We start from the raw sequence: 53,746 nt of genomic DNA on the forward strand, positions 1-53,746 counted from the left end.
TCAGGTACCTGAAGATGATCCGTGACTGCATGAAGATTGGGCATTCGTCTTTGTGACTTTGAAATGCAGTTTCTGTTCCAAAGACAAAGATGCACCGAACAGCTAACCGTTTCATCCATCGCGTCTTGCAGCTCTCTGCAGCGCTCTTCAGCCTTTTGAAGTTCTTCCTCTTTCCGCACCCTCTGCACGAGCAACAAGCGCCGGCGTCTTGCCACCAATAGGTCTCGCGCGTTGTGTGATAAAAGAGAGCTGCGAACTCTATCGCTTGTTCGACATCAGCACGGACGTGGAAAACGGCCAGCTGCATGATTGCCTCAAGTACGTCGAAGGCGCTCGCACGCAAACGCTAGTATCTTCCTTGCAGCGAAGCGAAAGCAGACGCCCCCAGAAGACCTGGAGCTCGATAGCCTGGTCGGCTTTTGACATGCGCCTTGCTGTCGACAATAGATATGCTGTGCATCCTGTGCTCTATCGAACACAAAGGAACCTGAGGTTCCTTTGGATCAGACAACCCGGAAGCAAAAAAGGCCGATCCTCACGCTATTCGGTCACGCTGTAGTAGTGACTGGGCTTACACTACAAGAGAGCTTTAGTGCCTACCTTAAGTTCAACATCCGCGTACAACTCCTTCAGTTTATCCATTTGCTCGAGATCCATCTTTAGTCGGCACACGTCCTCTTCCAGCCGCGGTACTGTCTCTTTCTCCAGATGGTCACGCTGACGCTTGAGCGAAAGCAGTTCCTCTATGGGGCACGAAACACAGGTCTTTGCTTCGATTTTGGGAACTGCCATCCCCTTAGCACAAGATGCAGGAGAGTTCCCCTAGACGGCAAAAGCCTTCAAACAAAGTGAACAAAATACCCTTTTACGCAGAGTCCCAAAACCATCCGGGGATATATATCTGTTCCCTTCCAGAACATGAAGAGCCCATCGCTCACAGTCTTTCCACCTTTAAGGAGATCTAGACACAGATGTACACACGCTGAAGGACACGCCTGCCTGCTTCTGTAGCAACCGTACGAAATATGAAAATATCTGTATAGTTGCACCTACGTGTGTATCTGTTTGGAGGACTACGTGCACATGGAGACATACATGCATGTGCCTCCAAAATGAACGCAAACGCATTCGGAAAATGCTTGAACAAATCAACCTTAGGTTTCTCTTTCTTTTTCACCCGCAATCTTTCCAGCCAAGGTAGAGGGCAAAAACCTGACCGTTGCCACTTTTGCTTTCCTCCACTGCTTTCTTTTCAGCTGCTTCCGATTGAACTAGCTTCGCCTTCAATTGTTCAATTTCCTGTTCGTAAATCACTATCAGTTTCTGCATTTCCGAAATCAGTTCCGTTCCATGGAGGTGAATCTCTTTGTCGCGTTCCGCAATTCTCTCTCCGAGCATTGCGACTTTCTCCTCGCTCTCCTTCAGCGCCACTTCTACTTTGCTCTTTTCGTCGGCCACAACCTGGTTGGAACGCTAGTGATGGAGGAAATCAGGAATTTACACACACTCGCACGCTTGTCCCGGCTGTTGCATGAGGCAACGCGGACTCCCTGTGTGCTTCCTGGGCTGTCTAGCTACAATTTAAAGCTGGAATTATCCTGACCGCCGTTCATGAGCACCCAGATACGAAGGGAATACACAGCGAGGTGCTAGTACCGGTTACGGATGGGGGTGTCTGCGCCGACTAGCGCGCGAATAAATCGTGACACAAACGGATATACAAAGGAACAGAGGCCAATTGCCTCTCTTAATGGGACGATCCGATATATGCTGGTTGTGTGTGAACCCTGCAAGTGATTTTTCTGCACTCTTTTTGCGAGAGGAGCCTCACTTCGGTGGCCAGCAACGCTTGCTTCAATTCCTCAATTTCCTGGTTTTTTTTCTCAATTGCTTCGTTCAGGGAGGCGCCGCTGCGTTGCAGCTCTTTAATCCTTCAGGTGAGTCAGATCCAAAGCGAAGAACAGATAGGAAGACGTGCGTCTCTTGTCCGTTGAAAAGTGGAGTCTCAAATGCTCGCCCAGACACCGAACAATCTACATTCTACACACACATACGTCTGCGAGATAAACACTCATGCAGCATGGCAATTAGCAGCACATACCGACACTTGCCAGCTACGGGTGGATAGGTTAGGAAAACGTTTGAAGCAATTAGAGGAGACCCGGAGAGGAAGCAACTCATTTCCGGGAGGCTCACGATTGTCATGTCGTTTTTGTTTGACACGAGAGAGTGTACCATGAGATGTGTCGTCTCCCATCGCCTTTTCCAACTCTGTTCCCTCTCTGGATCACCATGTTGGAACTCGTATGGCTGCAGTTCTGAACACGATCACGCGTTTTTTCCGAAGCAGTATTTCTGAATACGGGGACGTACACTCGTTGACCCATGTACATTAGAACTGCGTGCAAATGTAATCTGAGGAGGCGCGCTTGAACTTACGGTTCCTCAGTAAAGCGCATGACGCCACAGGGCTTACGTCTGTTCATATTTCTCGGCGGTTTCTTTCGATGCCTGCTTCAGATCGTCGGTCTGTTTTTTCGACAGTTGGAGCGCATTTTCCAATGCGGTGAGCTTAGTCTGGGCGACCTCCAAAGCCCTACCTCGTCTCTCCGACTCGATCTGCGTGTTGTCCAGTAGACTCTTTGATGAGTTGAAATCTATCTCGACTTGGCTTTTCTCTTCTCGTAGCCGGTCAATCACCTGCTCAAGTTGAAATAAAGATGCGTCTGAGCGTCCGGTTTCGCAAATCGGTGAATCTCGACAGCCAGTACAGGCCTGCGTAAACCAGCGGTGGGGTTGTCTCCACGCCAGACAGAAAGAACCCTCAACTCGTTCATGTTTTACCACCACTGCGACTCTTGAGACAAATGGGTAGTGCAACTCCCGGAAATGCGACTGACCTCTTGTTGTCGTCTAACTTCCTCTTGTAAATTCGCCTCATTTTCTCGGTTTTGGTAGAGAGTCAAAATCTTCTCTTTGTTTTCATGTAGGCTTCCCAGGGCTTGCTTCAATTGAGAAGCCCACAATCTCGCTTCTTTTGTCGCCTCGCATACTTCGTCTGGAAGGCATCAGCGACCGCAAACGACCTTTCCAGCTTCCAGTTAACTCATCGTTTCTCTGTGACGTGATATGGGGACAAAATAAGGGCGGCAGCGCTTGACCGCACCTCAACACTGAAGGCCTTGCTGGGGGATCACCAAATCTTGATTCAAGGGCGAAAGGCGTAACAGAATGTTTGAGGTTTGTTTACCGGCAAAACCTCTCGTCAGAGTGAAAGAGGCAACTATCTCATAAAACCAACAACTCGCACGCCACTGTGTAATACAGCGCAGTGACTGCGGCATACTCAGGTGGCCTGGTATGTGGATTTCGGTTGTAGGCTTTAATTTGCCCCAGAAAATGAAGCTCTACACTTTTCGCTGCCCGACGAAACTTGATAAGACTGGGGAGCCTGGTCCTGTCTCGTTGTTTTACCTGAGTACTGACGTGCACGAGTGGCGTACTCTTCCCTGCACTTTGTCACACCTTCTAAGCACTGCCGATGATAATTCTGAGCATCTGCGACCATGTTTTCCTTCGCGCTGTGGAGCTGCTCGAGAACCTCTTCCAATTCCTAACGGATCCAGTCCACAGCAAAACAAGCTTCCAAAATGAACACCGGGGAAGTGCCATGAGAAGAGAACTTAGGCTACTTTCCAGTGATAAAGAAAGCACGATGCAGGGTGGTTGTATCACCCTCGGGACAATTTGTACAAACTTGGCGGGTTCGCACGCACTGTGTCAAAGTAAGATGCCTGGCACTTCTGGAATGGTGTAACGCCTCCTTGGTAGCTCGTTATAAGTGTCCAGTGGTTATTATCTTGCAGCGCAGCGTCTTATTTGTGCCCTCATATTTTTGGTTGACGATCCGTATCTCTGTTGCTATTGTATGCCTTTCGTGTCACTGGTGTGGTAGACATCGTTGGCCTTGTGATATTGTTTGAACTTCTAACATATACATCGGCTCGAGGGGGCACCACAAGTCGAGGCGTGTACCCGGAGCCTTTCTGCGTTCTTGATATGTCGGGAACTCCAGAAGCTACACTGCAAGGGCATGGAACCACGACTTTCAAGTCGGCATTACAGTAATAGAACCCCGGACACACTTCCTTAACGACAGGGTGTGTACTAGTAAACCCAACCGGCAAAGAAGGAGGCTCGGCTTGCGAGGCTGCCCTTCAGAAAACATCTGTTTGCTTTGTCGGTGCGCCGAATACTGACACCTTTTCAGAGATCTGTTGTTTGCGGTGCTCTTCGAAGGCTTCAACGCACGAATGAAGCTTGTGATTCACGTCGGATACGATTGACTCCACTTCCCTCTCGTAGGCCTCGGAGACGGCTTTCATGTAAGCGTCATGTTCTTCATGTTTCACATTGAGGTGGAAAATAACTTTGGTTAATTGGGCCACTTTGCGGCTCAGTTTGTGCTGAAGGTCTGCTGTCTCCATCTTGAGAACGGCCCATCTGCTGTGTTGCAGGGACGCAATCTTCTTTCGTTCAGCTTCCTGGGATTCGCAGGAGAGCTGAGATACGGAGAACATGAAACGGGTTCTAGTTGTGCTATTTACTACTATGGAACCCAGAAAGAAGCAACTGCGCATATATATGGGTACATGCTTTTCATGCATACCCGGCCGAGTGGCAGGGGTTTTACGTTTTAGACTCAGGCAAAAGCGAGACCAGTGTGTATATGTGCACATGAATATGTAAAAAACTGTGAATCGACGTGTGCACTTCGCATCCAAAAGTATGTTTCCCTTCCCCAGTTTGAACGAGCGCATTCGTTTATTTCGTCTCTCCAGCTTGTGCTTGTTCGCACAAACGGCAACTAAAACCGGCTGGTATACCCATACCTGCTCTTGCTAGAAAAAACGAGATCTCCTGCAACATGCGTGTGTGTGTCTCGACACAGACACTCTGTCGCTCAGTCTTCGCTTCAATACTTTTAATCCATTTCTCTTGTGGAGCATTTCAACAATTTTTTTGGGTCTCCTCTACTTGCGTAATACAGCTCTCATTTGTAGGGATGCGCACGCAAACTCGTACGCCTCTGCATAAAAGAAGAACCGGGAGAACTATTTCCTTTAAAAACCCGATGGACGGCTTATACACCGCAAAAAGACAGTCTAGTCCGTTCCAGAGGACCACTTCAATTTTTCGGAAGATGGGAGTCGTGCACGTGTCACTGGCAAAATGCAGCGAAATCAGACCCGTGCGTCTTTACATAAGAAGCCCCAAAGTGAGTGTCCTGTCAATGTAAATGAAGCGCACGCCGACTCGCGTAAACACACACGATGTGGGGCTTCATCGTAACCTAAAAGAGCTACGCTATTTTTGGTCGGAAGTTAGCCGAAAAATGTATTTCAATGATGTCGTATTGATTGTATCCGGTAGCGGGAACTGTATAAATACATATACATTCAGGTGTGGTGGCAGATCAGCGGGGGATCTGATCTACACAAAATGAGCCTAATCGTCCGAAGAAGTGACGGACTTTCGGAAGGGATTTTGCTTGCCCCCGAGAAATGCAAAAGCTGACCTAAAGCATACTACTGCCTATGGGACGTTTTACTGCTATTATCTCTTTTCTAATCTGAATGTCAAACAACCAGCAATCACGACGCACCTACATGCTGTCTACATCTAAGTCAGAGAAATTCCTTCAAGGAAACACCTCAGTTCGCGGCACAGCCATGAAACAATAGAAACGTGTCTGACAGGCAAGACCCCTTATCTGAGATTGTGAGCACACTGGCAATCACTAGGCATTACCGCCACTCGCCGTTAAGGTAGATGGTTGAGCCATTTGGAAACAAAGATACAGAGCTAGTTTGAACTTGCGACATCAGAGTTGCTGATGTCGAAATCGATGATAAGCTGGGCTACTGTTTTTAGAAGACAGCAACTAGTAATGTTGTTGTTTCCACAAAAACATGTTCGGTTGTGGTGCCCCCTCAACTTAACCGATAGACATTCTACGCGTGACGTCATCGCGTCTCATAGGCCGGTAGCCCCATGTCCACTGGCGTCCCGAGTATTTCACTCAGCAGCGAGAAGAAACGACTGAGATATGCCGAGCTCAAAACCTAATTATAACCGCTTCGTCCATAGCAATTTCAAGCACCAAATCATCCCAGATTGGAACTGCTTGAATGGAAGGCTTTTTTTGAAAACTCTAACGAAACTGTTCCATTTTTGGGGATTGGCTGCTTCTCACGGAACAACGATACAACACGCTGATTTAGTGATGAGGCTTTGCTTGCGCAGTTCTGCACTCGCACGCAAGCTTCATCGTTCCATCGGCCGTTGGCTTTTTCTCATCCGGCCCTAGTTCTGTCACTGGCCGATGCGCTGTCTCAGACACAGCGTCCACATCTCCCCTTTCTTCTGCTGTCCGAGCTGCTGCCTCGGAAGCCACCTGGTTACTTTGTGGACTCGTAAATCTTGCAGCCAGCGCATTCCAGCCTTCAGCAACCTTGTCTCCCGCGTAGTCTACAGCTTCGCCTATTGCTGCATGTGACATACATATCAGTCGCATCAGTGTCAGATCCCATTGCTTCCAGTGCATAGGCTTGTAACCAGATATGCGTATAGCTCCACGCTTAAATGAGCTGCACTTGGGAGTATATACTACCAGTTTGACTACTCCTTTACATTTTGAATGCCTGTGTTCACCGGATCCAAGTTCTATTGTGTACCAGAGCGTAGTGAAGATGATAACTATTGTGGAAATAGAACCGCTTCTGCGAATGCGTGCGTTCAGACGCATTCATGTGCATGTATACCAATATACTGGTCTTTCTGACAGCAGCAAGCCCCCTTTCTCTTTGATGCAGAGTAGCCGTGGGCCACTCTAGGAGCAGTCATTGGGTTCCCAAGAGGTGGGCACGCTCCAAACCTATAAGCATTTACTTCAACGTCTTGTCCGTACCTGATCCCCAGCTTTTTTTGTCGGCGTCTGACTCTTTCTCGTCTGAAGATTTCTTGTGTGCGCCTCCTAATGAGAGGAAAAAACTCATAACACTTCGATTTCCCCCACATCTCGATCTTTCGAAAATATTTAGCGACGGAACAGTGTGCTTGAGCGACTGACTCGTGCTCACCAACGCAGTCGCTGCCCTCAAGCACCAACCTTTTTTCGAGGGTCAGCCAGTATCTTCATCAACAACGATCTTACCCGCTTGTTTCCCGTCTGGGCGCAAGAGCTCTATACAGCATAACAGAAAGCACAGGGGTCGAGATCGAATGACAAATAGGGAGACAAATACCGCCTGCCGCGAGGTTCGCCTGTTTGTACAAATGGAAGGACGATAGGGGCCGCGAAAGTTGTCCTCGATTGCTGCGACTAAGCGCTTACGGCTCTTGACGTGTCCGATAAAGCTCTCCAGGGAATGGTGATCTTCTGAAGAAAAGCAACATGCCCGTGGCAAGGGTGCAAGGCATCATGACAGCAGTACAGCAGCAGCTAGCTTGCGAGGCGTATAACCATTTGTGAGAGTCTGTATCTCGTGAAACACGTACTTTTGAACTTTTTCCACAGAGAAGGTGTATGATCGAGGTCCAGATGCTGCTACTCTGAAGGGAGAAACCACAACGCAAGCGCGGGTAAGGAAAGGTCGAGGGAGTTTTGGCAAGCATGGAGTAGGAATCGTCGAGAACATGTTTCTAATAGGTGTTCCACTTACGAGCAAACGGTTTGATCCTTTCCCGCTCTTCGTCAGTAACTTTTATATCTGTAATGGCATATACCACAAAGACGGTCGACGGGAGGTTCTCCTAGTGAGGGCTTGTGATCGCAGGCTGCGCTCCCCACCATATCTACCGGTGGGAGGAGAGCTGGCATACTCTTTGTCCCAAGAAGTTTGTCCAGAAAATCACCAACTTGTGTTCCTCGGGCTGAGAAAATGGGTGGACAGAAACAGAAATATGAAGTGGAACATGTCAGGCAAGCCACTCGGAAAGAGATCGCAACTGAGTTTCCTGTCTGCAGCCAACAGGTATACGAACTTGGGACCGACCTTGTTCTGCGTGCCATCTTTCTACGGTCTCTTCAGGGTTTAGCTGCGCTATTCCTGCGAATAAACCAACATTACTCGTGCACAGGGATGAAAAGTGCAGGCGTTCATACGCGGGAAGATCAAGGTACAGGCGCCGCACAACGTGGATATTTGTCGTTCCGCAATGTGGCTTACGTACTTGCAGCCGCACTGACTAGCCCTTCTTCGTCCGTCGTCGCATGTACTGAAGACAGCAGAGCGATACACCGCAGCCCCTTTTTAGACCAAGAACGAATTTTACTTACGATTCTTTCATTTTAATGTCAAAACGTAACAGCATCACGGTACGACAATTCCCTATCTGTGCGGCCACTACTCACTCCCATGCCCCGCTTGCTCAGCGAATGAACGCATATTTTCGTGCCCTTCTTCCGCAGTTTCACAATCGTCGGATTTCGAGCCAGCGCTGAGATGTGAACCTTCAGCGTTGGCAAAGGTGCCAGTCTTGTCTTCGTAGCCTCGGAAATCCTGACCTGTTGCTCGAGAGGGTCGTAGTGCCTGTGCCTCGTACAACCCTCTTCTCCCTTCGGAGAGGAAGAGAGAAAACAGCATTGTGGCACTTGCCACACAAAAAAGCTGATTCGGAAGCAGCATTTTCGTGAATTATTTCTTCTCAAAGAAACAAGAAAGACTGGAGGCCGGATTTTCGGCACTGTAGTTTTGATACTCGTTACTGGCGATCTGTGCAAACGGAACGAAACAGAACACTTGCCGCTATTTGTTACAGAGCAGGATTCACACTTGAAAAGTAGAGGCTGTTTTACCTTGGAAAAACACGCAATTCCAGAGGGCTCGCGCATGTACAAAATCCTTTTGAAAGGGGAAACTGAAAATTACTTGCGTTTCCCGAAGACAAGCAAGACAGTTCACTGTCTCCCACACGCGAGCTGGCTCGATCTCAGCGCAGTCCTTTGGTAACCGTTCTTCTTGTCTGGTGGCTAGTCAGTCTCGGATTTGTCTTCAATACCAATATACTACAGCTCCGCATAAAACGAGGCTATCGCGATGTTCATTCTTCCGCACTGTCGTTAATCAGTGCCTGTGCTTGATCCTGTTCTCCTATTCTGAGGTCTCATCCTTCCTAGACTGTCAAAGTCTATCAGACGTCTCTCCTACTGCAATCCTATTTTATCTTCCTTCTAACTTTGGCCATTGAAGGCTATCTCTACACGTATACCATGTGTGGAATGTCACGTATGCTGGGGATACTGCAGAAAATGAACAATGTCGTGTGTTGCACCGGGTGTGTGAAACCTTCTGCACATGTTCCATCGCATATAACTTCTCCTCGATATGCCATCGAGCACATGCGTTACACTTACATAAGGGAGCCGTTCCCGAACAAACGGAACGTGTTGAGGTGACCGAATCACGTTTCAGAAAATACAATCTGTTCAAGTTCCTTTTGTTTCCATGAACGGAGTTACATATTTGATTAGGTTCGCAAATTGCTCTCAGCACGATGAAACTTTAGAACAGGGAAAGCGCTCAAGTTTCTCAGATGAAATGCATTAAAACGCTGCATACGCGACAGTAGAAACCGGTGTTACAGACAAACAAATATCCGAAAGAAAGCCTACACACAATTCTGTAGACAGACTCAAACGACCGAGGTGCGCCAGCAGGAAGTTTCGTCCAGTTACGATAAACAAGAACGTTCTGTATTGTTATCACAATACTTCAAGCGAGCGTCTAGCGATACGGTTGCCACGTTGGTCTACACAGCTAAAGGAGTTAATGATGCCTTATCGTATGTCAACCTCACTTCCTGCTTCCGACAGTCCATAATGTAATTATCTGGGCGATACAGACATGTCATCCCGACCTAATTATGCACGCGAGGGGAAAAGCACGGCTCCGTACGGCAATAACTGAACAAGAACAAATCCTAGCGCCTGACGCGGTTAACCCCCGGGTCAAGACCAGCCCACCATATCCATGGAGTGAAGAGAGCACCCCAGTGGTGATACTGTTGGGACGTGTGCATACCCGTGCAAGCTTGGTGCCAAATAAATGTATCAGAAACCAGATATCACAGTACTCGCTCAAGAGTGATTCAGAATGAGTTTACCATGGCGCTCCTTAAAACTGAAAAACGAAACATCCTCGGTGTAAAGAAGGGTCGGCTACCAACAAACGGGTGCCGTTGGTAGTCCTGCTCGTTCACCCATGAAGTGCATGAGAACGGAAACATCCAGTGAGATTCCCAAGGATTTCCAAACAAAATACGGAGACCAAGAACTGGCCCGCAACTGCACTACGCTCCCTGTCACGTTCCCTGGACTTTTGAGGGAAGCAATATGTGCAAGCTCCTTTTTTACGAGATGTATTAGTGCCCCATTCTTCCGACTACAACAGCTTGAACAACCTTGTTGCATATCAGAAGTTTACGTTTTCTCTGTATAAAAAACTGTTACCTAGCCCGAGTTCTTTCTCGCGTTACAGGAAGTCCCTATGAGAGGAGTGAGGGTACAAGCAAAAGCTGCCGCTTTGCCTCAAGTGTTCCACACACTCTGCCACCTTTCTGACTAACTCCGTGTTGTGTTCCCGACTGAGAGCAATTGACTCGGCGCGCCGATCATTAAATCCTTGAGTCTCGCCACCCTCACGCTCACGCTCGTCAGCCAACCCAGCATCCGCCAAAACTTTCAATCTTTTCTGATCTAGCAACGAAAGCAATTCAGCTACACCTAAGCTCGTCAGAAGCTCAACTGCACAACAGCTACATCCGTCTACACCACCAATCTCCAGTTTCCCAACAGCGCCTTTTCGTCTTCTCGAACCCAACTCCATGTCACCAGCATTATCGCCCTTCGCAGTTTCTTTTACTTCTTCCTCTTCATATCGGCCGGCTCGTCCGCTCGCGTCTCTTTTCCACTCTCCTGATGGTCTTTCTTGTTCGTCGCCACTTCGTACGCGAACCGACGGAAACATTTCGGCACAATGACTGCTGTCACTTTCACACAGGGAGAGTGTGTCCAGTTCTTCTGTAGGTTTCGCCGAGCATGCCTCTGGAGACACTACGAAGTCTGCTGTCGTGCTGCTTCCAGCCTCTTCTCGTTTTCTGACTGCCTCGTCCTTCGCTCCCTGCGGAGCGTACCGCATATTGCCTCGTCCGGTAACGCCGTCAGCGGCTGTACCTCTTGCTTCGAATCCTCTTGCGCCGTTTGACTGAAGAACGGTGTGAGAATTCGCCACACGCGTTCCTCTGTCCCTTCCTCTATCTTGATGCCCGAATAGCCTGGTTCCCATGCGGTCGGAGCGCCACCGTTTTAATGCGGTATCTGCTGCGTCTGCTTTGCTGCAATTTAACATGCTGTACGATAGAGGTAGGTCTATGCGGGCGTGTTGGCCTGCAGCTACCTCGCGTGTTTTAGCTCGCGAGTTCCAGCAACAAACTGTGAGGGAGCGAAAACCCAAATGGCGGAGGTGGTGGACAATACTGCCTTTTGCCGCAGACGGCCTCCGGTGGTGTGAGTGACAGAACAGCCTTTGGGGACATACCCCGTCTGCGTGCAGCACGCGCTGCGCTACATACCAGCCCGCGTACAGAACCTGAAGGGGACACAAAATGCGAGCCGACATATACGCCTCGCGAAACAATAAACGCACAATTCGTCTTGGGAACGTAACCAGATTATATATATATATATATATATATGCCCGCTCTTTCGAGGCACGTGCCTTTTCACCAAATACTCGAAATATATGCGCCCAATTTCTTCATGTTATGTACTGTGCTATAAGATTGAACGTGAGGCACTGCAAGAAGGAATAGGCTTCCTAAAATGTCCAACATGTGCATGGCCGCGGACGTATTCGCTGAAAAATGGTTTGACCACTTGGCGAGATTTTTCTGCTTATCGTTTTCGCTCAATTGCCTCTCGTGGAAAGAGTTCATACTTCAAACGTAGAGAGAGCCTCGACAACTGGCCAAGCGAGTTTCGAACTCTCCTGGCGCATGAGATGGAAGCAAGCAGCTGTGAATACGGGGCTCCTGCGAAAGGACCATGACAGGGAACATGGGGACAAAGATGAGGTCAAAAGGTGAACAGAGCAGTGCTGGAAGAATACGAGAAGACAAAGACGGAGAGCGAAAGGGGGACGTGGTGTACGCTGAAGGAAGAAATGCGCAGCAAAAGGAGGACGGAAAGCGAGACTACGCAAGTGAACCAGACAGGAGAGTACCAAGCCACAGAGACCTAGCACGGTCCCAACATGGGGAATAACGTAGATGAAGAGAGCGACGAATGTCACCGTAGCGATACCTAGCTGCCGTATTTGTTTCTCCAACAGAGAAATGCTACAGCAGACAGTACGCTGAAAACTGAAAAAAAGAAATGCAACGTTTCTGCCTTACTTGGATTTGCAGAGGTCGCAAAAATCGGTGAAGTTCACATGAAGGCTGAGTAGGTTTTCGTAGTTTAGACGCCAAGAGAGCATCTTGATGAACCGTTGCCGGAAGATGGCACAGGTCGACCGAATCTGGTGTGAATACAGCAGAGGAAACCTCGGGAAATGATGTGATTAACGGAGCCTCTAGCAAGCAATGACTGGAAGTACCATGCTGGTCAGCGAAGAGCGTTGCCGGATAGACGATTGAGCAGAGGAAAGTCTTGCAAGCTTCGAAACATGACCACGGGAGAGGCAAGCCGATGACGTCAGCTCGAGAAGGGGGAGGCACACGCAGAGGAAAGAGAAGCAGTCAAAGAGGGCGCAGCCCAAGAGCAGAACTAGATACAAACGTTCACAGAAATCTCAAGTGAAGAAGCGATGGAAACTCCACATGAAGACTTGCTACGTGAGAGCCACGCAAGCAGCCGCCGCCCCCTGGACGTCACAGGATGGACGAGACGACAGAGAAACTGAGGGTAGCCGGGATCGAGAAAATGACCAAGAAGATGACGAGGACAGTCGATAGAGTGGAAGAAGACATGAAGCTAACGATGAGGAAGGGCAATAAACGTACGAAACGTAAGGCAGCAGGACGCCGTTGAGGTCAGGACAGAGGACGGGATATGCTGAAGAAGTGGATATGCGAGCAAGGCAAAGCGAAAGAGTAGTGAGACAACATGAAAGGAAGTATACATGACGATAAGAGTACAAGCATGTGGCGTACTCGTTCCTCCACAAGTACGGTTTCTGCCTCGTTTTCCTCCTTTGCTGCTCTGAGTTCACCATCTTTCATCTGCGGAGAAAATCGACACGGATTAAATAGCGCCTTTTGGAAAAGACAAAAACCTCATGTGCCAAAGAGAGACAGAGACAACAAGCATCGATAGTCTCCTCTCTTCCCGTTAAGTAAACGAACCGCCAACGAATACAAAGGACAAAAAACTGCAAGCGCACCACGTGGACGCAAAAACGTCTAGATGCATGTTGCCTGCAACATAGAGGCTTAGCTGGCGAGCTTTTGTCTACAGTCGCAACTCGCCTGCCTTCCCTGGCCTCTAAAGGAAAAATCGACTCTCACCCACCAGTACGACCTGTGGCTGGACGGAATTCCGTTTGTTTTCAATGGCCTTACGGCGCCAAATGTAGGCAATGACCTCCCTTCCCACCTATGTACATGTATGTGTTGTACTGTTCTGTAGCAATACAAACGTATACTTGTATGTGTTGTAGTGTTCTGTGGCAATACAAGCGTCTACATGTGTGTATGGATATTCTTTTTTTGCCGTGTACCAACGACGCTAGCAAACGAATGATATGCACCGTTTGTTTGTTAAATATCTCGCAACTACTCACCGAGACGAGAGACGGCAGGAGGGCAGGCAGCTGAAGATCCGCAGGCGTCACGGTACGCGGTAGCGGCTTTGGAAGGTTTGCACTGAGGAAGCTGAATATGGACCGAAAAGACACAAATGATGGGTCACATGGCAGATACGAACGCCTATTCCACGTCAGGGTCTTTCGAGGGGAAACAACGAACACGCTTTGTGGCTGTCCACGCTTGAGGAAGGAAGGAAATAAACACAAAGCTCGGAGCAAGTTGAATCGTAAATTCCTGCCATAGCCATGAAGACAAAAGGGGTACGTGAGCATCGTGCTTCTGCAACTCTGCAAAACAAAGGGGTGAAACTACGAATGCCACCTCAGCCATGTACGATAATCAAGTGGAGAGGTAGACGAAAGACGGAAGCCAGTAATGTCTTGCCCACCAATGCTGGCATTCCTAGGCAGTGGAAAGGAGTACAACGCCATGTGCACCTTATGGACCATATGAAACGAGAAGCGAAAACGCAGTCTAGGATCTAAGACGAACACAGGAGGATGAAAACACAACTGGCAGAGAAGCATTCGCATCAACCATTATTCATGTCACTTCCAAACTTGAGAACGCGTGGAAGGGAAAATGCACACTTGAATTTTCACGCTTGACAACCGTGTAAAGCCAGAGAAGGAGAGCTGCTTTCTCTATCATTCCTAAGCTCTTTAGCTGTTCGAAAGCATGGCAAAAAAATATCATCGTGAGATTCTGCGCTTCGAGAGCAAAAGCCTGAAAGACAGAGATGCTCTGCATTTTAATAATGCATTAGGAACTGAAAACGACGAATGTGTTTTTCCACAACTCGCGTGTGTACACAAAGGCACAGCAAAGAATATCCATGGTAATCAGCCATGCGTGGCACTTCCAACTTCAGGCAAGAGAGAGGAAAAACGCACTCGGAAATTTCACGTCTGGAAAGGTACGGGAGGGCAAAGCATAGGACTTCTTCAACTTCATCCACGCTCAAGCTGTGCGCCGCCTCCCATTTGCCGTATCCAACAAGAAGGGTGCAGAATGCTCGGTGTAGTTCAGCCTCTCTCTTTGACTTCTTATTTAATGCAGTGTCATCTTGATCAGGCCGCCAACTGCCCTTTCTTGGAATTCTTGCCTTCTCTCCAAGGGAAAGCAAGGAACAATAAGTAGAGGAGCGCGGAGATGGCAAACGAGAAGAACACCAAGGAGAAGAACAAAGACGTGGAGCAGAGGAGGAATCAGACGGAACGGAGACTGCTGTCTGACAGTCGCCTTGGTCAAACACTGTATTTTCTTCCTCCTCTCCTTGCCCTGTCACATTCGACTCCAGAGGCGTGTCGACCTCTCTCTCAGGCCAGCATCGACAGCGAGGGGGAGAAAAAAGCGTTTCTTCTTTTATCTCCGTCCTCTCATTTATTCCCTCACTTTCACCAGCCTCTCCATAGGCAGGTGACACGCACTGGCAGCAGGATCCATCACCGTGTTCAGGCTTCCTCGCCGTCTCACAAAGAGAATCTCGCGTGCCTGCCTTGTAGACCGCCCTCACCTCCGTGATTTGCGCTTCCTTCACCTCTGTCCCCTGGAACCGCATGGCTGGCCCCCCTAGAAAACGCCCCCTTGCTTCGACTCTTTCGTTTTGAGTTCTTCGTTCTTCTAGGATTTTTCGCATCAGAAACGGAAGCTCCCGCTTCATCTTTCTGAGCGACATTCGCGCTGCGATAATCGCTTCTGCTTCGTTCATAAGAAACCGCCGTTTCGAGGTGAAGTGTAGCAAATCTAACAGAACGTCTCTGTCGTCATCAGGCTGCTCATTTTCGTCCGGTGAAAATGCGGGAGAACCTATCGTTAGCGTTCTTCTCTCTCGTCGACTCGCCACGGTTGTCCACGTCTCACCGGCCGACCGTGCCCTTTCTTCTGTCGACACTATAGCACAGTCAATAAGGACGTCGCGACTCTGTGGCACGCAGTCCGAGTGAATGGATCCAACTGTCACCTTCGCGTTCATCGCCGGGGTGCCCTCCTTTTCGGTGGGGCCCCGTTCGCCGTTCCTGTATTCTCCGCCTACTGCTGCGGCTCGCGTACGGACGCCAACAGGACAAGGCACACGCGCAGGGGCCTTGGAATTCCCGCTTTCGTTCGGGAGACTGTTACGGCGACAAAGCAAAGCTTCAGAGTTTTCTTCGACATCCCGATTTGTGCGCGGAAGGACAGGGGCGTCAGCAGGTGTAAGATTAGCTGAAAAAGGGAACCCAAAGGACGAAGAATCAAGAGACGAAGACACAGCCTCTCCGGCCGCAGTTTGCAGCATCATGCGAGTCGACGGGGTGAGGTTTTGCCGCTGCTCAACGGCTTGCTGCTTAGCAGCCACCAAACAGGCAATTTCAGCTTCTCTTTGTTGTCGGTCAGACGCTAACGCAGGAGCTCCCATATTGAGGCCGCCACGCGAGGCTGGCAATGTCCTCTGCTGGCTACCGGCATGTTCACTCAATCCCCTTAATTTAACTCCTTTTTCTGTTTTGCGGTCATCACCTCCCTCTTCTTCTTTTTCGCTAAGCTTCGTCACTCCTTCTTTTGACGTGCCATAACTAGCTGCATTCGGCACAGAGGATAGAGGTGAAACACCCACTGGGTTCGTGAGCTTCCCGCTGTCACATCGCCACGACTCGCGGGCCTTTTCCTGCGAACCGGAAGACAGAAAAAGGAAACATGAGCCCAGTTTGGCTTCGCCGCTGCTCCCTGCAAGCACGCAAGACGGCGCCCCGAGACGCCTTTCTTCTCTCCCGATGGTCGTCGATCTATGTTCAGGCAGTTGCGACGGACTGGCAGAAGAAAACGCCGGTGGGAGGCATGTAAACGAAGAGGCATCCGCCGAAGCTTGATGATTGGCGAAACACGAAGCAGTCGATAGAGGCAGAGAACCCGGTCCTCCTATTCCTGTTTCGCTCCGTCGAAATCGCACCTCGCCTTTTTTGGCCTGTCTATGAAGGCAAGACAAATGTGGCAAGCATCGAAACCGTCGAAGTCGAAGGAGGGGCACCGGTCCCCATTCTTTGTCTGTTTTGCGATCTCCGCCTGCACAGGATCGAAAGAGAGAACTACAGTGAATTGGAGCGCCTCCTAAGTCTCGCGAAAACGCCTGACGTGACGGAGGAGGAAGCTCGCCACGCCCTGCAGCAGCCAAAGAGGCAGTTGGGTGATGGGCCACTGCGAAGGCAACATACCAAAACGGCACAAAGAAAAAGGGACATGTTGAGACGGTGGCGACACTCAAAATAACGAAAAACCAGGGTAAAGAAAGCAAGAGAGCGACGACGCGAGAGACGACACGGGGTAAGTCGGAGCAAAAGCGGGAGAGGCGACACAAGCAGAAAACTCGTGTTTACCAGTCGATATCGCGAGGTAGAAGCACAGCTGTATGCTCTGTAGCCGAGTTGATGCAGATAAAATCAGAAAAGTGACGTATGTCAAAATCAGGGATACAGACGAAGACAGCTGACAGAGGGGACGTCTCTCAAATATTATCGTAACCTGCGTCTATACCTTCCGGTGTGTATATAGATCCAACCACAAATATAAATGTACGTATGTGTATAGTACAGCTAACTGATCGTATCAGTGACTTTTTTTGCAACTGTCACTGCAGGGGCGGTCGTATGTGAGAAAAGCCGTAGGAAAACTTACCTGCAGAGGAAATCGCGCTGTAGATATCATGAATTCTCGATCCAGTTTTCCGAGGACGAGACAGCTGCAATCGAGACCCGCTTCTCGTCGTTAAGCACACGTTTTCCGTTCGTCCTCCCTCAATTCCGTCCCTTTTCTTTCTCTGGACTCGACCACCGCTTTGTCCATCTTCCCGTTCTGTATCTGGTTGTTCTCGTCTCCCTTGCCCACTTCCTTCTCTTTTTGCTTCGTTGTCTGCCTCGCCGTCGGTTTCATCTTCCCGTGATTCCTGTAGTTTTCTTTGTTCGTGGCGTGAGGTGCCGCTGTAATTCACCTGTACAGCATTGCCTGCGGCAACGAACGCCGGAGCTCCCCCTTCCCCGCCTGTTCGAGTTTCTCGAGTGCTCGTTCCCATGTGTCCTTCCCTGCGGCAAGTAACGTGCGCACCCTTTGAAAGCCGTGCTTCCCTCCCGCGTGCCGGTCTGTCCGTTTCGTTGTTGCCGCGTTTCGTTTCTTTGTCCTTGCTCGTTCGTACCTTTTGCTCTTGCGCACTGTTGCCTTCTTCTGTAATTGTGCTGTGCCAATTTTCTCCTTCCTTGTACTCTCTCGACTCGTCCCGCGTCCTCGTGCCTGTCGAGCCCTGCTCTACGTCTGCTCCTGGCCTTTCCTTATTTTGAGTCTCCTTCTCCTCTTTCGTCATTTGTCGCCCAACTTGATCTGCATATCGGTCGCTTCTGCGCGTCGAAATGGCCTCGTCTGCGGCGTCCGTTTTGCACCTCGTCCACGCCTCTCCTGTTCTCTCCGTCTGCTGGCCGTCACTCTTACTCGTTGTGCGCGTTTGGGCTACACATCTACGGTCTGTCGTCCCTTCCTCTCCTTCGTCCCTGCTAGTTTCTTCCTTATCTCTTTCTTTCCCTTCGTCTGCATCGTGTTCCATCTCTTCTCCCTTCTCCTGAAACTGAGACGACCAGACCCCAGCCTCACAGTAGGGTGCAGCATCTCCATCTTGCTGTGAAACGGAGACAAAACCACCATGTTCTCGTTCTCGCTGACAGTCTGGCGAAGACCCAAGTCCTTGATAGAAGGGACTCAATGCCTTTTTCGCGCGTACTTCCGCTACCGAATTTATCTCTTCCCGTTCCGCCTCTCGGCCTGACAGGCGGAAGCCCTGTTCTAATGCAGACAAAGGACGGTCGCATTCAAGCACGTCAGGAAAAAGACAGGCATCTCTAGCTCTCCCTTTCTGTTGTTCATTTGCTAAGCGCTCGTCTTCTCGTTCTTCGTCTCGACGTGAATGATGGCAGTCGTCGTTCGAAGCAGATCCAAAACGAGACATGCTATGCGGTTGAGAAAGAACGGACAGCGATCTCTCCTGCTCGCTTTCGGCATTTCCATCTCCTTCTTTGTGGGACTGAAGATGGCATTGACCTTTCACAAGCGATAGGCGACACGATGCGTCGGTGCTGTCATACTCATGGTAACCGGATTCACATCTGCCTTCCCCCAATTTTTCCATCTCCGCCATATCTTTTTCTACACAACCGAAACCAGGCCGTTCTGCGACCGGAGCTGCACAGCGACGAAGGTCGTCGATATCCTCGATGTCAAACGCTTCCTCGACGCACCTGGCAACGCGTCTTACGGACCGAAACACCCGAGACTGATCTTCTTCTGCTTCACCTGCTACGGCATTTGTCGTCGTCTCAATGGAAGAAAACCGAGGCGGCAATATAATTGTCAGGCCGAAAAAAATTCTGCCTTTTTTTCCATCTGGCGCCTCGCAGGATGGACCGCCGTTGGGCCGTTTCACGTAAGCGCCCGGTCCAGAGAAGGTAAGACACGCCTCATCTGCTCCGCTGCCTCTTTCCCCGTTACCGTCTCAAAATAGAATATGACAAATGGATGCCTGAGAGAGACACGACCCTGACAGAGACCGCCTTCTCGTTCACCTCGGATCTCCCATGGTCTCACGCTCTGCTGTCCTCTGGAGGCTGAAGTAGACGTGATTCACCGCCAGGGTGTATGAAATGCAGGGAAGAGGGACCCACAGGCTTTTCCTCCCTTGTTTTCTCTCATTGGTGAGGTTTCCGTGCTTGTCTGAATCACTGCCGTCACTCCTCGTGTACACGAGAGCCCTGCGTTTATACGCATATGCAGAGTTGAAGGAAGGCCCCACGCCTTTCGCCAGTCTTCAGAAATTTGCTGGAGTTGCATGTAACATCCTGGGCTCGTCGTCCCCCGCGTCATCACCTCATGCCCGCTGTGCAATGCTGACACATCGCCGGCTTTCTCTCTCCCCCTCGTGTTTCGAAACGGCGATACAAGGGCACCTCAACTGGCTTCCCGTCTTCCGCCTTGTTATTCTTGGAAGGTGAGGAAGCAAAGTTTTCATATACGAGAACTGAAGCCCGTATACATTCTCTCATCTCCCATTTGTTCTTTGGAAAGGCCCACGTCGAAAACGTGAATCACACTGTGACTGCTCCTCGCTGCTCCAGTCTCTGTCGTCCTAAGAGAGGAGATGCCAACCGATGAAGTTAGGAAATCAAAAATGAACATGTTCCCGCGGATACACAAGCGTTAATGCCAAGGCAGTTTGTCAGCTTGCTGGGGAGAAGTTCAGCGCAACGCTGGCGAAGAATCAAGCGGCAACTGATCGGGGCGGCGAGGAACAGGAAGAGGAAGCCGAGGAGGGGACATGAAGCACGAGTGCGCAGAACCAGTAGCCGACGTAAAAGAGGCGTGACACAAGGAGATGGAGACGGACACGGCACGAGACGGGGGAAGGCGACTAGCTACGAGAAAATGCAGAAAGCAGTAGAGCAGAAGGAAGAGGAGTCTTCAGCAAGTATCGTGTGGAACCGTGTCGGCCTCAAGCAGGCGGAGACGGTCGTGCAGGTAGGAGCAGAGAGGAGGAACGAGGCAACCTGAGAAATGATTCATGGATCCCGCAGTCCTTGGTCTTCTGGAAGAGGTAAAACGAAGGGAAGAGAGGCACGCGTGGGAGGTGTTTCCTCTTGCCAATCACCCGAACGTCTGTGGAAACACAGCAACTAGCTAACGCGGGGACGGGTGGAGGCCCCAGGATCTCTGTTCGCCACACCCAAAGAAGAACGCCCTTCCTGTGCAGCGGCGCAGAACAGCGAAATAGGTTAAGAGAGAGTGAACGAGTTGGCGGGAGTCGAGGTTTCTCGTTCTCTGCAGAAAAGCCAGACACAACCGAATGAAACGAAGCAGGTCGGGGTAGAAAACGAGAACGGCCGAGAATCGATCGTCACGACAACGGCCTTCGAAAACCGAAGGGGAGCGACGTTTTCAAAGATGGAAAGGAGGCCGCCGCGTGGCAAAACAATGCCCTAAAACAAAGTCCCAATCTTGACTGCGGTGATTCATTTCAGGACTGGCAACCCTACCAGAAAGTGAGTTTCCACCGGCAGGTTGTAGTCGCGGAGCTATGAGTTCTTAAAGCAAATAATTCAATCACAGAGCGTCACACTCGCAGAGAAAAGACAAGACGGAGAAAGACTGGAGGAACGTACGATGAGGTGACACGGGAATGAGGATCTAAGCCTGGAAAGCGTGCTTATCCGAGAGGCCGAGACGGCTTCGCGGAGGAAAACCCGGGCATGTTACCACATTCGCAAAATAGATTTATGGCTGCATCAGGCAGTTTCGTCCCCCTTTAAGTCCACGCTGCACGACACCATTGGTCACCCATGGTTATCGCAGTATCCATCAAGGCATGTAGCGAGCGCGAGTCGTCCAGGAGAGTGTCGTCGCTATTTAAAAAGCAAACAGCACAGTGCCTGAAAATGTCACAGTTCGAGCGCAGCATCTTGCAAGATTGCCGCAACTCTGAGGCGGATGTGAGGGAAATAACACATCTAGCGATCTGTGTGCATGTGCAGAAAAAGCGTGTTTCAAAGTGTTTCCTCCTTCATTGCAGTAGCACTCGAGGCGCCGGCTTGTTCGGGGCGTCTCGGGTAAGTGACACGAAGGTGAGACCCCTTTCGTTCTTCGATGTCACTCTTATGTGTTTGCTTGAAGAAGAAGAAATCACGGGAATGAATGTTGGCGCCCTGACAGGGTGGCTGAACAAGAAAGGCAAAAAGGCCACTCCGCTTCCTCGAGGAGCTTGGGCCAGAAGAAAGGAAGGAAAAAGCGCGTGCAGATGCTTTGTCTCTCCAGTGGCCCCCAGGCACAGACAGCGGCACTGACTGGTTGTGGACCTCGGGCGTGCCGTTGGTGTTCTAGTGACGGCCGACACGTTTCGGCTGAAAAGACGTGAACGTGGACTGTTCTTCTGCTCTGCCTTCGTCTAGATATTTTCAACGTTACTCGTGCGAAAACACCGTTTTTTCGAAGCCGAGGAGGGGCTGTTTTCAACCAGCGTAGTAGCACCAACAAAAAGGTGATACTGCCAATTGTGGCGGCTCTAAAACCCGGAAACGAAGAACCGGTTTTCTGTGCAAATCTACACTACATCCAGAATGCCTACGGGAAAAAACTGGATCTACAGCTCCACGTCAATATGTAATGTATTGGCACAAGACCCTTGCATGCCGTGCACCCGTTTTCGACTGCTGCGATGCCAACAGCGTCTGCTATACGTCGACACTCGTCAGTTGGTTTCCGCGGTGTCGAGAAAAACGCAGGCCTCAGCCAGCTACGAAGAGAAGCACAACGGTCTACGGGGACAGACACAAAGATCTGAAGATAGGTTTCACGTGCAACCTGAGGTGTGAGCGACAACAGGTGTCGACGACCCAGCAAGTATACAGCTTTAGTGAAGCAACCCGTGACATGCGCTGCTGTTGACGCCAGAACGAGGCGCTGTCTATCGCGGCCGACATATCGCCCGATCCTCGCTTGAGAAGAAACTGTTATGCTCACGGAATGCGAACGAATTCCCGGTACACACTGTGACGAAACAGGGATATTGGCTTGGCAGTGTCACCAGGATTGGACGCACACCAAGCGGCGGTGAAAACCACCTTTCTCGTGATAGCTTCTAACGCCATGTTGCGGGTTCTCGTCGCTTTCTTGGGACGCGAAAGTAGCAAAAAGATTCGAAAGGAGAGGAGCCCTACGGCGGGCAGGTTCGTCGTCTCGCTGATTTTGATTTTCCGTTTGTGATTCCGAGGCGGGAGTTAGACAGGACCCAACTCCGCGTCACGACACTCACCGCTGTCAAGATTACTTAGCTGAACCACTTGAAAAGTGCGCCGTTTTTATAGAGAGAGAAATAGAACAGAAGGACCAAAGAAGAGAAGGAAGACAAGGAGAGAGTGGCTTCGAAGGACGACGAAGAGAAAGACCGAAAGCAAGGCCAAGACAAACCAACAGAAAAGGAAGCAGCGAAGCCCTACGCATGCCCTTTTTCAGGCACATACACCCAGGACTGCACAGGAGGAAAACGGAGGGTCAACCAGCGTAGTGCGACGAGCAGTGTGTGGGAAAAGAGGAAATCTGAGCGCATGCGAAGACGACCCCAGCAGACAGGCGGCCACCAAACGGCGTCCCTCCCCGCCGTTCGGAAAGAAGCCCCGCTGTGGCGGCGTCTCCCACTTGCTGCCTCCGTCTTGCTACCCGTATTCGTCTCCATCTCACACAGGCTCGGCCCGCTAAGTCGACTGTGAGGCAAGCGCTCGTGACTCCTGGAGCAGAAAACGGACACGGAAACGAAAGCCACTTTCGCGCCCGGCACATCTTCTCTCTCCGTGCTCTTTCTGTCGTTTATCCATGGCACTGCCAAGGATAGAGACACGCGTGGGCATGCTTGAACATATACAAACACAGTTGTACAAGTCTGCATGTGAAACGCGTGCATGCTCTCTGCACGGACGTGGACAACTCCGAGACCCTCATCCAAATGCTAAATGATAGTGTCCCGTGCCCAAATATACATGTATGCGTAGGGCTCTCCGCCTCACATGTCTCTCTCCTTACAGATATGTGCATGTGCAGACACAGTGTATGTGGAGAGTGAAAGTGCATTACCTTTTCTTTTTCTCTTTGTTGCGTAGACACGTATTTTTCCAGAAGCAGTTGCTTCTTCCGCTCGACCAGCAAACGCGCAATGGTCTCCGCACTCGGGACGTCGACGTAGGACTGGAACTCGGGAGCCTGAAAAAACGCACAGCAACAATTTTCTGGTCTGACAAAATCTGCTGCGACTGCTCCCCAACAGGAGGAGTCCCAACACGGGCCTACATACAGTGTTCAGACACCGAGAACTAGAGTGACAGTTGAGCGCAAAGGCCATTTACGGGCCATCACGCATGCGAGAGAGGGGAGGATACTGTTCTTCGTTCGTCTGTACGATCCCTGCGCGAAGGCTGCTCACACACGCTGTGTACGTCTGTACATCGAAGCGTTGGCGGACGTACATCTGCACGGACATTTGTAGATATTCAAATCCATGTCTCTCCTGTCTCTCGTATCTGTCTATCCTATCTCTCTGTCTATGAGGTCCGTAAAGAGACCGGCAGACGAGGCGATAAAGAAACCGATCATTAACCGCACAGACACATGCGGATCTCTAGGCATGCGTATGGTGGTAAACGCGCGCAAAGAGGTTCCCCTGCAGCCCGTTCTTCTTCCACTTACGCCTCCAGAGGGTTGGGAACTTGCCGCCTGATCACGTTTCCTTTTCTTCGATTCGTCGTCGCTTTCTGCATCCGCGTCTCCAGCTAATGGAGCCGCTCGAACTCGCTTGCTGCTCTCTGATGAGCCGCGGGATTCTTGTCGGAGCTCTTCTTCCCGCACTTTCTCTGCCAAGAGAATCTCTCCGTCTTCCTGCGACGGACAACCGAAAAAGCGTAAGAAACGAGGGGAAGTGCATGCACTATACGCCAGGCGCGCGTTGTTCTGCTCCGCTTACACTATCCGAAAGCCCAGGGGCCCGGCCCGCCCCGAACGCGTAGGCCAGCGCAAAAGCTCGTCGCTGGTTGTCTCCCCTCCTTGCGAACGCGACTTGCGACTCCCTTATGAGACAAAAACGAGAACGACATCGAAGTGGGGGGCGAAAGGTTACACAACAGACTGACCAATGCGAGGAAACTGGAAGAGCTGAATGAGAGCCTAGTTGGGGAATTCTAACGCAGAGTCCAAACAACCGCCGCCGTCTTTTCCTTCGCCGCCCTTCAAAATCTTCACTTCCATCAATCGCCCCCCCCACTGCGCCTCGTTGTCGACCGACATGAGCACCGACCCTCTCTGTTTCCTGTCTCGGCTTCTCAACGTGACTGCCTACCTCGTCCCGCCACCCGTAGTAGTCGGGCGTGATGTTCTTGAAGAGCATCGCGCGCGTTTTGCGAGGCTTCTGCTGCTCGGACGCTTCCCGTTCCAGCAACTCCCGCACGCCCTGAAGACAACGCAGCCCCACCCGGCAGGGAAGTGCAGAAACGCAACTCGTGAGGAAAAGGCGGTACGTGCAGACGCCTCTTCACACACTTGCAGTCGTGCACAGATCCGAACACGTCAAAGCCGAAACACACACACGCACAACCACACGCAATACATGTACATTTTTTTTCTACAACCCAAACACACACATGCATATATATATATATATATATACATATGCATATACTTGGGCAGGCAATGTTTTTGTATGTCGAGAAGAAAGAGGTAAACGAGATGCCTCGCGTGCGCGACGGTTCTCACCTTTAGTTCCTTGGCAGCGCCAAAGTACATGTATCCATCTGCGCCGGCAGCGCTCATTTTACTCATGGCCTCCAGGGCTGTCGAGGACGCCGAGTAGTCTGGGCCTCCCAGCTGAGAGAAAACGCACAGAGTGGCGGAGAAAAGACGAGAAAACCCGTCACCTAAGGGCTGGATTGCCTTGCGGGATCCGCTGTCTTTTGAACTGGACTCTGCATCTCGTTAATCGCTTCCGGGTGCCGGGTTGCCGAGGAAACGACACCGCGAGGGCGAAGAAGCCGAGAACGAGCCGAGCCTTAGAAATGCACCGAGAGGAAGAGTTTCGGGCATGAAAAGAGGAAAAAGAGACGGCGCGAGAGAGAAGTGGAAAGGGGGGGATGCTTTAAAATGGAGAGAAAAAAGCGGGCGGGGCACACAGAGAATCCTGAGATGAAGCGCAGACTCCCACGGAAAAGGCAACACACATGGGAGGGGGGGGGGCGGAGAGGAGATGCTAATCCATGTGGAACGAGTGCGTGACAACAAGAGACATACAAAAAAAGAGTTTTCGGGAGAAGACGTACCTACAGACACAGAGAGAAACAGAGAGCGACAGAAACAGAGAGAGACAGATATTACACCGGAGCGAAACAGAGAGACAAGGAGAAAGAGAAACACAGAGGGAAAAAGAGAGAGATTGGGCCGGTGTTCGCCTCAGTTTGCTGAGGGGCTGTCTGCTTACGTCTTTGATTCGGAATTCCCATGCCTTTTTGACGCGAATCATTCGATTAATGTCATCGTTTAAATCGCGAATTCGATGTTCTCCGAGACTCGCGTCCTGGACCTGCGTGATCATTTTCCCGATCTCACGCATCACTTCGCTACGCCTGCAAAAAGACGACAGACGAGGAAACGGAACACCCGAAGAAAAAGCTCTTTCATTCCACTCAACCTCCGACATCTCCATACACACCACATTGCAAGCATACGCATATGTATATATATAGGTACAAGTGCAAAAATACACATGTACATATACAGACAAATAATCACGCATAGGCATATATTTGCTTGTATGTGGGGATGACTTATACGAGGCTGTTTGTCCATCAACTGTTGATATGTCTGGGGAAGTATGTGTTCAGATCCCCCCTGTTTCGGCCTTGGTGGACGGCGCTCTGGTTTTTCTCCCCGTGGAATTCCTCTTTTTTACCATTTCTCCGCCTGTTTCAGGTCCTGGCAGGAGTTGACGTCTCGGGGGCGTCGCTCGCGGTTTGCGGCGCCTTTGACGACCGCGTCCTTCACGGCGAGCCACTTGTTCAGCACTGCATTCGCTCTCTCCGCATTTCTCGCCATCTTGCCAAAGGAGAGGAGAAGCCGGGACAGACACGGAGAAAAACGCTTGGAAAGAAGCGGAGTATCCCCGCACGCGAACCGAGAAAGAGTCGCGCGAGCACGACACGGACAGCCCAAAGACGACGACAGGAGCGACACAGCCGCTGCGGGAGAAGAAAGGCAGAAAACAAAGACGAAAAAAGAAGATGGAGAGGAAGAAGAGGAGGAAACGGGAGAGGACGATTAGGAAGAGGAAGACGCGGAGGAAACAACCAAAGGAAAGACGAAGGCGAAGGTAGACGCAAATGGCGATAAAGCGAAAAAAGGGAGAACGGCGCTGAGGATGGCACCTAAAGTCCAGTGCGCTTGACGATATGAAGGAGGCAACTGTAGAAATTTGTGTTTCCCAGTTTCTCAAAAACCCCTCCTGGACGTTTTGTCTCGCCTGCTTTTTCGCCGCCCCGGCAGAGAGTCAATAGAGCCACACAGGCTTTTCACGGCAAAATTCCCCCCAGACAAGAAAGCCGAATTCCCTTCCCTTGGTTGCCGACTGAATGTCCCGGAAGCGTCCTTTTCAACCTAATAAGTACGGAGACCCGGAGAAGAAGGTGGAGAGTTCTCCCGTGGCCTTCCTACCAGTTTATTCACCCGGGACGAGCGCATGCACGTCGTCGTCGCGGTGGAAAAAAAAGAGAAACGCGGGCCAGCAATCTCCCTCTGCTACGAATCCATCATTAGTCGCCGTGTGCATGCGTTTTCATTTCCACGCACATTCTATTATAAACTGTCAAAGACGCAAAAGAGGCAATTCGGTCGGGAGCAGAGACAGAGACTCTCAAATCCACATCCCTCCTCCAAATCGAGGCACACAACAGGCTTCTAACCACGACAACGGACATAGAATCTTGTTCTCCTCCATTTCCCACTGGGCCTCCACAGCTAACGCCAGGTCCTCCATGAAGCCGTCACCCGTTCTGTTTATATCTCTTCGTATGTGTATGGCATATATATATATATATATATATATGCATCTTCTTTGTGGTTGTGTCTTCGGACGAAGCCACTCTACTACTACGTAGATGTATGCATATTTTCTCTCTGTGTATAAACATGTTAGTTATCTCTCTTCATATTTGTGAAATAATTATCTCTGTATATGCATGTTTGTGCACTGTCTGTGTAGGTACATGCATCGTCTCTCACCGTGTATATGTGTGAAGTCTCTCACACCAATTTGCGTATTGTGTGTCTGTGCGCGTCAGGCAGCCAACCCCAAGGCGAGCTAGCAGCTTATGACATGTTGCTGTGGAGAGTATGCAGTTTCGGTCTGTATCCCACGCCCACAGGCGCGCAAGAGATGACAGAAGTTGAGAGGACGAAACTAGGGAGAAGGCACGTGCATCTCCTTCCCGGTGGCAGATTCACTCAAAGGGTTGTACGCCTGCGAGACAAAAAACCCACTCCACCGTCTCTGTTGTGTCGCGCGCCTGAACTCGCACTTTCTCCCATTTTATCCTCCGAATGTGTTCTTGTGTATCTCTCTAGTGTAGGTACAACAGGAGTAGTTATGGGTAGTGCAGGTATGGGGGCGACAACCTTTGAGAAGCGAGACCCCATGTTTCGCCTCGTGTTCGCGGCCGGACGAGCGGGATTCCCACAAAGCCGAAAGCGTTTCAACGTTCCTTTAGCTTAGCTCCGCGCTGCAACCGGAGGCGGCCTAACCGCCCAAGACTAGACAGGACGAATCTGAAGAGTGTCGCAGCGACAGACGGTTGCTAGTCGCCTCCTGCGTCCTTGTTGCCATTCTCTCGCTCTTAGCACAGCCCTTGAGGGTGCATACACAAAGACATGAGTTGCTAGCTAGAGTCGACGCTGCCTCAGCGCACTGCTTCCTGCCAAAGATGTTTGTGCTCGCCCGACTCCCTTTCCTCTCTTCCCCGCGGACCGAGCAGATGCGTGAAGGGTGCGAACTGGGAAAGAGAAAACAAGCAAAGTAGAGAAACGCGGAGAAGGCCCGTGCGAGAGAGCTGCTGCGCCAGGCGCGGTGGGGGAGAGAATTGACAGAGAAAACACCTAAAATATTCGGAGCCCTCAGCCGCCAAAGAGCGGTCACGGCAACTTTGCCGAGCCACTCCAGCAGCAGCACGAGTCTGCCCTCGAACAGCCCCTTGCCGAAGTGCGCCGAGGAACGAGGGAGGCCTAATCCTGTCACCCTTTACTTGCAGAGAAAGAGTACTAGTCAAATCTGTAACACGTGTGCATATATATATATATATATATATATAGATATAGATATAGATATATTCGCGGTTTAGGGGTAGATGCATGTGCCCCTGTAGAGATAAGAATCGGGTCCAAGGACGTTTTACACAGACGATTGAGCGCAGAATCACGCGTGTTCGACTAGCAATTTCCCTTCATGTGAGCGTGCGACGCGCTCTCGTCGTTTCTCTGGCCGTTTTGGCATTTCCCACCAGACCAGACACTCTATAGCGCCTTCTTGGCGTTTTCACAATGCTTGCTACGCTCCGTTTTCGTTCCTGTGTTCACTTGTGCTCAGCTGCATCTGTCTAATTTTGTGTGTTCTGTCTCATGGCTTTGAAGAGCGAGACCTTCTTGGTCGGTTGTGCGGCGCCCTCTGCGTTTACGTGCTCTGTTTCTCTCAGGCTCGATCGCAGGCTTCCTTCTTCCTTGAGAGTCGTTTTGCCTTCGTCCTTGCCTCGAAATTGCATGCGGCCCTGATCCTGTTCTGCGCCTCGCTCTTCTCGCGCCTGCCGCTCGACAACTCGCTCCGATACTGCCGGCGACCACGAGCAAGAGCTGCACTTCTCGCCCTCTCTTCTCTGGCCGCCGAAACCAGGCGAAGCTGGCGCAGAGGAAGAAGAGGGAGACCGCGCGACGTTTTCTGGGATTGTGGACTGCGAGGCGGGTGTAGATCTTTCTCCTGATATGTTGGTGTCGGCATGCGGAGGGGTCTCAGGATTGTTGGGAGGCGGCCAAGCGACAGCGGTACCCTCGTTTTTGTGTTTGTTCTCGCTCTCTCGTCGGCCACCTCGTGACGGGGCCGTCGCGCCATTCGGGCATGGCTCGCCTACTGGGGGTGAGGGCGACGGACGCGCCTCCGAACCCGAATCCAAGTCTACCTGTCTCTGGGCGTCTTGTCTCTCGCCTGCGCTTGGCTCTTCGCGCTTCTGCTTTTCCGCTTCGGCCTCGTCTTCATCGCTCGTGTACTCCTCCACGATCTCCACAAACCCATCTCTGGTAAAATGTGCTTGTCCTCTCCGCCCGCTGGCCTTCTGGTTTTCTTCATCGGCGGACTCCCCTGTTGTGCCCGTCTTTCCAGGTGTATGTACACCCGAGGGCGTCGAGGCTCCCGCGCCGCGTCGCAGCCGCTCTTCTTCCCCAATCTGCAGCTGCATTCTTAGCTTCCTCACTTTGTCTTTCACCACTTTCTCCTGCTCCCGCAGCATCGCTTCCCGCCGGTGAAGGAGCCCCAGCGCGCCGCACTCCGCGCTCTCCTCTCGATTTCCTGTTTTGCCCGTTTCGCCTCTTGCAGCCGGAGCGCCTGCAACACCGGCGGAAGCAAGGGGCTTCGCCGGCGACGCACACGACGTGCAGGGGGCGCTGCCCAGACGGAAGGTGGAGAGATAATCCCCGCCCAAGTGCAAAAGCGGAGGCGAGGCCGAAGGCAGGAGGTAGCCGGGGAGAATGGCCTCAGTTGTCAAGGGAATGAAAATGCGCGGACAGGGCGACGAAGCGACGGAAGATTCAGCAGAGACGGAGGGCAAGGATGGCGACGTGCTCGCGTGTGGAGAGGCCGGGGAGACGCCTGATGCGGCGTCGCAAGATGGGGAGTGGAAGCACGCGGACAGGTAATGAGACAGGAGAGACGAGGCAGCCTGCGCAGAGAGGAAAGCCAGGAAGAGACAGGAAGCGAATTGGCGATAGAAAAAACGTGAACTGTTGACCAGGAACAACGAAAGAGTGGCCGCGCACTCTGAAATGGGCACCAAAAGGCCGTAAAGATCTTCAGAAAGTTGAAGATTGCTCAGAATACTTCCTTGTACGCATGCACATATATGCACCCGGACCAGGCCTGGCGGCCAGTTCTGCATAACAGCGCTGAAGGCAGTTCTCCGGGGCCTCTCGAATCCTTATATTGAACCCGAGGCGGGCGTGTCTTTCCTGGAACACGTTTCCTTTCTTCCCCTCCCTCTTCTCCCTCTCATGCTTCGTGTTCCACCACGGCCCGACGTTTTCTCTCGGAAAGACGACCCCTCGTCGATTCGACTCTTCCTTCTAGCCCCCATGTTGCACGTAAGCCACCTTGGTTTCTCCCTTTCTCTCATATCCCTCGCGCGTTTGCCGTCTCCCCTCTCCCCTTTCTTCTTCCGTTTCTTCTTCGCCTTTCTCTTCTTCGTCGCCCCTATGGGCCTACCTCTCTCAGTCTCTGAAAAAACGCGTGTAACACCAAAAAAACCCGTCAAATCTCTCTCCACTTCTGCCTGGTTGGAGCCTTAATCTCATCTCTCTCTTTGTTTCTCTGCCTCTTCTTGTCGGCACCAATTTTTGTGTCCTCTGCCTACCTCGTGTTGGGCGATTTGCGTCTCGAGCTCCTCCACAGCCGCTTCGTGCTGTTGCAACGCGCGCACCAGGTGTCTCACCGCCCCCTGAACAGACGGAGACAGAGAGGCCGGGGGGGTCTTGCTGTCCACAGCCATTCTGAGGTGAACAGAAGGCTGTGTTTTGTGGCTCTGGGCAGCCGACGCTTGCGGAGGCGTGCGGCGATGTAAGTCCCGTCTACTGGGGAGCAAAGGGGGAAGGAAGAACGAGGAAAGGAGGCGCAGGACGACGACGGGAGGCTATGAAAACTGAACCATGAAACTCACGACAAGAAAGGGTAGAGGGGTGCGTGGGTGGTACGAAAAGCTGCGTCTGAGAAGCACGGAGAGGCAGCGCCGCGAGTAGAGACACACGCATGCAGACACGTTCGAGGGCCCACTCCCACGGAGACGAGAAAAAGACGGAAAAGAGAAACAAAGACGCGCTTCGCAGAGGTGAAGAGCGCAGTGAAGAATGCTAAGACTGTATAAGAAACGGTTTTGCTCTCAAAAGCTTCTGTTTTCATTTGCCGTTGCGATAGTTCCCGTGCGCGGTAGGGTGAATCTGTCAGCCTGGCCTCTCAGAGTGGCGGGTTGGAGGACGCTTGCTTAACCTGAGAGAAAGTCTTTCGAACACGCTCTCGAGGCAGAGAGTCAAGGAGCTTCATCTTGTCCTTGAAAGAGAAAAGGAACGGAAACGGCCAGGGATGGCCGAGACCAATCGGTTCGCTATCGGAATAGAATCACATGCGCCACAGCCCCGACCTCTGCATGCGGTGCACACTTGACTGCAGCTCGTTGCACGCAGATTTGGCGTCGGAGATTTCCAGAGACAAGAAATCGGATAAACGCGCCCGCCTCTCCGCTTTCCTCTTATCCTTTTTATTTTCCTTCCAACACGAAACTCTCGGAGCCTCGATGGTTCCGTATCTCTGGTCGTGCCTCGCGTGCGCTGCGCCGGTGCGGGGGCACTTCCGTAGAAAGCGGCCTCGCAGCGAGGAGAGCTGAGAAACCGCGTGGAAGAAGGAGATCCAAAAACCACAACTCATACGCAATTTGAGGAGAATGGGGCGAATACGAACGCCTGTGGCGAGGCCTCTGCAGTATTGTTGACCGGAACCGTGGACCGCACTCTATGAGAGAATTTGGAGTCGTCCCCGAGTCAGGGAGATTGCTTCTCAAGCCTCTCAAGTGACCTCCGGAAGGTGGGAGAGACTGGAGAGAGAGCGTCCAGATCCCAGCTTGTCTTTTTTTAAATAACGAGAGAAGGAGACAGAGAGAGGGCGCCGCTGGTCTGTGTCTCTCTCTCCGTCTCTGATTCGCCTCTTTTACTCGGTTGCTTTTTTTCGATGTCGCAGAGTCGCTCTGACTTCCGGCGGACCAGACCCAACGAACTCGTTTTTTCCGTTTCTCGACTTTCTTCTTCCGTTTTTCGGTTTGGTTTTCGTCCGTTGCGGCAGAGAGAAAACGCGCAGACGAGCGTGAAAAGGCAATGCTCGGGTGTTTCTCGTGGCCTTCTCAAACGAGACGCAGTCTCCTCTCAATGGGGACAAATAGGTTGCTCCCCGTCGAGCCGCTCCGGAGGCACGTCGGCCGTGGAGCACGAAGAAGATCAGGCGGAGGGCAATTCACCCCGTCGAATTCTCCGTCGTCTTCCCCTTCTCTCTCTTGTTCTGCCCCCCCTCCCGCCTCTCCGACTGTCTCTCCGGCGTCCTCAGGTTCCCGATTGCCCCTCTGTCAACCATCTTCGCTTTTTTCTCCTGCGCCTTCTTCTTCTCCCTGGGCCTTCTTCCGCGCCATGTACATGCGGCGCCGGATGCCGCACCAGCTGTTGCTGGCAACGCGAAGGAGACCGTTCAGGTCAGCCCAGGCCTCGATCTCATCTCTGAATCGACAGCGGTCTCACCTCTGCTTCGCCTCCTCGCCGTCTACTTCTCCAAGGTGCGCCTCTACTCTTTTGTTCCCTTCGCCGTCTTCCTCTCCTTCCTCTTCTTCTTTGGCTTCCACTTCCTCCTCGGCTGTCTCGTTTTCCTTCTCTTTCTCTTCTTTACGTTGCCAGCATCACCCCATCTCCCCGTCCATTTCTCCTTCCACGCCCCTCCCTTCTTCACTCTGTTCCCCTCTGTGTCTTTCGTCCTTTTCCTCCCTCGCTCCCTCTCCCCGTCCCCCCCTTTCTTCGTCGTGGCCGTCCGCCGACGCTCGCCCGTCCCTCTGCGCCGCTCGCCCGTCCCTCTGCGCCGCTCGCCCGTCCCTCTGCGCCGCTCGCTCGTCCCACTCTGCTCAGTTCCCCACGCGTCTCTTCTTGACTGTCTCCTTCCCATCGTCGTCCGAGACGCGTCGCTCCACCGCCCCTCCCGGTGTGCTCCATCCAGGCCTCTTCCAGAGATCTGCGCGGTGCATGCGAACTGGGCTGTCCCAGGCTAGCTGCGCGAGCAACGCAGAAAAGGAACAACGCGGTCGGAGCGGCGATGAGCGCTCCCGAACCTTCGCCACTGGTCTAAGTCCCGCGGGCCTCTCTGTCCCTCCCCGGCCTCCTGATCCTGACATGACACAACCGTCTCGCCCCCGTCACCTCCCCGAGAGCGAACCTTGCTCAACAGATCCCTCTCTGTCTTCCGCCTCCTCTCCTCCGTCTTTCTCGTCGGAGTCGTCTTCTCCTGTCTTTGTCATCCGGCCGCCCACGGAATCCGACTTTTCGGACTCTGAGGCCGCGGAGCCAGGCGTGGCCTTCAAACCGCCGTCTGCGCTTGACTCTTTTCCTCTGCCGCCTTCGTCGACTCTTGCTTCGGATCCTGGCGCGCCGCAGTCGCCACCGTCGCCTCCCTCCTCCGAGCAGGCTCTCGAGGCGAGGTTTCCCTCGTTTGCCTCCCTCGATCTCCACCCCGTGCTGGTGGAGCGGCTGAAGCAGCTGCAGGTCGAGGCTCCAACGGCGACGCAAGTCAGCGCGTTTCTCCTCATCGACAAGGGACGCGACTGCGTGATTGTGGACCGAACAGGCACAGGAAAGACGCTCGCGTACCTTCTCCCGTTTATGAACAAAATCTACAAGCTGCACGACCTCCTGCTGCATGCGCAGATCGGTCCTGGCGAGGCGGCCGTCGGCCGCGCACGAGCGGCGACTGAAGGAGACGGGACGTGCGCGGACGGCGAGTGCGAGAGGTCGCTTTCTCGCCCCGCAGACGAGGCAGCCGCCGCTCCAGGGATTCTTGGGAGAGACAGTGCGCAGCTACACGAACGCGACGCGTCCCTAGTGAAAGCCAAATCCGTGGGACGCATGCTCCAAGACCAGCTGATGCGGCGCCAGGATGAGGTCCTGGCGCGTCACGCGGCGCTCTCGCCCACGCCGCAGGTCTGGGAATGTCTCCGCTCAGCCTCTCGCGGGTCTTCGTCACCTGCTGCCCTGGCCGAGCCGAACGCTCCCCCGTCTCTCCACGACGACGCGCTGCAGGCCGCGGGGCTCTCCCCCGACAGCCCCAACCCCCTCGGATCTCTCCGCCCCGCCGTCCTGCTCCTCCCCACCCACGACATGGTCATCGACACTCTCCACACTCTTAGACGGCTGGACGTTCTCGGCCGCATGCAAATTCAGTGCCTCAGTGGAGTCGAGCGAAACGTCCGGGAGCGCACCGCCGGCGCGACAGACGCGCGCGACGTGCAGGAGCTGCGTCGAAAGTTCCGGCGGCCCGATGCTGCGGAGGCGCACATGGACGGAGTCGCTGGAGACGCGGTCGCAGCAGAGTTAGGGGACGGAGCCCGCGACCCGTTTTCAGAGAGAGCGAGGAGAGCTGGGACGGCTGGAGGGCGAGAGAGCGCGGAGGAATCACGCAAGAGCTGGGCGAGTGCGACGGTTAGCGGGCGCGGCGAGAGGGACCGAGAGAGGCGCGAGGGAGACGCAGAAGATGGGCTCGAAGGTGAAGCGGACGAGAGTGCTGACCAAGTAGTGTGGCAAGGCCAGGTTCTCCGGAGGCCGCGGCTAACTCCCGACGGGAAGTTGGTGACGGAGACGCGCCCCTTCAGCCAGAAGAAGATCAAAAACATCCACGAGGTCCACGTGCTCGGAAGTGAACGGTCGGGCGTTCGCGAATCCTGGCGGAGTCAAGCGCTGCGCGGCGACGGCGCCGACAAGGGTGCAAACTCGCACAGGGCGGAGACCGCTCCGGACGGCAGGAGACGCCAAGGGTGCGATGAAAGCGACGACGAACCTGCGATTCAAGTTTGCAGCCTCCCCGTCCTTCATAAACCACGCATCAGGTGAGTGCGCGCGGGTCTTCTGCGCTTCGAATGGGCGTTCGAGAGCGTGTACGTTTCCTTTTTTCTCTCGGCTTCGCTCTCTTGAGTCGCCGTGTGTGGCACGGGCAAACAGCGCTTTCGGATGCTGGTCCGCCGCGGCTGCGCGAGTCCGCCTGCGAAGCTCTGCTGCCGGCGGGGTCTTCCGACCGGCGCTGCTCGGGTATCTCTGCTCCCTCTCGTGGGTGGCCACGGCCGCCGTCGTTCTCTGGCCGGACGCGATCGACGGTGCGTCTTGGTGTTGAGGAGGCGCGAACGCGTGTCTTCTTTCGCTCTCATTTCAGCCATCCCTGTCCCTGAGGCCACTTGAAACACGTCTCGCGTTGTTTCGTCGCACACACAGCAGGTCACGCAGCTCGTCCGTTCCCGTGTGTATCCCGCAGTCGTTTTCTTTTTCTCGGGTTCTGGCCGTCTTCGTTTCGGAGTTTCGTGCCGCTTTCCTGGTTTCCCGCATCTGTCTGAATCGGTATGGTCTCCGTTTTCTGTGCGGCGCTCGCTCCCCTGTCCTCGGCGCGTGCAGATGGGGCGCCGTCGACCTGGTCATTTCCACGCCGCACCTCTTTCTAGAGGATGTCGAGCGGTTCCGCGGGGAAAACCTCCAGCCATCAATGTTGATTTTGGACGAAGTGGACGATCTGCTCCGCGCACGGGCGTCGCGAACTCTTCTCATGGACATCCTCGGCTACTGCAGGCCTCGCGTACCCATTCCGGCGCCTCACACTGCCAAACCCGCCGTAGGCTTCTCCAGACAAAAACACGCCGACGGGCTGCCCGTGCATGCAGCCAGTAGCTCCGCGCCGATTCACTGTCGTCCGTGCACGCTGTCCAGCTGTTTGTTGGAGCAAGGCACCCTCCGACGGGTTTCTTCTCCTTTCCTGGCTTCGGTCTTCCTTTTGTTCCTGAGCGTCTCCCAACTGTCGCATCTGTTTTAGCCTCGTCAGCTACTCGACTTCGCCTTCTCTGTCTCTGTGTGGGCGCTCTGCGGCAGCGCGCCGGCTCGCTTGCGTTCTCTGCCTGGGCTGCCCGGTGTGTCTCCGCTCCTGCTCGTTTCGGCGCTGGGGCTCTCCCGCGGCTTCCCCTGCGCTCACCTCTGCGACTCGCTGTGTCTCTGACGGCTTCCGCAGCTCCCCGACTTCCGGCCCTGCCAAGTGATCTTCTCCGGCGCGACGCTTGCGTCCCTCGGGCCGTGTAGTCCGGGGGTCATGATAATCGAGCGCTTCGGCAACGCCTTCGAGGTTTCCCCGCGCTCTCGGCACCAGCTGCGGGACGAGGTGAAGCAGCTGTGGATCCGACTCAATGCGGAACGCGTCGGAGAACTCCTTGCCCTCGCCCAGCCTCCCTGGCGAGCGGCTGAGCCCCACGAAGAAGACAAGGAGACCAGGACCGCGGGAGGGCACGTGAACCTGGGGAGCACTGGCTCCGCAGGCGACGAAGTGGGCGTCGGCGGTCGGAGGCGGCGCATCAAGGGCGGCTTAATCACGGGCTCCGCCCTGGCCGAGGAAAGGAAGAAGGAGTTTCTCCTCTTGGGTGGGAACCTTCCCGTCTACTTGAAGCGGCGAAACCAGCCGAGCGACGAGGCCGTCGCTCTGGCGTCACGGCTCGTGGCCGAGACCTCGCCGCACACGAACGTGCAGCGGAAACTGAGACAACAGGTGTCCTGGGATCACCGCGTCGATATCCTTCTCGGCCTCCTCGCTGCCTTCCCTGTCGAGAGGACAGTCGTCTTCGTGAACTCCGTCGAGCGCTGCATCCGCCTCTTTGATTTCTTCCGGGACCGAGCCTGGCCAGTCGTCAGCTTCCACCGCAAGATGTCCATGAAGCACCGCACCCGCGCCCTCGCGCGACTGCTCGCGGCCCCCGCGCGAGACAGCAAACCAGAGAGCGATAGCGACACGGACGTCGACGAAGACAGCGAAGGCGAACGCTTCGGAGACTTCCGGGACCGGCTGGGCCGACCCAGAGGCCAGGCCAGCGACCGAGAGCTTCTTCCGGCTTCACTCATGATCGCCACAGACCTCGCGTGTCGGGGCCTCGATTTGCAGGGCGTGCAGCATGTGATCAATTTCGACTTCCCAACGGATGCACTGGCCTACATTCACCGGGCTGGACGGACCTGTAAGCGAGCCGGAGACAAAAGGGGAATGGCAAAAGGAGGCAAAGGCAGGGGGGGAAGGGAAACAGGGACAGCTGATAGCGGCGGCGCGTGGGAGGGAGCGAGGCCATTTCCGGTCGCGGTTTGGAAGCATCACCCCGTGTGCCCATGCTGCTTCGTGGCGCGCGTTTCTCTGATTCTTCGTTGGCCATAGGTTCGTGTCGTCCTGTCAGCGCCTCGTGTTCTTGGCGCGGTCACTCCACCTGGTTTGTTCGACATCTCGCCACCGTTTTCGTTTCGCCGTCTCCCTGCCTCTCCGTGGAGTTTCGTCTCGCCTGTCTCTGGCCCGAAGCGACTCGGCGGCTCCCTCTGTTCGCCTCTGCCACGCACCTTCTGCCTCGTGTGTGTTTGCGGAGTTTTTTGTCAGCCCCATTTACCTGCGCTGCGTCATCCAGTGTTCATGTGCTTCCACAGTGCCACACATTCTGGAACTCAATGTGTTACACTGCACCGAGGTCGTTCACGCTTGCGGTAGCACCCTGCGTAGACTGTTCCCCGCTCTGTTTTCTTCTCTCTCGGTTGTGCTTGAGCATCTGCTCCGCTCAGCGCGGCCTGGTGCCGGAGCATTGGGGCGCGGAGGTCCAGTGACGCGTTTATGGAGAATGCTTTGCTCAAAACTTCTTTTTACAAGTCAGCGACTCCTTCGCTTTTCCTTCGCTGTCGAGGCCCTCTCCGCCCCCTCTCGCCGTCTCCTCTCCTTTTTCTACGACCAGCTTCAGTCGCCGCCGGTCGCGGATCACATTTTGTGCTCGCTTCTCCTTCTGCCTGCGTGGAATTTTCTGCAGGTAGGCGGCCGTCTTCGTCGCGCAGCGTGGACGCCGCAGAGGAGCGCAGGTCCGGGTTTTGTCTGGTTAGCAATCTGGTGAGCGACGACGATTTCCCTCTCGCGTCGTCTCTGTACTTTCTGCAAAAAGAAAATCAAAACCTAGAAAGCACTTTCAGTCGGAAGGCATCCTTCAAGGCGCGTTACATTCGCCACAGAGAGGCGGAGAAGAAGCGAAAGGCGGAGGCGGGCGAACAACAGAGGCAGCGAGGCGCGGGGAGCGCTGAAGGCGAAAACGAAGCCGCGGACCTCAACAAGGGCGCCTACGTCGATGACATCGAACAGCTGTGGAACCAAATGTACCGCATGCAGTTCGCGCGGAAGGCACGCGGGGACCGAGAGCGGCGCGAACGAGGCGCAGAAAACGGGGTGGCGAGGACGCCGCGCGAGCGGCGCGGTAGGGGCGTTGCGGAGGAAGGCGCAGAGGAACCACAGGAACGCGGAGAAAGAGGACGCACGGGGGCAGAACCGAAGACACCTCCAGCTGGTAGCTCACCCGAGGCATCTGCGGCATTATGCAGAGGCACAGGGAAACGGCGTCGACGCCTGCGTGGCCAACTGGCAGAACGGGTATGCCCTAAAGGCGGGTTTCTGAGTTACCGCGAGGCGGAAGCGCGGAGGAGGCAACGGCTTGTTGACCGTTTGTTGACGGGAGCTGTATGGAGTGAAGACGGCAGGACGGCATGCATCGAGGCGCCCCGGTCTTTTTTTGAGGACGATGAGGAGGCCGCGCTAGTTGGCATAGCGGAGCAAAGGGGAGACCGTGGGCCGCGCGGCTCTTTCGGGTCGGACGGGCTCCTCCGAAAAAGGGGCGGAAGCTCCCCAGGTGCCCACGTGACGCACCCTGCCCCAGGCGGTGGCAGGCGCGGCGAGGAACAGACTCGGCTAGCTTGTGAGGGGAAGGCGCACGGCGCGAGTACCCTCCCCGAGGCGGAGGCCGACGGAGACGGGGAAGCCGAGCAAGGTCAACGCTGCACGGGCGCAAGGCACTCCGAGCGTACTTTGCATCCAGGTGGAAACAGAGTGCGAGCTTTAGGGACCAGTCGAGCGCTGCAAATGCGGGCGGCACTGTTTGACGATGACAGCGAGGACGAAGACAACCTGCATGCGCGTGCGTATTCTGCGCAGCTGTCTCCCGATTCAGCTTCTTCGCCCTCTCTATATCGCTCCTCGGCCATGACGCTAGACGGGACCTCACGGGATGCGAGAGACGCAGACGCTGCTGGGTGTAGCGTCGGCGCGCCGGAGCGCGCTGCGGAGGAGGCACGGCTCTCTGCAGGCCGCGAAGTGTGGACTGAAGAGGAGTACGACAAGTTCGTCGTGAGACGGTTTGAGGCTTACCAGGACGGTTGCCGAAATCGAGCTCGGGGTCACGACCCCCGTCTCGCGTCGGTGACTCGGCTCCACCAGAAGGCAGCGGAGATGAGGACCAAGATGCTCATGAATAATTTCGGCGCCAGTGACGACTTCTTTGACGAAGATCTCAAAGTGTAGAGGATAGCCGAGACCAAACGGAGGAAGCGCGGAAGAGACGATTTTGTGTGTCTTCCTTTGGAGGTGTGTGGCTGCTTTGGACAGGACGAACAAGAGGGAGAGACACCTTGGCCCTTGTCGTTCATTCTTGAATCCTTACTTCGCTGCTCTGCTGTCTGTCTTTCGGATCTTGGCTTTCCGGGTTTCTTTCCATATCTTTGGCGCATCGTTCCTGCCCCATAGGTTTCTCTCTCATTGTCATGTGATACTCCAGATCCGTCGTCTTTTCGTCCGCGTCCACGTGAGCTGCAACCAGTTGACACCCGAGCGTCCCAGACCATCTCAGTCTCCGTCGGTTTGCCTAGCTCTCCTCCCGCGCGTTTCTTTGCTAGCTGGCCGGGCTGACCCCTCTCATGATTTCCGGTGTTTTTCTTGTGCCGACAGTGACTCTCGTTACGTGTCTCCGTTCTTTGCCCTTCGGTTTCTCCCGTTCGCCCGCATTCCTAAGGGCAATCTTTCTCTCAAGTCATTTCAGGGTTATCTAGCCTAGCATCCACTTCGTTTACCGCTCGCCAGTGACTCGCAGAAGAGCGACGCGTGGCCGCCTCCAGGGACGTGGTCCCGTGTAACGCACATGTATGGGGCCCTCTTCATTCTAAAAAGACGTTGTTTTGTGTGTACACAGTGCTTACGCCTGCAACTTTCAGATGCGAGGTTCATGGTCTTGTACCGCAAATGAAAATTGCATATGAACAAGCTTTGGATCCTCTACGTCGGTGGGGTCCTTGGTATTCCGCAGGACGCCGCCTACCCAATTCGCTTAGCAATGACTGAGCCTAAGCGCATGCGTGCCGTCTACGGCCATTTTCAATTCGACGGGCGTTTCTTGTCCGGATGCTCCCTGCAGTCAATGTAGACAGGGTGGAAGCTCCCTTGAGTCACCTCTCACAGCTGGTTGTTTTAAGTCACGGGCCAAAACCGATAAGAAAAGTTATTTGGCTGTGAGCAAGAAGCTTACGCAGTGATTCATTCCACACTGCTGAACTTTGCGGAGTTGCGCGGGACCAGCGAGCAAAGCTCCCCCATAAAGTTTGCACCAGTGACAACGCAGCAGAGTAGCCGGGGGTCTCAATCATCGCTACGGGTTCTGGTCTGCTGCTTTTCGGCAACAGCCAACAACCACCCAGAGGGCGGTCCTTTGGTGGTAATTCCCTTTTCCGTCCGCACGTTCGTAGAGACTGTTTGAAACTGCTGAATCTCCTGTGTATAAGATGTGTGTTGTGGGAGGAACCCGTAGGTGCTTTGTCTGTCTTTCTCCGTTTCCGTGAAAAGGGTGCTTATTCTTGCCTTGTCCACGACAAAGCAACCAGCTGAGCAGACAGAATCCGATGTTCCTGAGCATTTGAGCCGATGGCTGGGCGACTTTGCCGGCGCTATATCGTTCTTCCACAGCTCCCCTCTGTGTCCTGGTCAACCCCCTCAAGAACAGTTTTCTTTCATTGTCGACGAACGAGGTACAGCTAAGACCCCACCTGTTATATACTGGATGAACGTATTGTACGCCTGGTATGGAAGGATCATACTCCACGCTTCTATAGTTCAACCGCCTGAGACTCTAGACTCTCCACTCCAATCCCCTGCATTACATGACCGTGAATTTGAAGCGCAAAAGGGTGAAAAACACCCGGTCGGCCTCTGTTCCTTCCTTCGAAATCCTGGCGGCGCTATCCGGCGCCCGGCGTCACACGAGACATCCCTCTGCGGGGGAAGCCGTTTTCTATTCTCGGATTTTGGGTCTGGAGCTTCGCTTCGTGCTACACAAATTAAAAAACTAGGCGACACAAGGTCAGCTCTCTTTCCACCGGTGCGGATCCCCTATGCGCATTACCGAGCAGTGTCTGCTCGGAGCGTCATGCTTTCTGCGCAAATTCTCTGTGGGATTATTTCGGTCTGTAACACGGCTTCGGGTTTTGTCTCGTGCGCTCCGCGCGTGCCAAGTGTGTGTTGAGAGCCTCAGGGTGTGTCTGGGCTGTTGCTCAAGTCGCTGGACACGTTTCCCCCTGCGGGCGCTGCTGGAGGAGAAAAAAGTGAAACTACCCGGAGTGCGCCTAATAGAGCTGTTTGTGCTCCCAGCTAGCCACCTCACCGTATCTTCAAACGGGGTACAGTGCAAATGGCGTCGGCGAGAACGCGACAGAGACCCAGGTACACTGCGGGCCCCGAAAACGCTGTCGCGTAGCGCGTGCGGAATACCGGCAGGATCGAGACTGCTTCTCGTCCTTCAGTGGACACAACGTTTATTTGCGCAGCTTTGTCGGGCACGCCTGTATATTTTTATGCGGCAGCGAGTCATTTTTTTGCCTTTTCCCTCGTTTCTCTACCCTGCCGCTCCTTTCCACGACCTTGACCTCCCCCCCCCCCCTACCCATGCTCGTCCAGCCTTCTCCGCAAGGTGGTTCATGCGTTTAGGGCTCCTGCGTTTTCCTTCCCCGCGCATCACCCCGCCTCACTCCCCAGTTTGCTTTTCGCGCTCCATACATTGAAGGGAGCAGGGGCGAAAAGCAGAGCTGCTTGGCGGAGGGACCACAGGGAAAGCACTTTTCGCCGAGGATCCGCCAGAGCGCAGTCGCGGCGATAACGCGCTACGCCTAGGTGATGGACGGTGCTCGGGTGACCAGTGCCGCCGATTCTCCTCGATTCCCCTTGTCCACTCGTTTTCCCCTTCTCCACTCGTTTGTATGCAGCCACTCCGCATGATGGGTGAGGTGCCCTCTCCCTCCGTGGCGAATTTTCTCTACATTTTTGGCGGTGAAACGGTCTTTTGATGCACGAGTGACGCGTTCTCCTCGCGCTGTCGCGGCAGAGCCTGTCGGGCTGGGATTCCTGCCTTCAGAAAATGGGGAGGGTGCTGTGACAAGAAGACGTTTCCACGCTACCTCTTGTCAGTTTCGTTTTCATTTCGTTTCTCCACCCAGGTTCTGGTTCCCGACTTCTGACCCAGAGCTACGTCCGCTCTCTGGTGCTTTTTCCGTCGTTCCACGGTAGTGCGCCTCGTTCCTGTCGCAGGCGCCAAGAGCAGCCTGCCAACTTCCGCCCTTTTGTCGTCCTTTCCCGTCAATCGCTGCTAACTTGTGTGGTTGGTGTTCTTACCTCCAGAGGTCTCTGTTTGCGAACCTCAACCCCGAGTTTTTGCCTCGCTTTCGCTGCGCCGCTCGTCTCTCGACGTGGCCCGGCATTTCAACGCGGTGTATGTACAGACTCTCCATACGCTCACACCGTCTCTGCATGCTCCAAGACTCCCCTGCCTGACCAGGCCTTGTCGTGCCTCTGCGCCGCGAGCGGGGTCTGCGTGTTTTGTTGCGCCTCTGCTCAGCCTGCTCGCCTTTTTGAGAGGACGTGCCAGGGAGGAGGCACAACTGGGGCGGCGTAGAACTCGACTGCCGCCTCCCGGTCACTCTCCTCAAAGGTGTACTCGTTTTTCGCCGGCGGGAGCACTCTCGTTTTCCTCTCGTGAATCGCGCAGGAATGACGCAGGCCGGTTCAATGCCCCGCAAGCCTTAGTTTGACTCTCAAGATTTTTTCCGGTTCCTGTGTAGGTCGACCGGCGTTCTGGTTCGTGGGCGTCCCGGAAGAATCGCCTGTTTGCCCATTCGCTTCTCGCCCAGTGCCTGCTTGCGCCTGTGCCGAACTTTCAGCTGATCCGAGGGGAAAAAGAGCGAGAATTGAACACAGGATGCCGCTCAACAAGCGAAAGGGGGGGAACCCAGAGGTACGCACAGAAAGGGAGGGAAACGGAGCGACAGCGAGGGAGGCTTCGTTGTTCCCGACGAACGGAAGCGGCGGCCGCAGGTGGCGAGCCAGAAGGCGAGCAAGCGTGAGGGAGGAGGCGCGACGGCAAGGAACGTCAGCGGCTGTGGCCAGCGCCGTGCCTGCAGTGCTTGAAACCCGACTCGTCGGGGAGGCGGAAGAAGACAGCGGAAATACCGGCGAAAGCAACTCAAAGCGGTCCCCCAAGGCGTCTCAGGGCTCCAAACAGACGGCGGACAGCATGAGTGCCGGCGAACGTGGACCCGACCAGCGAGGAAACAAACACTCGGAAAGACAGAAGGTGGACCCATGTGCGAGAGCAAGGGCCATGGAAGCGACCTCGAGCTGGGCGTACGGCAGAGGTGCCGCCAGCGAGACAGGAGACGGAGAGGAGGAGCCGGGAGCAGGAGTGAGCACTTCTCGATTGGAAGCAGGCAACGTCGGAGGGGCCATGTGCAACGAGACAGGAGTCCAGAGGACACCAAGCGACAGACACCCTTCGCCTTGTCCATCTGCCGCGCCCCGTGCTTCGCGTGAGACCGACCTCGTACCTTGTCTGCATTCACTTCCAGCGTCAACCCTCGCGGCATCTGCCGGCCCTGCAGCTACTCTCTTCTCGTCTCCTCTTGGAGCGTCCGCCTCCTCTCCTCGCCCTTCCGCTCACGAACCCACTGCATGCCGCCCTGGGAGTCTGTCACCAGACAGAACAGGCGCCACCTCTTCGGTCCCCGCTTCTTCGTCTCCTCAGTCTGTGCCATCTTCCTCCCGACCGCAGTTCTCTGGAGGGTCTCCTTCGCCTTCTTTGGCCTCGGCCTTCGCCTCGGCATCGTCTGCGAGGTCTTCTTTTCCTTTTCGCGCCGCGCCGAAAGACCGCCCACAGCCCGACCCCCCCCAGGGGTGTGAGTGGCCCTCGCCGGGGCCCGCTTCCTCTTCACGAGCTCCCACGTCTTCCTGCAGGCTGTGTCCTGACTCGCCATTGCTTCCACCCACTGCTCCGGGCACGGATCCTGCAGCGGCGTTGCTGTCCCCGGTTGCCTCGTCCTCCTCGTCTGCCGAAGAGGAGCCGGCTGTTCTCGCCAGTCTGCGGAAGGAGTTGACCTGCTCCATCTGCTTGGAGCTTCTGCAACTTCCCGTCACTGTCGACTGTGGGCACACGTTTTGCCGCTACTGCATCAGCCACAACAAAATCGATCGGCGCGCCTGTCCGCTGTGTCGCCAGCCTCTGAGTCTGTCTTCGTCGCTCTCGATCAACACGGTCCTGGCCAATCTCTTGACGCTTCTCGGCATGCGCCGCGGCAAGAAAGGCGGTTTCCCCGCCTGGACCCTCGTCGCCAAAGAGGCAGGCAACGCACCAACCGGAGGCGGGAAAACCGCGAGCGGTGCCTCAAGCGAAAGCCGCGAGGTGTCCGCGACGGGACCCAGCTGCGCCGGTTGCCTGTCAGCCGAACGCGGCGAGGCCGCGACTCACGCAGGCAGCATCGCGGCGACGGGACAAAGAGACGGAGCGATTGCCTCCCTCGGCGTTCCCCAGAAGCCGGCCGAGCCAGGCAGTCAACCGGAGCGCTTGGCAGCGCCGCAGTGCGAGGCGCCGTCGGTCCCTCCAGCTGACTCACCTCTCGATGCCTCGCCCCTCGCGCCCGCCGCAGCAGGCGTCAGTGGAGACGATTTGCTCGAGCCCGCGGTCGAAGTTCGCGCCCCGACAGCCGAGTGGTGGGCGGAGACCTGTGTGAAGCCGAAGCTGGCGATGCCGCTCGTGTTGCGGCTGCTCCTCCGTGAGCTCGGTGAGGACAGCATCGTCTTCTTCGACGACCTCGTCGGCTGCGTCGTCGAGGAGTTCGAGAAGAAGGAGCTGTGGAGCGCACAAAGGTGGCTCTTCACGCTTCAAGACCTCGAGACCTTCGCTCGGCTCGTCCGCTTCGACCGCGAAGACCAGCGGGCCTCGCAGGAACGCATTCGTTTGTGGGTAGAGGACTACGTGGACGCGATGCCTCGTGTCTGCTCGCGGCGCTTCATCACGGACCCAGTCAGTGGATGCCGCGGCCGAATCATGATGCGCGTGCTGCCGGATCCTCAACACAAAATCGAATCTCGCGTTGTCGACTCAGCCGATATCCGCCACTCTCTGCCTTGGGACTTGGGTCGCCACCACCAGTCCCTCATCCACATCCCCCACTCCTCCGTCTCCCTGTCGCACCTTCAACTCTTGCCGCAGCCTGGAGCCGAGGCCGACGAGCTCGCCGTCCTCGATCTGGGCTCCACTATCGGAACCATGCTTCTGTAAGCGACCTTGAAACGCCGCCTCACAGGCGCGCCGAATCCGCACCAGGCGGCCTCCCGCGGCTGCACACAGGGATCGATACAGCGAACGGTCGGGCAGTGTTCCAAATGACTCACACCCGCACAGGCGGAACCTGGGTCTCAGCTCAGGCCACACGAAGCGTTTGCTGGTGATCTCGATAATCGTACATGCATGCATCTTATTAGACATATATATATATATATATATCTGTAAATGGATACCTATATATATGTAGATATGCATCTGTATGTATAAATATATATATATATATATATGTTCAAGCAGATATATACTTGTGCGGATGCAGGGGAATGTGCAGAGCTTGAGAAGCGCGTGCGTCGCGTCTCATTGTGGAGTTTCGTCTTCCATCAGTCGTGAAGGTGAACAGCGAATCCGTATTTTTCCTGTTATCTTTCTTTCAGAATTGATGGCACTCATACACTTCAGTCTGGAGACGTAATCCACCTCGGCGACCGCATCGAGATTGCTGTCGAGATCGTTCCCGCGCGTCTGATTCGTCAGCTGGCGAAGCGGAGACAGAGAGAGAGAAAGCCAGGCAAGATGTCAGTCCGCAGCATTGACGGCCTGGACTTTCCCGCGGAACTGTCTCGTTCTGGCCAAGACGGCGGCGCAGGCGACTGCTGCTGGAGACAGCCGTACCGTCAACAGCTCTCCTCGGAACGAGGGTGGCCGAGCCTCGCGGGAACAGAGGTCGCCAGAGGACCCCACACAAAGGGCGCATTTCCGTCTTCTTTCCATCCTAGTGGAGTGTCGGGAGCCGCGGGGGCCATTGTGTGGCCGGCTGGGAGCGGGGCGGAGACAGTTGGAGACACGGTCGGGATGGGGCTCGACAAAGAGCGCCTGGGTTTGGCGCTGGGCTTGCCAACGCGCATTTCCAACGCAGGGCTCTTCGGGGAACCAAAGGCAAAAGGAAGGAGGGGAAGTCGAGGCGAAGGACGGGGAGAAAGAACCGCCAGGAATGCCACACATGGCCGGTTGAAGCAGCCGCAGGAGACCCGAGACACGCTTCGAGGCGAGAGGCCAAGCGGGGGGAAACGCGACAATGAAGATCGCGAAACTGCCAGGTTGGAGAGACGGCGGCTTCGCAAGCTTCTCGAGGCAGTCCCCCCGAATCCTTTCCTGGACATGCAGTGGATCCGGTCCCGAAAAGAGTGTTTCAGTGTCCCTCGACCGGCTGTGGAGGGCCAATCCCAGCACAGAGGTGGCACGCGTCAGCCGGGAGACTCAGACTCGGGCGCAGACTGGTGCTCTCAGAGCCAGGTTCGTTCCCATCCGCTTCACTCATCGGCTCACCCGCATCAACGCGAGGCTCGCGCCAACGCTCCTATGCGTTTTTCTGTTGTGGACCCGGCGACGAAAGACGGAAAGACAGGGTGTCCTTTTCCCTCGCACATTCCACCTTCGCATGTTCCGTCCACTGCCTGTACCGCCTCGCCTGAAGAGTCGCGGGGGAGTGGTTGTCGCTCTCGGTCGCCGCCTGAGACTCAGGTCGGGGACAGCGAGAAAGACACGCGGCTTTTTACCCCCTGCGAAGGCTCCACGGGGGCTCCGTCGCGAGCTGAGACGCGAGGCGCGTTGGCGGACGCCGGACGTAGCTCCGCGGGCGGGCACTCGCAGGAGAGACACAGCACGGCGTCGACGGTAGCTCCTCTCTCTTCGGCTGCTTCGCGACGAGCGCCGACGGACGCTGAACCGCGCAGGCGCGAAACGTCTGCGCCTGAAGCCGGTGGAGGCGAAGCGGCAAGGTTTTCGGTTGGCCTGCACCCAGGAGCGAGGCGCAGCGATTCCACGGACTCTGGCCGCACCTCTGAGCCTCTGCCACCTCTTCCTCGTCTTGGGTCCACAGGGATGCCCGCGCGTTCCGAGTTGAGTCCAGTCTCCGCAGACGTCGAGCGCGGAGCTGTTAACCGTGTCGCTCCTCAGTCCCAGTACTCGCTGTGTGTGGAAGACCCATTTACCGGCTCCCGTTGTCTGCCCCTGGAGAGAAGGGACACCTCGGCGCCTCTGGATGGAGGGAGGGGACACGAAGAGGCCTGGAAAGACCGAACAGGAGAGAGGGGACCGAGCAGAGAGGCCAAGGAGGAGGAGGGTCGAGGCAACCGTCCGACCAGCCAAGTGACCGCGGATACAGCGTTGCCTTGTCTCTTGCAGTGCCCGTCAGCGCCGCTTTCAGGCGCCGCAAGTGTCTATGCGGGCACCGCCGAGAGCATCGCTTTCTCGTCCCCTCGCCGAGAGCTGAGGTCGTCTCTGTCGCCAACGAGCGTCTCGCGAGACCCGACACAAGACGAAGACGTTGCCCGCTGGCTCGGCTCCAATGAGAGCGAAGAAGATTTGAGTGACGACAGCTCTGACGAGGACTTGAGCGACTGGGTGAGGCCCGGTGAGACCGAGCCTCTCGACTCGTTCCTTCTTCTCCGGATCACCGATGCGCCGACAGCCGGGGCTGCATCTTCGCACCTCCCTTCTGTCTCTTCAGCTGCGGGAGGCAACAGATCGCGCAACGAGAACGCGCCGGCCGACGAGGAAAGCGATGGGCTGGAGGGAGCCGACAGGCAAACGAGCAAGAGCTTGAGTCTTTTGCCGCCGGGATTTGCCGAGTGGGCGTCTCCGACTGGCGTTGTCCTAGGCAGGGGCCCACACAACCCGCTGCGGGGCTTTAAAAAGGTGCGTGCATGGAGTGACGGAAAGGCGCGAGAGGAGACACGAGGCAGAAAGCCACGACGTAAAGCTAGAACCAAAGTGATGGGCGAAGAGAGGCCAGCGAAAAGCAGGGACAGCATAGAGAAGGAGGGAATGAGATTGTGGCCCTCTGCTCAGTGAGTCACACAAGAATATACATACAAAGCTCTAGATTTGCATTATATATACATATAGATATGTGCATGTTTTAGGCCGCCGTGCAGGAAGAATGAGAGGGGCATTTGAATCGTGGGAAGCGGTGAAGAGAACTCTAAAACAGTGGCAGGCGTTGTCTGTCTCGCCCTATCACTGTCTGTTGGCCTCTTTCTTTCGCTTGCTTCTTCGTGGTAGTCTGCTCCGGTGTCTGTGCCTCCCTCGCGACGGCGAGCGTTCTTGGCCGTCTGCTACTCTCGCGGGTTTCCGCCCGGCCTGGCTCTGCTGGCCTGAGCCTTCCTCGGTTGTCGCCCGTCACCTTTGTGCGTCCGTGTGTAATTCCTGCTTCCCCAGATTGCCGTGACGACGAACAACGGCTACATCAGCCGCGTGCACTGTCTGATCTACTACGACGGCTCTCGACCGCCGAACCAGCGCTGGGTACTGAAAGACGCCAGCACACTCGGGACGTATTTGCGCCTCAAGCCCTTCGAGCCCCGGCCTTGCCCGCTCACGCCTAAATGCATTTTAAAAGTCGGCCAGTGCAAAGTGGAGATTTCGCTGAGGGGTTCGGCTTCGCCGGTTCCCGCGTCCAGAAATATCGGGGGGACTGTCTCGAGCGCGGTCGTCCGCGAAAGTCGCGGCGACCCGCCGCCGGCTTCGGGGCCTTCGACCTCGGACTCTTCCTCCACTTCTGCCCGTCCCCGTGCGAGTCACGCCTCCGCACCACCTTCTGGTACTTCCTCTGACGAGGCCTCTTCCGCATTTTCGTCGAATCTTCTTTCGCAAAGGTCGTCGGCTTCCAGTCGCCCGTCGACGCCTCCGCGCGAGGGTTTCGCTTCTCTTTTCCGCCTGCCGCTGTTTGGTTCCTCGCAGCCCGAAGCCGCCACCTCGCGTGGTCCGCCGAGCAGCACAGACGCCCGCACCTCGGCGCCCTCATCGTGTCGAGGAGTCAGCGACAGGACGCGTGTCTCGGAGGCCGTTTCCGCCTCCGCGTCTCGCGCGGTCTCCCCAGTGCATTCGTTCGTCTCTGGTGCCTCGTTCACCACTGCGTGGGCTCCGTCCCCTTCTTCGTCCGTCGATTTGTCCAGCAGCGATGTAGGATTCGGAAACGGTGGAAGGCGGACAGGTCCACCGACTCGCTGTCCTCGACACATGGCGCCGTCAAGCTCTTTGACGCGTGCGCCTCCCCTTCAGCATCTTCTGAGAGAGCCTTCACTGGCGTCGTTGCAGTTGTCGCCTTCGCCTCCCCGCCGCCTCAACTCCGATCCTCTCCCTGCTGCGACTTTCCCAGCCTCACATGTAGCCCACGGCGAAACAGGCCCCCGGACGCAGGCGAACACGCGAGGCGCCCAAAGTCGGGTCTACGCGAGTGGCCGAGGGAGCGGACGCGAGCCGTTCCCGGCCGCGCTGCCTGCTTTCTCTCCGCCGTCTTCAGGCGGGCTGCGCGAGTTGACGATCGCATCATCCGCAGGCTGCTCCTCTTCTGCATTCGCTCCTCCTTAATCTCTCCGAAAAGGCGGTGCTTCACGTCCGACGGTTCCTGCGTTCGCGGTGGCCACTTAAGTCTATCAAGAATAAACGATACTGGATCGGGGAATGGTCTATTTATGCTTCCTGCCCCCGCTGTCCGGTCACAGGCAGCAGCAGCGATGCTGTGCATGCAAACTAGGAGGGACGGCGGAGACTGAGGCAAGAGCCGATGATCCTGTTGCCGTGATCCAGCGAGTGTAGCGCTGGCGACGAGAAGCTACGGCGTAGATGAGGAGACACGGCTGCATTCGAGCGAGAGGGTATGCCACTAGGAAGCCCACGCAAGCAGGGGTTTCTGATTCTCTTTCTACTTCAACTAGGGAGAGGAGAGAACGGTCGCGCCGGCCTACGGCTTTTGACAAGCGGGCAAAGGCGTTGTGAACGCAGAACGCGCTTCCAGAGACTTATCCGTGACGCGCTTCGTCGGGGAGAGGAGCGCGTGCTGCCTCTCCCCTCTTGATTCCCTGCGAAGGCGAGGCAGGCAGGAAGTGCAACCGAGAGGAAGAGCGGAAGAGAGACACGATGAAGGACTCTTTGAGAACGGGGGGACCGAAAACGAGGAATGCAGTGCGCAAAACCTGGATCCACGAGCAAGAGGGGACGGAAACAATGTCACGTTCAGGGTCCGTTGCAGGGTTGCGAAGGAAGAGAGGAACACGAAAGGTCGCGCGGCCCTTTTTCTCCGCAACTCGGTGGTCAGAACCGTCACGATCGGAGATTCCGGTCCACAGAACGGCAACGGAAACTATGGTGACTCTACGACACAGTCTGCCAAAACAAGAGTCCCTGCTCGTGGTCTTCCCCGGTCGTCCTTTACTTTCGTATACCCCCTTCTTTGCCCCTTGAATTCATGACTTCTCTCCACAGAACAGAGACGGTCGGTCACTGCCACATCCCCGACGCTCTTCTTGTGTGTCACGTTTTCCTGCGCTACTAGGCCTTGGTCGTCTTCGCCTGTCTCTCTCTTTCTCTTCTTCACCAACAACTGTGTTTTGGTGTGCCTCAAGCGCTTCGGCCGTCTCCCCAAATGGAACCTGGTGCAGGCAGACCGTGCGCCTGCCGATCATCCCCAGTAGACTCAGACTCCCGCGCGTTCTGTGTACAACATCAGGGGGGGGGTGCGTTTGGAGTTGCATCTATCACCTCGGTGAGTGTGCGAGATGCTGCGCCGTCTGCGTGGACGTCGACCAGGCGCTACAGACAGTGTTCGAGTCTTTCCACTGTTCTTTCTTCGCCGCCTCCCCATCCGGCTGTCTGCTCCCATCCTCGACAGATCGGAGAACAGGGCGAATCTGCAGAGAACTGGCGGCTTCTTAGTGTCAGGTGTTTCTCTGGACGGCGAGGCAGCCGACGAAACGAGCAAAGCGAGCGGAAGACTGAGCGGGTTGTGCGCTTCCGCGGAGGTACCTGTTTGGCGAGCAATTCGGAGCCTGGGTCAGGTTTTTGTTGACATCGTCATGCCGAAAAACACGAGCGCGGATGTCATACCGGGTACACCAGGACGGCTGTGAGCAGCTACAAAGGGCATCCGCGTCAGAGGAGAGGGCGACGTTAGTTGGCAGCGCGCGAGGGGCCACGTACCGCGTACACACAGACTCAACGTGAACGCATGCGGGAATTTTCTGTTCATGGGCGTTGTTTTTGGGCGAACAGGCTGGCACCGAGATGTTGGGCCCTTGCTCATATGATAGTCGCAGGTGTATATGAATATTTGCAAGGTTGTTCTGCAGTCCGAAATTCCTGTAGTTATTTGAATGTGTCCTTCATGGTGTGCCTGTCCGTTTCGCAGTGCCCTTGCCTAAGCGGTCTGCGTTTTCCCCGTTTCTTGAAATGCAGCCACTTTCTGAGGCTATGAACGCATCCGGAGACCAGCATATATACGCCTTGGTGTATCCTCGACCGCTGGTAAAGCCTGGCTTTCTCCTCAATTTTTTCCTTGTTGATTTGTTTTGCCCTCTGAATGCCTCGTTGCATTTGTTCATCCTTCCATCTTTGGCGTGATACATTTTGCCCTCACTCACCCTGTCTTTTTTCGGCACTCGTTGTCCTTTCATCCGGAGTTTATCGTACCAGAATGGTATTTTCTAGCATATTATGCGGTCCTCAAGTGTACAGCTTCCGCGAACTTTCTTGATGCGTCAAAGCACTGCAAAACACTACAGAACTGAGGTGAAAGTGCCGAATTCAAGTGCTTCGGTTGGTCGTCTCTTGTTCGGCGGTTCGTCTGGAGTATGCGGGCGGACCTAGGCTCTCGTAAAAAGAGGCTGACGACAACAAGCTACACTGAAAACAGTCGTGCGAGGAGGAACAGCGCTGACGCACTCTACCTCACCTACGTCACCTCTCACCAGACGGAGGTCACGGTGGCACTAGCTAGGTGCATGCCTCTCTACATACTGCCCATCAAAGAAACTGGTTCGAATTCAGATGGTGCAAAAAACCAGAACTGTGCACTCGTTTTTCCTTGCATTATGTATCGCCTGTTCATGTGCATGTTTTGGCGTTCATGCTACGCGTTATCGGGCAGAGCTACACTCTCATGACTTTCTGTGCTTTTCTGTACTCGTTTTTTTGGCAAACTGGAGACAAGATCGGCTAACAGGTACTTGGATACACCCGCGATGAATCTTACTATTCAGGACCCTAGAGACTTGTAGTGGGGACCACCGTGTCAACGTCTAGCCTGCCGCACGTTTGTGTATGCGTGCTGGCAAAACCTCTTTTGTCTGTTGCCCCGCAGACGTCGTTCTCGTTGAGCTTCTCTCGTGGCCCACCAAGAGCCGCCTCTAAAAAATGATCAGGATTCGAGCGTAGCTCACGCACATTTTCTCCAGCAAATGCACACCTGTAACGCTGACTTGCTTCAGTGCTGTGGCTGCTTCATTGCTCCACTGAGCTTCTGCGTGATATATCGCTCACCTTCAGACCTACTAGACATGAATCTCCAACAGTCCGCTTCCCAGCCAAAACGCGATTGGCAATTGGTGGAAACACGTAAGGCGACGAACGCTACACAAACAAAAAAGCCATGATTTCGACATACTTACGCGAATGCTGAATGTAGTCGGACTGTTCGGTTTACGATCAATGCGCTGTGTTGGACACACACAGTTCCACCCATGGGAGTCCCTGAGTTGCTGCGTTTTTCCGAGTGCAAAAGCAGCCTATCATGCTCTATCGGTTCTGGATGAAAGCAGGGTTCTTTCCGTTTGTGATAGTGATGCCCGTTAAGGCTGGTAGCCGCTTTGAACCATGAAGAGGCTCACAACTTCTTTGAAGGACTGTGACTGGTTGCGGGAACTTGTGCAGTAGGTGGTGATGTGGCGCAAATAGGTCATCTGAAGTACTTTTATCCCGCTTCTCGCATTGCTTTAAAGAACGTATGGATAGGATGTTTTCAAACGCGCTGTGTAGTACCGGGTGTTTGCCGCGCTCCGCCA

General features: G+C 54.6%; 7 protein-coding genes across 7 annotated transcripts in view; 2 read left to right on the forward strand and 5 right to left on the reverse strand.

Annotated features, from left to right (window-relative positions):
* NCLIV_021180 (conserved hypothetical protein) overlaps positions 1-792 on the reverse strand; it is a gene marked incomplete at both ends in the record, with an annotated part of 6,455 nt that extends 5,663 nt beyond the window's left edge. Inside the window, one exon of the mRNA XM_003882313.1 lies at positions 601-792. Within this exon, the coding sequence (XP_003882362.1) occupies positions 601-792 (192 nt within the window). The remainder of the gene's footprint in view (positions 1-600) is intronic.
* Positions 793-6,280: 5,488 nt separating this feature from the next.
* On the reverse strand, positions 6,281-8,690 carry NCLIV_021190 (conserved hypothetical protein; the record flags this gene model as incomplete). Its single annotated transcript, XM_003882314.1, has 10 exons — positions 6,281-6,549; positions 6,971-7,053; positions 7,217-7,246; positions 7,397-7,441; positions 7,561-7,609; positions 7,725-7,772; positions 7,885-7,935; positions 8,058-8,111; positions 8,236-8,280; positions 8,417-8,690. 10 exons carry the CDS (start codon positions 8,688-8,690, stop codon positions 6,281-6,283), a joined length of 948 nt encoding a protein of 315 aa, XP_003882363.1.
* A 1,845-nt stretch (positions 8,691-10,535) lies between these two features.
* Positions 10,536-19,015, reverse strand: NCLIV_021200 (conserved hypothetical protein; the record flags this gene model as incomplete). Its single annotated transcript, XM_003882315.1, has 7 exons — positions 10,536-11,651; positions 12,000-12,093; positions 12,457-12,581; positions 13,216-13,337; positions 13,841-14,077; positions 14,776-17,007; positions 17,521-19,015. The coding sequence occupies 7 exons, from the start codon at positions 19,013-19,015 to the stop codon at positions 10,536-10,538; spliced, it is 5,421 nt and encodes a 1,806-aa protein (XP_003882364.1).
* Positions 19,016-23,123: 4,108 nt separating this feature from the next.
* On the reverse strand, positions 23,124-26,499 carry NCLIV_021210 (isy1-like splicing family domain-containing protein; the record flags this gene model as incomplete). The annotated part of the gene is made up of 7 exons (XM_003882316.1): positions 23,124-23,156; positions 23,500-23,625; positions 24,109-24,297; positions 24,755-24,865; positions 25,168-25,278; positions 25,886-26,030; positions 26,357-26,499. 7 exons carry the CDS (start codon positions 26,497-26,499, stop codon positions 23,124-23,126), a joined length of 858 nt encoding a protein of 285 aa, XP_003882365.1.
* A 2,549-nt stretch (positions 26,500-29,048) lies between these two features.
* NCLIV_021220 (conserved hypothetical protein) lies at positions 29,049-31,199 on the reverse strand (the record flags this gene model as incomplete). Its single annotated transcript, XM_003882317.1, has 2 exons — positions 29,049-30,377; positions 31,065-31,199. The coding sequence occupies 2 exons, from the start codon at positions 31,197-31,199 to the stop codon at positions 29,049-29,051; spliced, it is 1,464 nt and encodes a 487-aa protein (XP_003882366.1).
* Positions 31,200-33,624: 2,425 nt separating this feature from the next.
* Positions 33,625-39,835, forward strand: NCLIV_021230 (hypothetical protein; the record flags this gene model as incomplete). The annotated part of the gene is made up of 4 exons (XM_003882318.1): positions 33,625-35,330; positions 35,887-36,100; positions 36,491-37,481; positions 38,304-39,835. 4 exons carry the CDS (start codon positions 33,625-33,627, stop codon positions 39,833-39,835), a joined length of 4,443 nt encoding a protein of 1,480 aa, XP_003882367.1.
* A 3,712-nt stretch (positions 39,836-43,547) lies between these two features.
* NCLIV_021240 (zinc finger (C3HC4 type) / FHA domain-containing protein) lies at positions 43,548-50,279 on the forward strand (the record flags this gene model as incomplete). Its single annotated transcript, XM_003882319.1, has 3 exons — positions 43,548-45,898; positions 46,343-48,605; positions 49,128-50,279. The coding sequence occupies 3 exons, from the start codon at positions 43,548-43,550 to the stop codon at positions 50,277-50,279; spliced, it is 5,766 nt and encodes a 1,921-aa protein (XP_003882368.1).
* Between the last annotated feature and the right edge of the window lie 3,467 nt (positions 50,280-53,746).

This window comes from Neospora caninum, chromosome VIIa, assembly GCF_000208865.1.
Source record: "Neospora caninum Liverpool complete genome, chromosome VIIa".
Taxonomy (NCBI): Eukaryota; Apicomplexa; class Conoidasida; order Eucoccidiorida; family Sarcocystidae; genus Neospora; species Neospora caninum.